Source organism: Dendropsophus ebraccatus, chromosome 2, assembly GCF_027789765.1.
Source record: "Dendropsophus ebraccatus isolate aDenEbr1 chromosome 2, aDenEbr1.pat, whole genome shotgun sequence".
In the NCBI taxonomy this organism is placed as follows: Eukaryota; Metazoa; Chordata; class Amphibia; order Anura; family Hylidae; genus Dendropsophus; species Dendropsophus ebraccatus.
Window position 1 is genome coordinate 66,294,164 of NC_091455.1, and position 59,425 is coordinate 66,353,588.

Sequence of the window (59,425 nt, forward strand, 5' to 3'; positions counted from 1 at the left end):
AACAGAGGTGATGGGATACTGGGGGTCTGGGGGTCCTGGTAACAGAGGTGATGGGATACTGGGGGTCCTGATAACAGAGGTGATGGGATACTGGGGGTCCTGATAACAGAGGTGATGGGATACTGGGGGTCCTGATAACAGAGGTGATGGGATACTGGGGGTCCTGATAACAGAGGTGATGGGTGACAGGACCCCCATACTCTGGGTACATGCACTGTGTGAGGTGCTTCCCATTCCCTGCAGCAGTCAGGCAGATGAGGGCAGTGCCAGGCTCCTTATTACAGCCGGTACTCGTCCACACACGGGGCGACTCCCTTGCTTGTAGTGAGGGCAGCACACGGGGCTGAGGACAGACATCACCATCATCATCCTCATCACTCCCATCATCATCATCACAAAGAAATCAGCAGCCGCCGCAGCCGGGGCCTCCCCTTCCTGCCCCTCCCCTCCGTGCACGGGCTACACACGGCTCCGCTCCCGGCAGGGTGTCACACTGGTGTCCTGACTGGCGGCTCCCGGGCACACACTGGCACACAATGGCCGAGCAGCAGAGCTCCGGGCAGGGGGACGCCGATCACCTGGACCCGATGGATGACGCCGAGCTGGCCCTGGTGGGCATCAACATGCTGCTCAATAACGGCTTCAGGGAGTCCGATCAGCTGTTCAGGAAATACAGGTGAGCGGTGCTGGGGGCCCGGGCTGTGCCGGTGCCTGCCCTCCTGCCTGACCACAACACCTGCCGGGGACCCTGTGTGCGCCAGCCGGTGTCACCTGTCAGCAAGGCGGCTGGGACTGGCGAAACCCTTTCATGATGTCCATGGAAGTCCGGATCCCTGGCGATCCCTGTGGTGGGCAGGATCCCCGGGCACTACAACAGTCAGGATCCCCGGGCACTACAACAGTCAGGATCCCCGGGCACTACAACAGTCAGGATCCCCGGGCACTACAACAGTCAGGATCCCCGGACACTACAACAGTCAGGATCCCCGGGCACTACAACAGTCAGGATCCCCGGACACTACAACAGTCAGGATCCCCGGGCACTACAACAGTCAGGATCCCCGGGCACTACAACAGTCAGGATCCCCGGGCACTACAACAGTCAGGATCCCCGGGCAGGCACTGTGGTCCCCATCATCCCCCCCCCCCCCCCCCCCCCCGTCATTGTATCATCACTGTGGTCATCAGAATACCTGCATGGTCGCTATGGTCCAGGTTCATTGTGTCAACACTGTGGTCCTCAGAATCCCTGTGTGATCCCTCTGGTCCTCAGAATCCCTGTGTGATCCCTCTGGTCCTCAGAATCCCTGTGTGATCCCTCTGGTCCTCAGAATCCCTGTGTGATCCCTCTGGTCCTCAGAATCCCTGTGTGATCCCTCTGGTCCTCAGAATCCCTGTGTGATCCCTCTGGTCCTCAGAATCCCTGTGTGATCCCTCTGGTCCTCAGAATCCCTGTGTGATCCCTCTGGTCCTCAGAATCCCTGTGTGATCCCTCTGGTCCTCAGAATCCCTGTGTGATCCCTCTGGTCCTCAGAATCCCTGTGTGATCCCTCTGGTCCTCAGAATCCCTGTGTGATCCCTCTGGTCCTCAGAATCCCTGTGTGATCCCTCTGGTCCTCAGAATCCCTGTGTGATCCCTCTGGTCCTCAGAATCCCTGTGTGATCCCTCTGGTCCTAAAGATCCTTGTGTGATCCCTCTAGTCCTTGTGTGATCCCTCTGGTCCTCAGGATCCTTGTGTGGTCCCTCTGGTCCTCAGGATCCTTGTGTGGTCCCTCTAGTCCTCAGGATCCTTGTGAGATCCCTGTGGTCCTCAGGATCTCTGACAGACCACTGAGTTTGGAAGGTCCCCTGCACAGTCATAATGGTGTCCAGGATCCCTGTGTGGTCCTTGTAGTGTGCCAGATCCTTGTAATGACTGTGGCATCCGGGATCTCTGTTGCACTTGGGATCCTTGTGCAGTTATTATGGCACTCAGTATCCTTGCACAATCACTGTGGCACCCAGGTCCCTTGGCCCATTACCGTTATAGTAGGATACCTGACCCATTACCGTTATAGTAGGATCCCTGCCCCATTACCGTTATAGTAGGATCCCTGCCCCATTACCGTTATAGTAGGATCCCTGCCCCATTACCGTTATAGTAGGATCCATGTATGGTCAGTATGGGACGCTGGATCTGTGCAGTTATTGTAGCACTATTCTCAAGGATCTTTGACTGATTACTATAACTATAATTGTCTGATCACTGTGATCTTCAGGATTCATGGTTGTTCACCGTATCAGCTGTTTATGACAGGATGTGGTGATCGTTGGGTATTGATGTTGTCTGGATCACTGCTATTCTGGATTATATTGGTTAGTACTGTGCAGCTCTGACACTGCCCACCATCACTATGGCAAGCAGACAACTTTTGGGGACCAGTTAAGTTATGTTCACACTTGGTGGATATGTTTGATATGTTTGTGACTCTCTCATTGACTTGAATGGGTTTTACAGAAACCTGCCCATCCACATGTATGCAAATAATTTTCAGTCAAAGAAGTTCCTTTACAGCATGTGCACATAACCGCTATAGATGAATCCAGGGGACGGGGTGGACCTCGCTGTGTAATCTCTGTGCCAGCGCCGGCTATCATCTGGGTTATCATTGTGCCATCAGGATGCCTCTGCACCAGATGTCAGAATAATGTATGGTTGTGTGTATATGGGGGGATGTAATATCCTGTAATCACAGGCTCTGCCCCCCGCCATCGCCTCTCTGCTGCTGTCACTGCATCAGCATCTCCTATGGCAATATTCCAGGCCTTGCAGAACTTACAGCACTGAGCATTATTAGTGTGAATAGCATTCTAGCTCCATAGGGTTGTGTGTGCACAATGAGCCAGAGAATAGATGGACTCACCTGTCTGCTGGGCCACCTGGGATCTAGATAGGATCGCCCCTTGTATGGGACATGATTCATTACGTGAATGTTAGTGTCCATCCTCAATGATATGTCTTGCATACCATTATGGTTGGAGCCGTATCCAGAATGGATGATGGGATGAACACTTGTAGGACTGGAGTCCTCTATAGCCATAGTGATCTCATTGGTTGTGTCTGTTAGATCATCTCTCTGTCATCTGGGTATAGGGAGATGCAGGGATAACATTGATCTCTTTACCATTATTTAAAAAAAAAAAAAAAAAAAATTAAGTCATAAAAACACATCAAAAGTTTTGATTAGTTGCAGTCTTGGTGTTCAGACCCCCATCATTTGCTAAACAAGATGGGAAAAGCAGCAGGTCTCCCCGATTTTCTATTCTCCTTGCCTCTCCATCTTGCAGGACACAAACACTGAGACGAAGGGAGACGAGGAGAGAAGCTCTCAGCTGCACGCTTCTCCCAGTGTCTTCTAACAATCGGTGAGGGTCGGAGCACCCAAATCCCGACTGATCAAAACCTAGACAAAGTTTTGGCGCACATTGTTGTATTTCAGCCCACACCCCTCTACCCCACTGTTGAAGTAAAAACCTAAAAAGGTGAGGTGTTGTGGATTATTCTTTGTGCCACATTTAAATATATCTAAAAATTGACGTGACAGTATAAACCTATAATATGTTACATACATGTAAATAAATCTGCCATGTGTTCCTATGGACGGTGCAGAAGGTGACAGCATGGCCCAGGCCTTACTCACTGCTGATATGGGGCAGGAAGGGGAGTATACAGTATATACTAGTAGATGTGACAGTATAAACCTATAATATGTTACATACATGTAAATAAATCTGCCATGTGTTCCCATGGACGGTGCAGAAGGTGACAGCATGGCCCAGGCCTTACTCACTGCTGATATGGAGCAGGGAGGGGAGTATACAGTATATACTAGTAGATGTGACAGTATAAACCTATAATACATTACATACATGTAAATAAATCTGCCATGTGTTCCCATGGACGGTGCAGAAGGTGACAGCATGGCCCAGGCCTTACTCACTGCTGATATGGAGCAGGGAGGGGAGTATACAGTATATAGTAGTAGATGTGACAGTGTACACCTATAATATGTTACATACATGTAAATAAATCTGCCATGTGTTCCCATGGACGGTGCAGAAGGTGACAGCATGGCCCAGGCCTTACTCACTGCTGATATGGGGCAGGAAGGGGAGTATACAGTATATACTAGTAGATGGGAAAATCAATAGATTGTAAAATGAGAAGTGACTGAGCAAAGATGAAAGAGACAATTGAAGGGCCGGCACACAAAAGCTGGAAGACAATATGAACTACAATCACCCCCGGATACTGGTCGGCTCCTGAGACCACTCCCCATCACATTCTTTGCAGCAATTTACATATTTTTTACTGCATGGTTTTGCAGGTTACGAACTTAAAAACAGCATTGCCCATAGCAACCAATCAGAGCTCAGCTTTCATTTTTAAGGAGCAGAATATGAACTAAAATCTGAGCTGTGATTGGTTGCTCTGGGCAACAGCGGGTTTTCATGACTCTCCACCATGATGTATCTGCTTCTATGATGTAGGATATTACATACGTTTTGTTAGGCTCTGTTCAGACTTCCATAAGGATTTTCTGTATTTATGACACGGATGAGGCGATCAGCAGCCTGTTATAGGGCACAGAGCTGTGTCTGGATCTACTTGATGACTGATCCATCACTGGACACCCTGACACTAGTGTGATGGGAGCCGTCTGTATATCGAGTCTCTTCCTTCCGATGTCGGACACATATCCATTTATAAACTTCATGACAGAAATCAATGGCACCAAGTATCTCTGCAGTGTGTTACATTAGGTGATGGCAGGCTGTTTAGTACAGGGCAGCATTGTCCCTGTCCTCAGGACGCCTCTCCTCTAGGAAAGTTCTGCCACCTAACAAGAGACCATGGTGGCTTACATAAGGAGGTTTCCTAACCTGCGTGTCTCTCCAGCTGTTGCAAAACTACAACTCCCAGAATGCCCTGACATTGGTGATTATAGTGTCACAACAGCTGAAGAGCCACAGGTTAGGGACATTGTTATAGAGCAGGGGTAGGGAACCTTGGCCCTCCTGCTGTTACAAAACTACAACTCCCATCATGCCTAGACAACCAAAGTCAAACAGTCAAAGATGACATCCATCTCTGTATAATTGTACATACACGTATAGCTCATTCTAGTCATCCATGGGGGTCTGAACACCCTGACGCTGACCAATCAAACACCATTTTTTTTTTTTTTATTGTAACAATGCAGCACAGGGAGAAGCAGGACATTGATGCTCTGTGATATACTAAGAAGCACTGACAACTAGTCTAATCCATTGCATATTATTATACTTATTAGCTTTTTACCATTTGTTCCTGCCATAATGTTTCTAATCTGCAGACAGCTTAAATATCATCCTGTCGGGGAGTATAGTATAATCAATAGCATTATTATTATATAGACAGGGACAGGTTTATTGTAAATGGTGGGAGGAGAGGATTTCTTGTAATACAGTGTTATTCCTTGACACTTCACCTCACTCCTGTCTATTTGGTTGAATGACATACATGATGCTACTATACTGTGGTCTCCTGTAGATATATGTGGGTTCAGGAGGATGGCGCGCTGTTTGACAGGTTCCAGGTATCACTGTGCACGTGACCGCTGGCTGCGGATCAGGTCGGGTTACTTGTATGGGACTTCTGCTTCCTGAATGCAGCAGCATTGTGCTGAGTGCTGGATGTGTCTGATGATTGTTGTCAGTCTGTGTCATGGGCTGCAGTGTCACTTGTCATGTTTAGGACCTTGCGTCACATATCAGCCTAGTCTGGATGAATCTCATGCTAACTTTCATCTGGATCAGTCTGGATGTCATCCGCCTGGCCACACTCCGATAAGACTGCTATGAGAAATATGCTGCTTTTTATAGAGATTTTACTGAACCAAAGATTCCCCTCTAAGACCTGCTAAAGTTTCAGTGAAGCCATTTAAACTCTGGCACATCTTTGTAAATCTCTGGCACATCTTACTATCAAGCCAACAATATACATCAAAAATGGCTTCGCATAAAGGTCAAACCCCCTTTTCTACAAAGCCACCCCCCTTTCTGCTGAGTCACACCCCTTTCTGCTAAGCCACGCCCCTTCTTATAAGCCATGCCACCATGTCGAGCACAGTGTTTAGCTCAATTCTATTTGAATTTAAAATCCTGTCTTAAACATGCCCCATAGACTGTGCCAAAACTCTGACACACACACATTTATTTATATGTCTGAGCATTCTCTGTGTACAGAAGTTCAACGCTGAATAACCGGTTTCTCAGTCTGCTCTTGACACTCTTTATCAAGTTAGTTACATGTATTGCGGCTCATAGATGACATCTGATTTTCACCTGTATGATATTCTTTCAGGTGACCACTAAAGTAATAAACAGAGCTCTTAGCACTTAACTTGAATCGGTCCGCCTCCTGGGCACTTAGCTTGAATCGGTCCGCCTCCTGGGCACTTAGCTTGAATCGGTCCGCCTCCTGGGCACTTAGCTTGAATCTGAAAGCCTCCTGGGCACTTAGCTTGAATCAGTCCGCCTCCTGGGCACTTAGCTTGAATCAGCCCGCCTCCTGGGCACTTACAATAGCACTATCTATGCATCATGTATCAGAACTTTTGATCTGTTTTACCTCCTCTCTTGTCCTTCTTATGGAACTTTTACTTTTGTTGTCTGGGTCGCAGAGGTGCTACAGGCAGTTACTGAATTTCCAGGTTTCTGGTCATGCATTGTTAAGCTTTCCTAGAAGGCAGAGCACTAATGTACTAAACACAGCCATATTACTGCTCATGAAACAAGCCTGCCAGCTCTGTGAATTGTCCTACTGTAATTCTACATGACATCTTTCACCTTTGTCCCAGTGCAAACAGTATAGTTAAGGTCAATAGTGGTATTTATTGATTCTTTAAGAGTTGTAAGCTGTTAAAGCATAGGGCACCATCAGAAAGAAGCTGAATACTGAAAGGGGACCTTTCAGCAGATTTAAATCCTCAAAGCTGCTGACTATACTGTGATGGGAAGAGTAACAGAATCTATTTGTATCGAGAGAAAAAAATCTTTCAAATCAACAGGTGTCAGAAAATTACAGATTTCTAACTTTTACTTAAACATCTCTAATCTTTCAGTCCTTATCAGCTGCTGTATGTGGTGCAGGAAGGGGTGTATTTTTTCCAGTCTGACACTGTGCTCTCTGCTGTCACCTCTGTCCATGTCAGGAACTCTCCAGACCAGTAGCAAATACCCATTGATAACCTTTCCTGTTTTGGACAGTTCCTGTCACAGACAGAGGTGGCAGCAGAGAGCACCATGTCAGACTAGAAAGAAGAAAAACAACTTCCTGCAGGATATACAGCAGCTCTTAAGTACTGGAAATAAGTAAATTACAGATCTCTATCATTTTCTGACACCAACTTTTAATATAAAGTGGACTTTATAGAAGAGAATCCCCTGCCCTGGACACCCCTCTGAAGCCGAAATGGCTGTCACACTGTAAGACATGGTGCATCCATGCATTACATTGATGGCTCTTACACCCCATGTTTTTAGAGAGAGGTTGTTTTCTTAACACATTTTTTTAAATGTCTCTGTCATCTTTACATAAACCTATAGTACAAGCAAATCTAAGAAACTTTGTTATATATCTTATAGGAGAAAAATGCCTCTCTCTCCACTTATCCGCTTCCTTCTCCTCCCTTGTGAAGACATAACTTCTAGAAAAAAATCCTAAAAGTCTGTGAGGAGAGATCAGCTCATTGAAGTATTATGCTACAGCTACCCATAGAAGTCTATGGGAAGGGGAGGGGACAGTTGTTGGAGAGGGAGGATGGAGAGGGACAGAAGTAGACACAGAAACAATCTATCACAATCCATCACAAGACGCCACTTTGAAACCTGACGGACCCCATTATAAGTCAACAGGGTCTGTTGGGAACAGTTAGGGTACTATTACACGGAACGATAATCGGCCGAATCGGCCCGATTCGGCCGATTATCATTCCGTGTACTAAAGACAACGATTAGCCGATGATCGTTGTCATCGGCTGATCGTTGATATAAGTTCAGACCTATAATCGTCGGGCGCCGACCGTGCACCGCTACGTGTAATAGCGGTGCACGGCTGACGATTAGCAAAGAAGAATACATACCTAATCCATGGTCCAGGGTTCCTCTTCCTCAGAGCTTCTTACCGGGTCCCGTGCGCTCCGGCTTCTCAGCGGCCTGTGTCAGCTGACAGGCCCCTCGGCCAATCACTGGCCGGAACCGCCGCAGCCAGGGATTGGCCGAGCGGCCTGTCAGCAGAGACAAGCCGCTGTGAAGCTGAAGTGCTCGGACCCGGGGAGAAGTTAAGAAGAGGAACCCTGGACCATGGATTAGGTATGTATACAGTTTAAACAAAGGCTGCAAGGACATCGGTAACGATGACCCTGCAGCCCTTGTTTAACGATTATCGGGCCGTGTAATATGCCAAGTAAACGTGCAACGATCTAGCAGATCGCTGCTCGTTTACAGGTATTATCGGGCCCCAATCGGCCCGTGTAATACCACCCTTATTGTCTGTTGTTGTAATGGAAGCCATGACGGCCTTATATGACACCCCAGTGCTTGATTCACAGCTTACACTACTTGCTGCTGCTTTATAATGTCCAGTTCAGCCAAGTAACCACGCACTGCAATACTTATGTGCACCCTCCACACTCCTGGACTCCAACAGTCCGGTAAAGTAGACAATTATACACAATGAATGTGAAGGAAAGTGATTTTTCTCACCACAAAGCTGCAATCATCTCAGGCGCATGAGGAAGGAGGAGTCTGATCCTCCGAAACGTCCGCGAGGAGGACGTGCTTGGACGTCCGAATGTGAGAGTCACATCAGCTGTGAGCAAGTTACGTTTTGTATGCTGCATCTATCTAACATAAGAAAATAAAAAGTCAAGTCGACTCTGTGAGTATATTGCTCCATAGTGTTGGAGCCAAGTGGGTTTCGTTACCCGAAGATTGCAGCTTTGTGGTGATAAAATCACTTTCCTTCACATTCATTGTGTATAAAGCTTTATAATGTCCTCCATGCTGCTGATGCTTTTTAGGATGCACTCTAGAGTTATTGGGGAGCAGGACCCCTCTTATGTATGGGTGCTGTCATAGAAGCTAGGCTCTACTTAGCATTTTAGGGACTACTGAAAGTTAGAGAAGAAGCCAGAAATAGTGCTATTCCTCATGTACATGTGATGGCTTATCTTAAAGGTTACCAGAAACAATACCCGTCGTACAAGCAGAACTTGTCCATTATCTTGTGGTCCAGGGTCCTAAAGCCCCCCCTGCCATATATCCTAGTATAGAAGCCTGAGGGATGGTGCAGGATACAGAGACTCTCCTGTGTATCGCCCCTGCACCTGGCTTACCCAGTATATTAGTTTATCTGGAGATTATATACTGCAGTTTACAGACTGCATATGTATTTACTTGTATAATGTGGAGTGTGATCATATAAATAGCCCTGTTGCTGGCATTAACATTAGTTTGCAGTGACTCGGGGACCCGTGTATAATCTTCTAGCCGCCCGCTGGTAATATGGTAATGTGGCTGGCAGCGTGTGTCTCATGACTGTAGGCTGACATTTCACTAATAAGCCATAAATGCCTGAATAACGTACTGAGGAGCCGGGGGCGAAGCAGAATGGGGGCCATTTAGATAAACGATTGCAGCCTGTGTTCTGCCTCCTGTGTAGTATATGGCGGTATATTTATCATGTGTCATGTAGCCGGGGGAAGGGGGCTTATAAGGCAGACTCTCTTGTCTTACACTTCTGAGTGTTAGAATTTTTCTTGTTTGTTTCGCACTTTATATAGTCATTGTTACAACTATTAACACCTGTTACACCCATTCACACTCCACAGACTGCGCAGAGCCAAGGATCCTGGTTATTCCCTAGATTTCCCTCTTATCTATTTCCATTTATTATTCTGCTGCATAGATGTTTCCTCAAAAAGAAGACCTCCCCCCGAAAATAAGACACAGGCAGCTGACCAGATCTCTGACCCTGGGAGCTGAGCATCAGCCAATCAGGGCCAGGCTTGTTATGGCCGCCCCCACCTGCTCAGCACAAGCTGCAGGAGGGGTAAGATGGTGTACACTAAGGGACATTGAAAATGAAGGGTATGTGGGCCAACTGCAGAGGGGGGAGGGAGGTATAAAGTATAGAGGACTACGTGCAGAGGGGGGATGCATACAATATAGCCAAACAACTACAGAGAGGGGTGATAGGTATATAGTATGGGAGGACTTACTGCGGGGGGGGGGGACTACTGCAGAAGGGGCCATATACAGTTTGAGGGAACAACTGCAAAGGGGGGAGGGGACAGTAAGGGGTGCCTTACTGCAGAAGGGGGCTGTATACAGTAAGGGGTTTCTTACTGCAGAAGGGGGCTGTATACAGTATGGGGTGCCTTACTGCAGAAGGGGGCTGTATACAGTAAGGGGTTTCTTACTGCAGAAGGGGGCTGTATACAGTAAGGGGTGCCTTACTGCAGAAGGGGGCTGTATACAGTATGGGGTGCCTTACTGCAGAAGGGGGCTGTATACAGTATGGGGTGCCTTACTGCAGAAGGGGGCTGTGTATAGTATGGGGTGCCTTACTGTAGAAGGGGGGAGGGGACAGTAAGGGGTGCCTTACTGCAGAAGGGGGCTGTAAACAGTATGGGGTGCCTTACTGCAGAAGGGGGCTGTATACAGTATGGGGTGCCTTACTGTAGAAGGGGGCTGTATACAGTATGGGGTGCCTTACTGCAGAAGGGGGCTGTATACAGTAAGGGGTGCCTTACTGCAGAAGGGGGCTGTATACAGTAAGGGGTGCCTTACTGCAGAAGGGGGCTGTATACAGTATGGGGTGCCTTACTGCAGAAGGGGGCTGTGTATAGTATGCGGTGCCTTACTGCAGAAGGGGGCTGTATACAGTATGGGGGGCCTTACTGCAGAAGGGGGCTGTATACAGTATGGATGCCTTACTGCAGAAGGGGGCTGTATACAGTATGGGGTGCCTTACTGCAGAAGGGGGCTGTATACAGTATGGGGTGCCTTACTGCAGAAGGGGGCTGTGTATAGTATGGGGTGCCTTACTACAGAAGGGGGCTGTATACAGTATGGGGTGCCTTACTGCAGAAGGGGGCTGTGTATAGTATGGGGTGCCTTACTGCAGAAGGGGGCTGTGTATAGTATGGGGTGCCTTACTGCAGAAGGGGGCTGCACACAGTATGGGGGGCCTTACTGCAGAAGGGGGCTGTGTATAGTATGGGGTGCGTTACTGCAGAAGGGGGCTGTATACAGTATGGGGGGCCTTACTGCAGAAGGGGGCTGTATACAGTATGGGGTGCCTTACTGCAGAAGGGGGCTGTGTATAGTATGGGGTGCCTTACTGCAGAAGGGGGCTGTATACAGTATGGGGTGCCTTACTGCAGAAGGGGGCTGTATACAGTATGGGGTGCCTTACTGCAGAAGGGGGCTGTGTATAGTATGGGGTGCCTTACTGTAGAAGGGGGCTGTATACAGTATGGGGTGCCTTACTGCAGAAGGGGGCTGTATACAGTATGGGGTGCCTTACTGCAGAAGGAGGCTCTATACAGTATGGGATGCCTTACTGCAGAAGGGGGCTGTATACAGTATGGATGCCTTACTGCAGAAGGGGGCTGTATACAGTATGGGGTGCCTTACTGCAGAAGGGGGCTGTGTATAGTATGGGGTGCCTTACTGCAGATGGGGGATGTATACACTAAGGGGTGCCTTACTGCAGAAGGAGGCTGTATACAGTAAGGGGTGCCTTACTGCAGAAGGGGGCTGTATACAGTATGGGGTGCCTTACTGCAGAAGGGGGCTGTATACAGTAAGGGGTTTCTTACTGCAGAAGGGGGCTGTATACAGTATGGGGTGCCTTACTGCAGAAGGGGGCTGTATACAGTAAGGGGTTTCTTACTGCAGAAGGGGGCTGTATACAGTAAGGGGTGCCTTACTGCAGAAGGGGGCTGTATACAGTATGGGGTGCCTTACTGCAGAAGGGGGCTGTATACAGTATGGGGTGCCTTACTGCAGAAGGGGGCTGTGTATAGTATGGGGTGCCTTACTGTAGAAGGGGGGAGGGGACAGTAAGGGGTGCCTTACTGCAGAAGGGGGCTGTAAACAGTATGGGGTGCCTTACTGCAGAAGGGGGCTGTATACAGTATGGGGTGCCTTACTGTAGAAGGGGGCTGTATACAGTATGGGGTGCCTTACTGCAGAAGGGGGCTGTATACAGTATGGATGCCTTACTGCAGAAGGGATCTGTGTATAGTATGGGGTGCCTTACTGCAGAAGGGGGCTGTATACAGTATGGGGTGCCTTACTGCAGAAGGGGGCTGTATACAGTAAGGGGTGCCTTACTGCAGAAGGGGGCTGTATACAGTAAGGGGTGCCTTACTGCAGAAGGGGGCTGTATACAGTAAGGGGTGCCTTACTGCAGAAGGGGGCTGTATACAGTATGGGGTGCCTTACTGCAGAAGGGGGCTGTGTATAGTATGGGGTGCCTTACTGCAGAAGGGGGCTGTATACAGTATGGGGGGCCTTACTGCAGAAGGGGGCTGTATACAGTATGGATGCCTTACTGCAGAAGGGGGCTGTATACAGTATGGGGTGCCTTACTGCAGAAGGGGGCTGTATACAGTATGGGGTGCCTTACTGCAGAAGGGGGCTGTGTATAGTATGGGGTGCCTTACTACAGAAGGGGGCTGTATACAGTATGGGGTGCCTTACTGCAGAAGGGGGCTGTGTATAGTATGGGGTGCCTTACTGCAGAAGGGGGCTGCACACAGTATGGGGTGCCTTACTGCAGAAGGGGGCTGTGTATAGTATGGGGTGCGTTACTGCAGAAGGGGGCTGTATACAGTATGGGGGGCCTTACTGCAGAAGGGGGCTGTATACAGTATGGGGTGCCTTACTGCAGAAGGGGGCTGTGTATAGTATGGGGTGCCTTACTGCAGAAGGGGGCTGTATACAGTATGGGGTGCCTTACTGCAGAAGGGGGCTGTATACAGTATGGGGTGCCTTACTGCAGAAGGGGGCTGTGTATAGTATGGGGTGCCTTACTGTAGAAGGGGGCTGTATACAGTATGGGGTGCCTTACTGCAGAAGGGGGCTGTATACAGTATGGGGTGCCTTACTGCAGAAGGAGGCTCTATACAGTATGGGATGCCTTACTGCAGAAGGGGGCTGTATACAGTATGGATGCCTTACTGCATAAGGGGGCTGTATACAGTATGGGGTGCCTTACTGCAGAAGGGGGCTGTGTATAGTATGGGGTGCCTTACTGCAGATGGGGGATGTATACACTAAGGGGTGCCTTACTGCAGAAGGAGGCTGTATACAGTAAGGGGTGCCTTACTGCAGAAGGGGGCTGTATACAGTATGGGGTGCCTTACTGCAGAAGGGGGCTGTATACAGTAAGGGGTTTCTTACTGCAGAAGGGGGCTGTATACAGTATGGGGTGCCTTACTGCAGAAGGGGGCTGTATACAGTAAGGGGTTTCTTACTGCAGAAGGGGGCTGTATACAGTAAGGGGTGCCTTACTGCAGAAGGGGGCTGTATACAGTATGGGGTGCCTTACTGCAGAAGGGGGCTGTATACAGTATGGGGTGCCTTACTGCAGAAGGGGGCTGTGTATAGTATGGGGTGCCTTACTGCAGAAGGGGGCTGTATACAGTAAGGGGTGCCTTACTGCAGAAGGGGGCTGTATACAGTAAGGGGTGCCTTACTGCAGAAGGGGGCTGTATACAGTATGGGGTGCCTTACTGCAGAAGGGGGCTGTGTATAGTATGGGGTGCCTTACTGCAAAAGGGGGCTGTATACAGTATGGGGGGCCTTACTGCAGAAGGGGGCTGTATACAGTATGGATGCCTTACTGCAGAAGGGGGCTGTATACAGTATGGGGTGCCTTACTGCAGAAGGGGGCTGTATACAGTATGGGGTGCCTTACTGCAGAAGGGGGCTGTGTATAGTATGGGGTGCCTTACTACAGAAGGGGGCTGTATACAGTATGGGGTGCCTTACTGCAGAAGGGGGCTGTGTATAGTATGGGGTGCCTTACTGCAGAAGGGGGCTGTGTATAGTATGGGGTGCCTTACTGCAGAAGGGGGCTGCACACAGTATGGGGTGCCTTACTGCAGAAGGGGGCTGTGTATAGTATGGGGTGCGTTACTGCAGAAGGGGGCTGTATACAGTATGGGGGGCCTTACTGCAGAAGGGGGCTGTATACAGTATGGGGTGCCTTACTGCAGAAGGGGGCTGTGTATAGTATGGGGTGCCTTACTGTAGAAGGGGGGAGGGGACAGTAAGGGGTGCCTTACTGCAGAAGGGGGCTGTAAACAGTATGGGGTGCCTTACTGCAGAAGGGGGCTGTATACAGTATGGGGTGCCTTACTGTAGAAGGGGGCTGTATACAGTATGGGGTGCCTTACTGCAGAAGGGGGCTGTATACAGTATGGATGCCTTACTGCAGAAGGGATCTGTGTATAGTATGGGGTGCCTTACTGCAGAAGGGGGCTGTATACAGTATGGGGTGCCTTACTGCAGAAGGGGGCTGTATACAGTAAGGGGTGCCTTACTGCAGAAGGGGGCTGTATACAGTAAGGGGTGCCTTACTGCAGAAGGGGGCTGTATACAGTATGGGGTGCCTTACTGCAGAAGGGGGCTGTATACAGTATGGGGTGCCTTACTGCAGAAGGGGGCTGTGTATAGTATGGGGTGCCTTACTGCAGAAGGGGGCTGTATACAGTATGGGGGGCCTTACTGCAGAAGGGGGCTGTATACAGTATGGATGCCTTACTGCAGAAGGGGGCTGTATACAGTATGGGGTGCCTTACTGCAGAAGGGGGCTGTATACAGTATGGGGTGCCTTACTGCAGAAGGGGGCTGTGTATAGTATGGGGTGCCTTACTCCAGAAGGGGGCTGTATACAGTATGGGGTGCCTTACTGCAGAAGGGGGCTGTGTATAGTATGGGGTGCCTTACTGCAGAAGGGGGCTGTGTATAGTATGGGGTGCCTTACTGCAGAAGGGGGCTGCACACAGTATGGGGTGCCTTACTGCAGAAGGGGGCTGTGTATAGTATGGGGTGCGTTACTGCAGAAGGGGGCTGTATACAGTATGGGGTGCCTTACTGCAGAAGGGGGCTGTATACAGTATGGGGTGCCTTACTGCAGAAGGGGGCTGTGTATAGTATGGGGTGCCTTACTGCAGAAGGGGGCTGTATACAGTATGGGTGCCTTACTGCAGAAGGGGGCTGTGTATAGTATGGGGTGCCTTACTGTAGAAGGGGGCTGTATACAGTATGGGGTGCCTTACTGCAGAAGGGGGCTGTATACAGTATGGGGTGCCTTACTGCAGAAGGAGGCTCTATACAGTATGGGATGCCTTACTGCAGAAGGGGGCTGTATACAGTATGGATGCCTTACTGCAGAAGGGGGCTGTATACAGTATGGGGTGCCTTACTGCAGAAGGGGGCTGTGTATAGTATGGGGTGCCTTACTGCAGATGGGGGATGTATACACTAAGGGGTGCCTTACTGCAGAAGGAGGCTGTATACAGTAAGGGGTGCCTTACTGCAGAAGGGGGCTGTATACAGTATGGGGTGCCTTACTGCAGAAGGGGGCTGTATACAGTATGGGGTGCCTTACTGCAGAAGGGGGCTGTGTATAGTATGGGGTGCCTTACTGCAGAAGGGGTCTGTGTATAGTATGGGGTGCCTTACTGCAGAAGGGGGCTGTATACAGTATGGGGTGCCTTACTGCAGAAGGGGGCTGTATACAGTATGGGGTGCCTTACTGCAGAAGGGGGCTGTGTATAGTATGGGGTGCCTTACTGCAGAAGGGGGCTGTATACAGTATGGGGTGCCTTACTGCAGAAGGGGGCTGTGTATAGTATGGGGTGCCTTACTGCAGAAGGGGGCTGCACACAGTATGGGGTGCCTTACTGCAGAAGGGGGCTGTATACAGTATGGATGCCTTACTGCAGAAGGGGGCTGTATACAGTATGGGGTGCCTTACTGCAGAAGGGGGCTGTGTATAGTATGGGGTGCCTTACTGCAGATGGGGGATGTATACACTAAGGGGTGCCTTACTGCAGAAGGAGGCTGTATACAGTAAGGGGTGCCTTACTGCAGAAGGGGGCTGTATACAGTATGGGGTGCCTTACTGCAGAAGGGGGCTGTATACAGTATGGGGTGCCTTACTGCAGAAGGGGGCTGTGTATAGTATGGGGTGCCTTACTGCAGAAGGGGTCTGTGTATAGTATGGGGTGCCTTACTGCAGAAGGGGGCTGTATACAGTATGGGGTGCCTTACTGCAGAAGGGGGCTGTATACAGTATGGGGTGCCTTACTGCAGAAGGGGGCTGTGTATAGTATGGGGTGCCTTACTGCAGAAGGGGGCTGTATACAGTATGGGGTGCCTTACTGCAGAAGGGGGCTGTGTATAGTATGGGGTGCCTTACTGCAGAAGGGGGCTGCACACAGTATGGGGTGCCTTACTGCAGAAGGGGGCTGTGTATAGTATGGGGTGCGTTACTGCAGAAGGGGGCTGTATACAGTATGGGGTGCCTTACTGCAGAAGGGGGCTGTGTATAGTATGGGGTGCCTTACTGCAGAAGGGGGCTGTATACAGTATGGGGGGCCTTACTGCAGAAGGGGGCTGTATACAGTATGGGTGCCTTACTGCAGAAGGGGGCTGTATACAGTATGGGGTGCCTTACTGCAGAAGGGGGCTGTATACAGTATGGGGTGCCTTACTGCAGAAGGGGGCTGTATACAGTATGGGGTGCCTTACTGCAGAAGGGGGCTGTATACAGTATGGGGGGCCTTACTGCAGAAGGGGGCTGTATACAGTATGGGGTGCCTTACTGCAGAAGGGGGCTGTGTATAGTATGAGGGAATAATTACAGAGGGGGGGAGGTATACAGTATGGGAACTACCTTCAAAGGGTGGTGTATACAGTTTTGGGTTGTTTACTGCAGAAGGGGGATGTATATAGTATGGGGGAACAAATACAGAGGGGGATGTATACAGTAATGGGGGCCTTACTACAGGGGAACTTACAGTAGAGGAGCCTAACTACAGTGTAGGGCCTTACTGTCTTTCTCAGAAAATAACAGCTGTCGCATAAAAAAAATACTTTAAGACCCCATCTTATTTTCAGAGAAACCCAGTATAGCCGATAGTTTCCTACACTTGTGTGACTACGTTTATGTTGTCTGGAACAAATGTTCCCACAGCTAGAATGGATAATGTATGTGCGGGGACTGGTGTGAAGGTAATTCTGCAGCTCTAACCATGATTCAGCATCTCTTATCTATGGTGACTAGTCAGTGACCAGCCTATTCCATTGTATTGGACTTCAAAATAACTACAGTACCAGCAATTGATTGAGAACAAAAGAAGACAGAAAATAAGTGGGTTTTTTTCTTTAGCTTTCTATGTAGCAGAATATTTCTTTTGCTGGGTTCAGACCCCAGTTTTTGTTGTTTTTTTTACTGTTTTTTTCTACTCTGTCATAGAAGCTGAATAATCAATGAAGTGCAGTGCTGGATCCCCGCATGACAGTCATCCACTGCACTTTAATGGGGACTGTCAGATTTACATCCAGGTGTTTAGTATTTTACCAGGATAAAATAGGGCACAATGCTATTTTTTTGTAGGTTTTTTTGATGGCATCAGCAACAGAAGTGGCTCCAAACAAAGCCCTAAATGCAGATGTGAACAGATGTTGGCAGAATGTCTTTGTATGTTGCCTCTTACCATTATTAAAGGGATCTCAAAACATTGTAAGAATTGTCCTAAACCTCTATCGCTCCTGACCTGACACATACCTCCGCTACTTCCTAGGGCCTTTACAGGACAATGCACAGTGTTGTGCCCATATGTTGTCCTTGGAAAGCCTAGCATGCCATGTACTAAACAATTTTAGTAAATCTGCGCCCATAGGCTTTTGACATAGTACAAATGATACGCTTTCAAAAAGAGATTCTGTCCGTTATCTGATGTCCACAGAGTCGTAGGGTTGCACAATGCACTTTATATACTAGCAGAACTAATGGGGGGGTTAGGGCTCCCTAATTTGACAAAGTATCATTATGCTGCCCACCTTGCACCAATTATTGTATTACATAGGAAGGTGGCCCGTCCTTTGTGGCTTGCCATTGGACAACATGCTTGCCTGAAGGTACTGCTGCATCTGATACCCTGGATGCCTATGCATAAGCGCTCTCCTATTCTGTGCCCACTCCTCTCTTTGACTTTAGCTCTATGGGATCATCTGTGGAAGCCTTTTGGCATCATGTCTGATCATACGCCAGCTGCCCCTCTTTTTGCCACCCCAGAATTCTCACTAGGCATTCAACCCGGTCGGTTCAAATGATGGACGGACAAAGGCGGATAAGGCACTTTTTTTATACTGTAGGCATGGGATTTGTCTGAAAGATTATTTCCAGTCCATGCATAATTTACCAGATGCTGAAATTTAAAATCAAATTTTACATTATCTAACTGCATCGAAGGCAAGGGCTACGGACGTCGCATTACCACTGTTTTTGAACGTCCTTGCGTTGAATCATCTATGGGATCTCGTGTTCTATCTATCTTTTATTCACAATTGACTGCTCTGCCTGGTAAATTGAGCTCTACAGCAAAATATATGCATTACTGAATGTTAAGATTCCACAGATGCCTAAAGCCACTAAACAATTTGTGGCCTTTTTGTTGATAGCAGCTAATATTGCTGCTGCCACCTCATGGAAGAAAGCAAATTAGTTAAATTTAGGTCAAACTGGATCATGATCAACGATCGTCTTCATTTCACTCTACTTGACTGTTAAGAATGGTTTCATAAGATGTGGCATCCCTTCTTATGTGCAAGACAGGAGGGAGGTGCAAGGGATGTTGCATACTTTGTACTTATCTAGTCCTCCTCCATTTTTTTTTTTTTGTCTGCCTTTCTTTATTGTCGGTTGTAATCTGTATAGCCTGGAGGAAAGAAGGGAAAGGGGGGACATGATTGAAACCTTTAAGTATGTTAAAGGACTAAATAAGGTTCAGGAGGGAAGTGTTTTTAGTACAAAAAACTAAGCTCAAGAACAAGAGGACACAGTGAGAGGTTATCTGGGGGAAAGATCAGAAGCAACGTGAGAAAATATTACTTTACTGAAAGAGTAGTAGATACTTGGAACAAACTTCCAACAGATGTGGTTGGTAAATCTCCAATAACAGAATATAAACCTGCCTGGGATAAACCATATATCTATCCTAAGATAATAAGAAAGTAAATACTAAAAGGGCAGACTAGATAAACCCAGTGGTCTTTTTCTGCCGACAATATGGTTCTATGTTCTATTCTATAGTTCCTGGAGTAGTTGGAAGAAGTGAATATTCCTGATAGGGCTCAGAGTTTCGTATTTCATTTGCATTCCTTTATTTTATTAGATAAGGCTGTCTACTCACACAATGTGGTTATTTCCATATTTAATAGTATTGTCATGTCGGCCATACTGTTTGACCCCGTTATATTTGGCCTATGTTGGCCTATTATTTGTATACTGTTTAAGATTGAAAATCAATAAAAACTTTTTGTAAACCAAATGATACAACACAAGAGGTAGACGAGGGCGAGTCCATGTTGTACCATGTCAGTGGTTATGTAATTGCACAAAACGGGCGGTCACTTTACAAATTGCAGGAAAAGGCCGAGACCTGTTAGGGACCAATTGGGGACCCAGCTGTTCCCCTTTAGGCCAGTGGGAGCCTGTAGAAGGATGATAAGTGACATCTTTATGGCCTCTCTGTGAGCTCCTTCCTGCGGACACGCTCTCAGTACATATTGCAGTGCTTGCTGTCTCGGTGCTTACAAGAGCAGGTGCAGTAGTTGTAGCTTTTAGGGGAATAGACGTTTAGCTCCTTTATTGATTCCTGTAACGTTTGTCCTGTAAATAATTTACAAGTTTCTCTGTATGAACTTGTCAGCGTCTTTGTAACCAAATAAAGTCTCAGGATTGATGATGGTAAATAATATGGAGGACGCCATAAGGTGGGCTTCACCTGCATAGGGTGAATGGTCCTCCATAGTGAGAACTACTTCTTCCACCTGTAGTGGGTTTTTCCATCCATTACTACCCAGACTAGAGGATTGTGTTGATGTTAACATGGCATAGCCAGTGCCGCTGTAATGTACACTACCCGTCTAAAGGAGAAGTCGCAAGAAATTAAAAAAAAAAAAAAGCACAATGGAAGTGGCTGAGGGAAGATTAAAGACATGGTATACTTACCATGCATACTATACTTACCAGCTCTTCCAGTTGCAACATCACGGCCTGGTGGAACAATTGCCTGCTCAGACATTCAGTGACAGGGCGATGCCAACTTAATGCCCATATTGGAGAGAAAACCCACATATACATTGGAGAACCTGCAAACTTAATGCCCATATTGGAGAGAAAACCCACATATACATTGGAGAACCTGCAAACTCAATGCACATATTGGAGAGTTTATCGCACATAGTCACACATAACCTCACATAACAACCATATTCCCGCATTCATTCTTAGAGGCCCTTGTTGTTACCGTTCCCTTCTATCATACTATGAACGGCACCCCCTCCTCTCTATGCATTGTTTGTATAGGTAGCCCCTCGCTATCACCTCTAGCACTATCTACATGAAGCATCTACTTATGACATGAAGCTCTAGTGTGGTCACCGCCAGTGTTAGCATAAGGTCAGATAGTATTTTCAGATGGAAGAAGCTCATATTGTAAGCTCATTACAGGTAATTACCTATGTTCTGGCCTGGTATAAGTAATAAGAAGTGCTGAGCTCAGTACAGTACCATATTTGCTGCATTACATATCTGCCTCTCTCTTCATACTGTCCTATCGTGATGTGCGGACTTGCTCTAGGCATGGCATATGCTGTTGCTAAAGTTCAGTGGCTGAGGTTGGGGATGTGGTTGTGCACTTCTTGTAGTTTGGTACAAGGATAAGCTTACAGGTTTACAGCTAAACACACATAAGAGTTACATGGGACTATCAGTTTTGTTGTTTTAGAGCAGGAAAAGCTAAGCAGAATCATGATATATATTTTTGTGGGAAAAGTTCAGTATAACCTGTTATTTAGGCCTCATGCAGAATCTGTGTCTGTGTCAGGAAATACTGATCAGGAAATGCTCCAGGAAACATTCAGTATTTCCTGACCGTAAAACTGTAAATAATTAAAAATAAATAAAAAGCCATACTCACCTCACCTGTACGACTGCAGCACTGCAATCTTCCAGCTTCTCCTTACCCCTCCTGCTTGGTAGTGACGTCACTCGTGCGCAGAGGCCAGAGACATTATGCTTCCTTTGGCCACAAGATTGATTAACAGGACAATGATCCAATAGCTCCTCGCCCTGTCATTTACAGTCACCCCATTTAACTGTATGCACTTCTGTGTACAGTTAAAGGGCCAGACACAACACCCAATGGTACTTGCCTGAGTACTGATGGTGGCCCAGGGGGCCTAGCAACACATCTGAAATTCCAACCAGTTTCTGGATGCACATTTGGGTTTATCCGGAATTCAAAATGCTCCCGTAGGCTTCTATGGGGTCATCCAAGCCAAGATTGCAGACAAATAGAGGACATTTTCCGGAAAGGACATCTTTCAAGAAAAAAAAAATGGAGGGTGTCGGTGCCTAATAGAAGCCTATGGGTCTGGAAATTTAACAGATGCAGCCTTATGCTGCGTTTACACGGAGCGATAAATCGCCTGATCGTACGATTAACGATTTAGAAGTAACAATTTTTTTATAACGGTCAGCGTTCAGACGGTACGATATATCGTACGGAAAAATCGTTTTGCAATCGTTTTGCGATTTCTTAAGCCTATCTCGCACATAGGTTAAATCGGTGAACGACTGTTTACATGGAACGATCTGCGAATTTTTTGCGAACGACCAACGACTATTTGAGAACATGTTTAAAGATCAAAATGAACGATTTCTCGCTCGTCGCTTGATCGTTCGCTGCGTTTACACGTACGATTAACGTTCGAATTCGATAGTTATCGTGCAAATCCGCAAGATAATCGTTCCGTGTAAACGCAGCGTTACTGATTTGAAATGTCAGATTTTTCCATGCTTTCAATGGACTCCTGAAAATAGTAAAAGCAGAGGTTTCCACCAATAAATTCAGTTATGCTGAATATTTTCCTACATAGATATATATCGATCTGCTCAGTTTTCCTGCTGTATGACATGGTGCTTATAGATTAGATAGCATTTTAATGGTGACAAGTTCCCTGTAAGTGTGATGTGGATTATCTGCACATTCAATATACCTATATACCTATTGTGTTTGCCTTTTTTCTGCTCTAAAATCGCTTCATTTCATCAGTGGACAGTGTCACCTAGAAGGGGCTCCCAAACAAGAGATGGTCCATCTGCTGTGACACCCCGTCTTGGTGACACTGTTCACAGATGAAATTACACTGTCCAATAAAAATAAGATTTTAGAGCCGGAAGAATACACAGACAAGTTTTACACAGGTATATATAATATGTGCAGCATCCAAGGTTGTGGATGGTGCCGATAACTGTACAAAGTAAGGGCCAGTTCACACGGAGTAAAACTGGCGCGTGCCTCCTCTTGGAAGAATTGAAAAGTCAATTCTTCCGCCCGGAGAGGAGGCGTGCAAGCCTTCCATAGACTGCTAGTATGACACGGAGGCTGGCAGGATTCCGCGGCGGAGAATTCCGCCAGTTTTACTCTGCCGCGGAATCCCACCAGCCTCCGTGTCATACTGGCAGTCTATGGGAGGCTCGCGCACCTCCTCTCCGCACGAAAGAATGGACTTGTCAATTCTGGCGGAATTCTACGCTGCGGAATCCACCAGCCTCAGAGTCATACTGGCAGTCTCTGGGAGGCTCGCGCACCTCCTCTCCGCGTGGAAAAAGAGGAGGCACGTGCCAGTTTTACTCCGTGTGAACTGGCCCTTACTCTGACACTGAGGCTGGCGGAATTTTCCGCCAGTTTTACTCCATGTAAACACAGCCTAAGGAGATGACTTTTAAAAAAACTGCAGCAGAGTTTCCACCGGGTACACAAAAATGCAGTCAGTCTAATTATTTTTTGCATGCAACTAAAAACTTGTATGTTGCAATGCGGGTTTTTTTGTCAATGGGAAATGAATCCTGCTGTGTGGAATTTATACTTTTTTATTCCTTTTAACAGTATAAAAGGTATACATTAAATGTACACAGAAATGCCGTGTGAAGCTAGCCTTATCTACTGACTGAATAGTTTCAAATTGTAAAATCTCACCAGTGTCATATATATCATATGTCCTGGCAGATCTGTTTAAAGAATTACGTTGGCAACGCTGTTGACTTCAGAATTTGGCAGTGAAGAGACTCCTAATGCTTTAGTGTCTCCTTGATGACATCACTTTACCAAGGTCGTACAGCATGGAGATGTGCAGTAAGGTTACTGAAGACGTGGTAGCTCCACTAATGATGAACTGCATATTCCATAAGATGTTGTAGGAATCTGGTGACAGTTAATTGGAGTTCTCTGGTGATGACATAGCTCTTGACTTTACCACATTACCATGTATGTTCTGTTTATATTGAACCTCTCTGGTTGGTTTTGATCAATAGCCATTATTCCCTCTTCCGTGAGTCATTGACTAGAATAGCAGACAGGCTCATTGAACAGATAAAAAGTTATTAATGCATCTAAAAATGTAATGGAGGAACAAAATCATTATAACTAAAAACTAGAAATGAGCAAATTTACAGAACAAATGAAGTGAATTGCTTTGTTTGCTCAGCAATCTGCTTATCAGCCTTCTGCCTTTGAAGTCTGTGCCGCTCTGTCCCTGGTGGCTGGAAAAGCTGGATCCAGTCCTGGAAGAAGTTTCCCAGGACTGGATCCAGCTTTTCCACACATCCGGGGTGGAGTGGCACGGAGGAGCACGGACTTCAAAAGCAGCAGGCTGATAAGCAGATTGCTGAGCAAACAAAGCAATTTGCTTTATTTGTTCTGTAAATTCGCTCATCTCTAGAAATGAGTGAGGAAAGTTTGGGTTCACACGAAGCCTATAGCTGTATCCATGTTTTCCAGGCAGTCCTCCGGCTGTATCCATCTTCTCTCGGCAGCGGGATTCAAATGCTGATCGTTCTGGTTTTTGCAAACTCGAACTTTCAGCAGGTTCGCTCATCTCTACTTATTCATTTCATAGGCTAAGGACTATAGCTCTGTGCAATCTACTCCACTATATCATTTTTTTTTTATTATAATTTTTGTTATTAAATAGATCTTGCTTTGGCCAGGGGGACATTATCTTTCTGATGCCTGAAATGTCCTCCCTTATGCCATTGTGCCATACGGCTCTTTGATCTATGCTTCTTTCTCCAGCTCCTGCAGTTGGGCCCTGCACTTGTTCAGGTAGAGATTATGGCATCCAGATTAATTCACATTCACCCCTCAGACTTCCAAATAATAATGCAGAATTGTTTTCCATTGCTTCAGCCAATATTTGGTATTCCTTCTGCTAACCTGTGGCCTCTGTGTGGCTATTTTCTAGTGGATAGCTAATACTCATATCATTGTGATGAAATCCAGCACCCAGCCATATAGACTGCGCTGTAGGACACTGCACGGTATTTACCATGGGCGATGCTTGCCCAGTTTGTAGAATATTTACACAGTGTATAAAGCACATGTCATCCCAATACTGAATTCCCATGGCATAGTAGCCTCAAATTGTCATTTTAATGTATTTTAACATAAATAATTTATGCTTAACGTATGTAAAGAACAGTGGGATGCCAACAGAGGCTAGCCAAAGTGTGATGCAGAATTTTTATAAGTTGTAGCCTAGTTTAAAGAGATGGGTTTTCAGGTTACTTTTGCAGGTCTTGATGGTGGATTAGAGTAGACATGTCAGAGTAGAGAGCCCTAGAATATGGGGGAGGCTCAGGAAAAACCTTGGTTGTGTGAGGTACGAACAAGGGGGGAGTACAGAAGGAGGTTGTCGGAGGATCAGAGGTTGTGTGAGAGCGGGATATCAGGTCAGAGATATATGGAGGGGACAGGTTATGGATGGCCTTGTATGTCATGGTCAACAATATAAAATGAATTTGCTGGGCAATGGGAGCCAGTAAAGGAACTGGCAAAGGGGAGAGACAGAGGTGAAGTAAGGGGAAAGGTGGATTAGTTGGGCAGCAGACTGGAGGGGAACAAGGGTGTTAGATGGAAGACCAGAGAGGAGGATGTTAGTAGTTAGTATTCCAAGCGAGAGATAAGGAGAGCATGTACCAGCAGTTTAGCAGTCAGGGGTGAGAAAAGATTGGATTCAGGGAATGGTTTTGAGGCGAAGGTGGCAATGCATCTTATTTAGAGATGAGCGAACCGGGTTAGAGTTCAAGTCGATCCGAACCCGAACGTTCGGCATTTGATTAGCTGGGGCTGCTGAACTTGGATAAAGCTCTAAGGTTGTCTGGAAAACACGGATACAGCCAATGATTATATCCATGTTTTCTACATAGCCTTAGGGCTTTATCCAACTTTAGCAGCCACCGCTAATCAAATGCCAAACGTTCGGGTTCGGATCGACTCGAGCATGCTCAAGGTTCGCTCATCTCTAATCTTATTGTTTGCACTGGGGAAAAAAATAAAATAAATTTATATATTAGGTGGGCACAGCTGGAATTCCATGAAGTGAAACTTTAGCCAATAGCTGTCAAGCAAAATGTAATATCAGAGAAGGTGGGCATAAAGCTAGCAGCAGACAGGTAGCAGACCCCCAGTGTACCCAGTTTTTGCCAACTCTTATTTAAAGGGAAGGGCAGCCCCACTTTACTAAGTAGGGAAACTTGCCTGGAGTCTGACTTAAAGGTGTTTTCTAGGACTTTAATATTACTCAAATAGAAAACTGGTCATACGCCTGTGCTGTGGGATCCTGGTGAAGAGCAAAGGATTGAGCATCAGGCTTTGAATTTGACAAGAAATTACATTTTTTATGGGGAAAATGTCTATGTTTCTATTTCTTTGTGTCTGACCAATGTGGGATCACATGTAATGTGTTATGTGCGGGGTACAGGACTTACAGACAGAATACAAAATCCCATTTATGAATGTTTAATTTGTGTCTGATGGACCAAAATTAGATTACCTCTTCTGCCAGCCATTATGTAAGCTTATCCTGTGATGGGGTTTATGGGCTTTCGTAGTCCTTGTTTCTTAGTTTAGTACTTTTAGCAGCATCCTTATACCATAAGCAGTATAATAATAAAGCAGCCATAAATGCTTTGCTACAGAATACTCACCTGTAACATATAGCATGGGGCTATATCACCTGTGCTGGTAACACAGGGGTAGTGTCACATACACATAGGTCTTTTTCCCCTTTTTGCTGTCATAGGACTTACTAGACTTACTGTACTATACTTAGTTGCCTTATAGCCCAGCAAATTGAATGGCAACCCATTGTGAAATACTGATGGGCTGCTGATTGTTAACTACCGTCACTTTTTTCATTGGTGCCTGACCCTGCTTTGTCTCTGTAGGAATCAAGGCTTGTCAGACACCATTACCCTTCTAATAGATATGTTGTATATGCATGTCACCTGCAGGGTGCACTTTCCTCAGATTGCTGTACATGTATGACATTGTGAGTGCGGGCCATGTAACCACCGCAGAAGCCGAAATTATAACAACTTGTATCATATGTTCACACCTATCCCATGTGAAATGTACGCAGAATAATTAAAGACATCCATGTGAATGGGGCCTGCTGCCGAAATTGTGCTCTTCTGCAGGTACAGTCTCATTGAGATGTATGGAACAGTTACAGAAATGTCTGCAACAAATTGGGTGTTCTGCAGGTTGTGCCAGTGTTATCTGGTCTAGTCTTCTGTTTGCCTGCAGGGCTCTCCATATAGGTCAGATATGTGATCTACCATGTGATGAACAAGCATCTGCCTTCTCGGACTGATCTGATATAGCGAATGGCTTGTAACTTTATTAACATCCAGTAGTTATTTATATTGGTCAGCATTTTTGGCGTTTGGCACAAGGTTACGATGTGACTGCTCCGGCTGGGTAAAGTACAGCTGTAATGGAAGCTTTAATGTGCAAGGAAGTGATTAAAGGACATAATAGATTTTTCTGAATGTGCATAAAATACATTTTCCCTGTTATTTCAAGAAATCGGCGGAGGATTTGTAAATATAGATCATTTGGAGTAATTTGTGGGTTGCTGGCGCTGAGCTATGCAGTGACTCATCCATTATTTCATCGCTCCCACAGCCGGGCTCTCATAATGGCTTCGCTAGGTAAATCAATGGACTGGAGATTTCTAAAGCATCTTACAAAATGTACAAGCGTTTCATGTGACGACAGCGAGTGAAACACTCATGGCCTTCAGCATCTGTCTTTACAGAAAGCTCCACAGCTATGAAAGGCAATTTGCGGAGTAATACAATGAAATTTAGGAGCACACAAGGGATTATGGGAAAGCGTAGGATCAAAAATTGTTTGATTTTTTTTTTTTTAAGTCTACAGCTTTCCACTTTGCTTTATTCCAAAAATAGCCGTTGAATAGTTCTATCTATACGGGGGCAAATGCAGGGTTTTTAAAGATTGCTTACAAATGCAAAATTTATGATCCAGGTTAAAGGGGTTATCCATGCTTTTAAAAACATGTCCGTTTTCTTCCAGAAACAGCACCTCTTTTGTCTTCAGCTTGGGTGTGGTTTACTCATCTATACACAAGTATTTATGCTGGAGATAGAATGATGAGTATCCAGCGTCATCAAATAAAGTGGGAACTAGCAGTGCCCCCCTGGTAATACACAAGCTGTAAATGAGGAGGTAGTCTGTGCATGTGAGAGAGGTTTTTGTGAATCCTATAGAGCAATCTCTGAGATTAATGGGGTTATCCTAAGATTCAAACATGACCTATCCACAGGACTGATGAGCATCCTTGCTCCCCCCGTTTACATGCTAAGCCCGCCTTACCATTTACATGCTGGGCCCGCCACACCGTTTACATGCTGGAGCCCCTGTTCTCTTTAGTATAAGAAAAACTAGGTGACAGTCATTGCTATTCCAGTTGGACAATGCTATCTCGGGCAAGAGGACAGCGACATTAACTAAAGGAGAAAAACGTAAAGTAATTTTCTGATCTACCTTTTCAGCACCTTCGTCATTAAATCCCCTGTTATAGTAATATGTAATGAAATGTCTTTTCTTCACAATTGCCTGCAGTTCTTCCCCTGTGTAACCGTGCAACCACTTTTTTGTTTTGTAGGAATCACAGCCCATTGATGAGCTTTGGAGCTAGTTTTGTCAGCTTTCTGGTAAGTGTTTCGGTACTTTCAGATTATCTATCTTTTACAGTGTTAGCAGTAGTTCCGCTCTTGTTTGTTGACCTTCCTTATAAATCCCATTTGTTGACATATATCTTAGTGTATGTCGGAACAAGATTGTACTTTATTTGCTGCCATTTTCCTATTTAGGGTAAGGGCTCTATTAGGGCTGGGCGGTATACCGTGAAAATACCGATACCGTCTCTGGCGTCGGTTAACCGACCTCAACTTTGCCAGGACGGTATCTGCGGTATTTCACAGTTTTGGGTGCTTTATGTGCAGAGACGCAGGGATGCCAGAGCCAGGCAGGACGTGGCTGCAGCGGAAGAGAGGAGTCTTATCCCAGGCCCCAGACAGGAGGGGGATCACTGAGCTCCGACACTACAGTCCAGGGATCTGGCTGATCTCTCTCAGGACCCCCCAAGAGGCAGACACTGAGCCCCGCAGCCTCGGGGTGTCCTGCTCTCCCCTACCCGGGCAGCGCGCGCAGCACAGACCGGACAGCTTCTGCTGGGGTGACCGCTCTGCCCCTCCCCCTCCAGTCACTGCCGTCCATTCAAACAGGGCGCGCAGAGCAGTGACCTGGAGCCAGAGCGGTTCCCAGGCCCCAGTCACTGTCACGCTGCCACAGATATCCCCCTCCGTGTAACAGCAGCAGCGTTCAGGAGGTAAGCTACTACTGTGTGCTTCTGCCTCACACAGCCCTCCCCCGTAACTAGCCGGCACCGCTCTCCAGGAGATAACACACTGCAGCCGCAGCATTGTAGCCAGAGAAAGAGACAGTGTCTGACTAGCGGCAGCTACTGCACGGAGGAGCCGCTTACTCGTCTCTGCTGCTCCAGATCTTATCACTGACAGGCAGAGGCTAAAGGAGAAAGTGGTTTCCCCATGTGCACACAGGCTGTCTGTACCTGGAATAGCAGAGCTGTCACACAGGAGGAAGGGGACAGGTCCCTATATATACACAGGGGGAAGGGGGACAGGTCCCTATACACACAGGAGGAAGGGGGACAGGTCCCTATACACACAGGAGGAAGGGGGACAGGTCCCTATACACACAGGGGGAAGGGGGACAGGTCCCTATACACACAGGAGGAAGGGGGACAGGTCCCTATACACACAGGAGGAAGGGGGACAGGTCCCTATACACACAGGAGGAAGGGGGACAGGTCCCTATACACACAGGGGGAAGGGGGACAGGTCGCTCTATATACACAGGAGGAAGGGGGACAGGTCACTCTATATACACAGGAGGAAGGGGGACAGGTCCCTATACACACAGGGGGAAGGGGGACAGGTCGCTCTATATACACAGGAGGAAGGGGGACAGGTCACTCTATATACACAGGAGGAAGGGGGACAGGTCCCTATACACACAGGGGGAAGGGGGACAGGTCCCTATACACACAGGAGGAAGGGGGACAGGTCCCTATACACACAGGGGGAAGGGGGACAGGTCCCTATACACACAGGGGGAAGGGGGACAGGTCCCTATACACACAGGAGGAAGGGGGACAGGTCGCTCTATATACACAGGAGGAAGGGGGACAGGTCACTCTATATACACAGGAGGAAGGGGGACAGGTCACTCTATATACACAGGAGGAAGGGGGACAGGTCACTCTATATACACAGGAGGAAGGGGGACAGGTCACTCTATATACACAGGAGGAAGGGGGACAGGTCACTCTATATACACAGGAGGAAGGGGGACAGGTCACTCTATATACACAGGAGGAAGGGGGACAGGTCACTCTATATACACAGGAGGAAGGGGGACAGGTCGCTATACACACAGGAGGAAGGGGGACAGGTCCCTATACACACACGAGGAAGAAGGACAGGCCCATATATATATATTATGTACACACAGGAGGAAGGGGGACCTGTCCCATCCTGTGTGTACATAGTGTATATATAGCAACCTGTCCCCCTTTCTCCTGTGTGTATATATAGCGACCTGTCCCCCTCTGTGTGTGTATATATAGCAGCCTGTCCCTCTTCCTCGTGTGTGTGTGTGTGTGTGTGTGTGTATATATATATATATACCTGTCCCCTCCTGTGTGTATATATACAGAGACCTGCCCCCCTCCTGTGTGTGTGTATATATAGAGATCTGTCCCCCTCCTGTGTGTATGTAGCTGTATAACTCTGCTGAGACCCCCTAATAAGGACAAATAATAATAATAATGATAATAGACTAAATTCACTGCCTTGAGTTGCTGCTCAGTGAGTTCCATTTTTTTTTTAACCTTAAGTGGGTGTGGCTTGCAAAGGGGCGTGTCATATTTATCGTCCAATTATCGTTACCGCAACTACATGTGCGATAAACCGCGATATTGATTTAGGCCAATATCGCCCAGCCCTAGGCTCTATTACACCAACAGATTATCTGACAGATTTCTTTTAAGCCAAAGCCAGGAATGGATTTGAAAAGAGGAGAAATCTCAGTCTTTTCTTTGTTACCTCTTCTCTGTGTACAGTCCATTCCTGGCTTTGGCTCAAAAAAATCTGTCAGATAATCTATTGGTGACTGAGCACGGAGGATTTCTGCAAAGCACAACACCCTGCAATCTTCTCTCAGTAAGATCATAGATAAGCACTGACCTTTCTGACCCCAGAATCCTGCGGTTTAGGTGCCCAGAGAGTCTACAAACAGCTGACCTTCATGTCACCTCTTCCTGCTCCCTCATCTCCCTCAGCCCCTCCCCCCTTCATAGGCTTACAATGGAGAGAGCAGAGTCCGTCTTCACTGGCTTCTCTGTAATGAAGACGTGTTTGCCTGATAATGCACAGATAAGAAGTCAGGAGGGGAGGCTGGGAGATTGCTTCTTGAGTACAGAAGGAGGTTTTTTTGGCTGATAAAACCTATTACAGAGTTTATTAAAAATTGCTTATACTACTGATTTCTGCAATAAAAAAAAATATGACAGTTACGCTTTAAGCACGAATAGTTGTCTATGTTGCGCTTTAAGATGATGGTAACCTTCTGACTGTTTTGCCAGTTTGGACATGTTGTAACTACTGTATATGTCCTATATCTTTCTTTTTTTTTTAAATGTTTTTCTTTGGAAAATTGAATAAAAAGTTTATAAAATGAAAGAATAAAGCTTTGTATTTTGGTATAGAACAGTGGATCTCTCAGACTGAGGAGACCCTCTGTTAACATTCCCACATGGCTTCCAATTGAGAATTTGGCACGATTCCATTAATCCCCTGTCTATACTGAAACACAGAAGGCTGACGCTTCGTGTTTTGTACATCTCACTTTTCAGCTGTGCTGTGCAGAATGGTAAAAGAAAGAAAAAGAAGTGTCAGATCTGTTCTTCTGCAGGAGACTAGATAGACAGATCTGTTCTACTCTAGGCGACTGGATGGCAGGATGACATCACACCAACAGTAGCGAAAGGAGAGTGTTTACAGTCACAGTTCACATAAAGTTATGTCTTAGTGTGCAGCAGAAAGAGACTGTTTGTACAGCTCCCCCACAACTTCTTGGTTCCTGGAATCTTTTTTTATTCCGAATAGTTTAATTTGCTCCAGTAGCCATAAGGCAGATACATCATGTACGTGTTGCCCTGCCAGACCACTTAGATTAACGGAAATCTGTCACTAGGTGGTTTATGTTGCCTTAAGTGAGGGCAGCATAAACTACTGACAGTAATGCTAAACAGATCAGTGTATCACTTACATCATTCTGTTCAGCCGTTCTCCTAATATGCAGGAGAATAGGATTCTTACCACACCCCTCCCCCACCCTCAAGCTGCTGATTGACAGTCGACTGCCTGTACACAGCATGGATAGATAACTGCCAATCAGCAGTTGGTGGGCGGAGTTTCCTGCTTCTCGTGAAAAATGATGACTACTCATGCACATAATGGACAGGACTACTTATTGTGCATGTTACTCTGGAGGATATCTCTGGATCAGCTGCACAGAACAATGTAAATGATACATCCATCTGTTTAGTTTCTCTGTCACTAGTTTATGCTACCCTGAGATAGGACAGCAGAAATCTACTGACACCTAGTCTCTTTAAATGGAAATTATCAGCAGGTTAGACAAATTTGATGATATTTCCCTTTTGTGCACTGGACACTGAGGATGAAAGTAAGTCTCTTACCTTCATCCTCATTGCCACAGGTTAAATCCACAGGGTAACTAGGCGCAAGACTACCCCTCCAAGAGCATCGATCCACCCGCGGACAGCCCGCCCCTTCTAATAAATATCAATGTAGCAGTAGTCCCACCTCCAGTGCTCTAAAGTAATCAATTAGCCTGTGGATATAATTACATGGAAAAGGCGATGAGGATGAAGGTAATAGACATACCTTTATCCTCAGTGCCCCGTGCTCAAAAGGGAGATATCAGAAGGTTAGATTCGGCTAACCTGCTGATAGTTTCCCTTTTAAAGTTGATAAAGCTAAATAAAACCAAAATGATTGCTCGTTGTTGAAATTCAACTTCTCAACATTATTTAGGTCGACCAATGGCTGCCTTTCATTGTGTAGAAAGATGCTGATAGTTTTCAGCCTTTGGCGATTAAAAAAAAGAAATGTGGCCCACAAATGGTCTTTCAGGAAAGAATGTACCCAGAATGATCTCAAAACGATCCTGCATCCTTTGCCTGGGGTCCCTGACAATCTATGCTCACTTTGGTCAACTGTAATGGCCAACATGGACTCAAATTCGGAAAATAATTGAGATTTCAGGCTGTTACAGTAAGGGTCCTATTAGGGTCCTTTTACACAGATTATCTGCCAAAGATTTGAAGCCAAAGCCAGAAACAGAGATCAGGTCATAAAGAAAAGCCTGAGATTTCTCCTCTTTTTAAATCCATTACTGGCTTTGGCTTCAAATCTTTGGCAGATAGTCTTTCCGTGTAAATGGACCCTAAGACGGCCCAATTGTAGACTGTAAACGGGCACTGATCTGCTAAATTGGCACTCGCTTACTGAGCAATTACAGGGGCTGACTATAGGACAGCAAGAGCTGCACGGACCTAAATGATTTTAGGTCTGGACCTAAAGAAACGATCAGCCGTTGATCGTTTCGTCGACTAATCATTCTCTCTATTACACGGAGAGATAATCGTCCGATTCGGCCAGATTCATCGCTCTCTGTAAGAGTGCCCTTAGTCTAGTAAAAAATGAATACACCAACCAATGACCACTCCAGCTGGTCACTGGTCATACGGGGCACATGCTGACATGATCACTGCCACCACTTCAGATAGTAAACAGTCTGGGGGGTAATCCCTGGAACAGTGGGGAATTTAAAAGGCAGCTCTAGACGTTCTTATTTATGGTATCTCATTTGCTGCTGGACCCTTTTAATGTCCGTTTTGCTTTGTATCATGAAAGGATTTATTCTTCTTCTTTATTGTCTATGTAAAGCTGGTAATTGATCATCACTGAAACCCTGAAAAATGCTTTCTCATACCACTGACGGCTGGGCGTCATACATATTCATATCTCGGCATATGAAAATGTGCCTTCACGCTAACTTGGAGGAATTATGCAAAGCAGCAGTTTGTTTAATGCTAAACATTTTGGGATTTACATCAGCCCTGATGGTGTTTGGATTGCTGAGTCTCTGGCTGGCGGTAATATACTAGTAAATGGAACTTGGTGCAGCCGGCATTCTTACTTATAAATCACATCAGATGATGGCTTTATATTTGGTTCATTGATGAACAGTCCAATTTATCCCTGTAGCAGGTTATATGTATTCTACAAGGTTACAGATGTTCCATTGGCAGCCGTTTACGGAGACCCCTGTATTGTCAGTGACAGATGACTGATGCATTGCTACTGTATATTTCCATTCAGTTCCCATGGACACAGCGATGATGAGCGGATAATTCCTCCAGGGAAATAAATCATTTATTGTCTCACATCCTACCAATAAAAGTCTTTAGACCAGATTTCACTCATAGACGATGATGTAAGGCAGTGCTTCTCAACTATAGTCCTTAAATACACCAAAGCGGTCATGATTTCAGGCTATTCCATACAGAGAAGACCTATGGACTTCTGACGCACTGACTATAATTATACCAAAGAAATCCTTAAATCATGACCTGTTGGGGGTACCTTGGAGGAGTTGAGGAACACTGGTGTATAGTGAGATTCTCTGTCTCTGAATCACTTACTGTGACCATAGACACAGTGGTGAATTTATCGGCCCCCTACACCAGTGTGAACGAGTCCCCCATTCTTCCAGAAGTTCCTGGTTTGTGGGAAAACTTGCAACTTTTTGCCCTTTTACACCAGCCGAGCCAGGTTTTAAAAGTGGTTGGGGCAGGTGTTAGTTGAAATTCAGTAGTATAATATAAGTTGCACTGTAAACAATGCTTCAAATGCTTTTTTTTTGTTTTGTTTCTGCCAGATTTTTTTTTTTTTTTTTTTTAATTTGCAGCATGTACTAGGCTCAGTGTTTCTTTTTCTGCCATTTTCCTATATCTTTCTCTAAAGCACAACACTTAAAAATATCACATGTATTAATTAAAAAACACATGCAAATCAAGAAATTGTGGCTGTACAGGAAGCCTTAGAGGATTTTTCCACACATTGATAGCCTATCAGCCTCAGGATAGGCCATTAACATCTGACTGGTAGGTTAGAGACACCCGCCACCGCTGCCACCCAGCTTTTCTGCAGGGATGCCACAGTCGGCTCTAGGCTGTGCACAGGGCAGGAAGCTGGGGGGTCCGGTCATTGTAAAGCAGTAGTGCCAGGTTCCTGCAGCTCAGCTCTTGTTGCAGTGATTATTGAGACAATTCTTATTCAAGGTGGAAATAAATCCAACCCATTCTTCATATTCGGCAATCCAAAGATACACAATGTCATAAACATATCAAAAGGAGGTACAAATGCTTCCCCTTCCATCACCCAAAAAGAGTTTAGAGTAAAAGGGGAACGGCGTGCCCCCATTGCTGTATCTGACTTTTATTTTGAAACAAAAGGCCCAGCAGTGGCTGTATCTGTGGGTTTCTAAGGTGGTCAGAAATCATATTTGGACCCTACAGGGCACTTACCATGGACGTCAAGTGGAAATAAAGATGTTATCTATTTAAAGTGATGTATTTGTTTCTCTAACAGACAGTTTTACATAGCCACCTCTACACCCACTACGGCAATGTACTTAAACACTTAGATGCTGTGCTAGGAGTAAAAGGATTACAAAGGTTATACTTCCCAGTAATTCCAGTGGCATCATGATAGCGGATCCACTATATCATTATGGGTTCCCATCTAATAATTGCAAAATGTGCATCTTTGTGCATGTTCATCTTCATGTTCACTACGCTCCAAACACAAAACTGAGTGTAGTGTATATGGGGACACAGATTGGATTGTGGACTTCAGTGGTGATGGGGGCGGTGTGGGTACCTTCTCTTTGCAGTACAGCACTTTTATATACTGTATACTGTTGATGAATATGCAATATATAGTGAAGTATATGGTAAGATCTATATGATATATGTGTATGAGTAATGCAGTGTTATGATAGGGATGAGGAGCGCGGTGTCACTTCTGGATGAATGGCGCACTAAACTGCTGTGACTGCACAGCTCAGCACTGACCTTGGTGTGCTCCGCTTAGTTCTGTGTCTAAAGATAGATACAGGACTTTGCATCTACCAAAAGGCTACGCACAGTGCCCAGAGCATGTGTGTGAAGGGTCTGGCTGCAGCTTCTATTTTTTCCACATCTTGTCTTTGGTCTCTGTAATGTGTTTACAGGGAATGTGGAAAGATGCAGCATAGTCTGGAGGAAAGGGGGGACATGATTGAGACCTTTAAATATGTTACAGGACTAAATGAGATTCAAGAGGGAAGTGTTTAAATAAAAAGCAGAACACAAGAACAAGGGGACATAATCTTAGTTGGGGGAAATCAGAAACAGCACAAGAAAATATTTCTTTACAGAAAGTAGTAGATGCTTGGAACAAACGCCCAGCAGATGTGGTTGGTAAATCCACAGTAACTTAATGTTAACCTGCCTGGGATAAACATCTATCTACCCTAAGAAATACTAAAAGGGCAGACTAGATGGACCAAATGTTTGTCTTTTCTGCCAACTATCTTTTATGTTTCCATGCATGTTGTTCCTATTGGATGTGCACAGTCTTATTCATTGTTGTACATTTATCAGTACATTCTCCTTGCAGCAATAAACATGCAGAGACCTACATATCCTCCAGACTAGTAGTGTTCAACCTGATGTATTATGGTGGCCTCAAATACAGTCCTTAAAGGGAACCAGTATACTTACTAAATTGCTGTTGACCCCGGCTGCCATCTTGGGTCGACAACGTCATCTTCAGGAGGCCGGCCAGACCGCTCCAGCCGTCCCTCATGCCAGCCCCCCTCCAGTGCGTCATCAGCTGTTTAGCCGCGATTGGCTGAGCATAGTTATGCTGAGCCAGTCGCGGCTGAGCAGCTGATGACGCGGCAGAGGGGGGCCGGCATGAGGGACGGCTGGAGCGGTTCGGCTGACCTCCCGAAGATAACGTTGTCGACCCAAGATTGTAGCCGGGCTTGACAGCAATTGAGTAAGTATACTGTACCACGGGGAACACGGGGAAGGGGGCCATTCACTTAAATAACACACATTACAAAGTTGTATAACTTTGTAATGTGTGTTATTTAGTGAATAAATGTTAAACGTCGCACTACCCCTTTAAGGGTCCGTTCACACTAAGCAGAATCGGAGGAAATTCAACCCTTGTCGCAGACTCCTCTCGGAATCCCGTCTGCCTCACTGTCTCAATGTGATGTCTTGCTCGTCTCCACTCAAAGAATTGACATGTCATTGCTTTCTGTTCAGAATTTTCTCCTGTTTTGCTCAGTGTGAACGGGCTCTTAATGCTGCAGAGTAATTCCTAATATCACTAAGATCAAGAAGCCCATCCCTGTTTCATGCTGCATTCCATTTTGAATGAGTGATGTACAGTATGATCTTGGGAAATAACATAGATGATTTTCTTACAGAATGCCATGATGACTTTTGAAGAGGAAAAGATGCAGGTAGCATGCGATGACTTGAAAATGACCGAAAAGCTGTGTGAGAGTGATGAAGGAGTAATAGAGACCATCAAAAATAAGATCAAGAAAAATGTAAGTATGGCTTACAGGGGGCACTCCACTATTCCATTTATTTAGTTGCTGGAGATAGCGAATTGCACTCGACCAGCTCCATAGACAATGCATACAATGACAACACACACGCATAAATCGCCGCTTTGTTCAGAACAGTTGGTGGAGATGAAGACAGCCAATAGCAGGAGGGTAACAAGTAATGGTGGAGATCCACAGTATCATTGGAATGGTGTCTGACCATTACAGCATCATGAGCTTAGAATATGAAGAGTTTGTGACTATTGTGTTCTCCATTCTGTGGTATGTCGTTGTTAATGTACAGGCATAAAACAGAATGATGTCACAGTATCAGGAAAATGCGCATAGTTATGTCACATTCCCAGAAGTATACATACAGTAATGTCACCGTATCCGCGTAATGCACAGAATGGGATCACGCAATGCTGTCACAGTCTCAGAATAATGCACACAGTCATGTACGGTACCTGGATTATACACACATTATGGTCACAGCATAGACATAATGCTCATAGTGATGTCAGAGTAGTAGCATAATGCACATAGTGATGTCAGAGTAGTAGCATAATGCTCAGTGATGTCAGAGTAGTAGCATAATGCACATAGTGATGTCAGAGTAGTAGCATAATGCACATTGTAATGTATCCAGGCGTGTCACAGAACGCACATAATGAACACAGTGATGTTGCAGTACCAGAAGTATACACACTTTATTAGGATAACGCACAGTACAATAGGTATCCATAGTGATGTCACAGTATTGGGATTATGTAAACATAATCGTTCACAGCATAGAGGTTATGCATACACATGTGTCACTGTAGTAGAATAATATACATAGTGATGCCAAAGTACAGGGATTGTGCACATGGTCTTGTCACAGTACATGTATAATGCACACAGTGGTGGGATTATGCACATAGTGATGTCACAGTACAGGGATGATGTGCATGGTCTTGTCACAGTACATATGTAATGCACACAGTGGTGGGATTGTGCACATAGTGATGTCACAGTACATACTGTATATAATGCACACAGTGGTGGGATTATGCACATAGTGATGTCACAGTACATATATAATGCACACAGTGGTGGGATTATGCACATAGTGATGTCACAGTACATATATAATGCACACAGTGGTGGGATTATGCACATAGTGATGTCACAGTACATATATAATGCACACAGTGGTGGGATTATACACATAGTGATGTCACAGTACATATATAATGCACACAGTGGTGGGATTATACACATAGTGATGTCACAGTACATATATAATGCACACAGTGAGTGGCATTATGCACATAGTGATGTTACAGTGCAGAGATAATGTACCCGGCCATATCATGGTACATAGATAATGTGTATATGCTGTTACAGTACAGGAATAATGCATGTAGTGATGTCACAGCACAGAATATTGTAAAGAGGGACCTGTGTGGTGACATGTTCTCTTATTAAGATGACATTTCTCGCTTCTGAACTCTCTCTTAGTCAGTGCTTTGATGTCGTTTGTGAAGCATCAGTGCAGTCCTGACATCATTAACTGGAAAGTGAAAAATTCAATATAAATGACAACCATTAGAAAATCTTTAGAGCGTACCTTTCATTATGATTCCTCACCCCATCGGTGTGCAGTCGCTCCTGCTGCCGAAGTTCGGGTAACTATGGATACGATTCAGTTCCGTTCAGAAGCCTTATTCTGTTTCAGTGAGGCTCGTGTACAGAACTGACCTAGTGTGGTTGTATTCATAGTTACATAAACGTCTGTGGTGATAAGAGGAGGCTGCTGTAAAGTGATCTGTACAGCATTACAGCGACATGTCACACAAGTAGATAGAGGAGATAATAGCAGCTCCCTTTGGAATGAATTCTTTAACGGTCAAAGAGTACCAGGTGTAATGTTTCACATTTATCTCAAGGGGACAGACTATATTGTCGTCTATGTCCATGAGTCTTGCTGTAAAGCATATCACTAAATACTGTGGCAAAACAGCTCCGGCAATATGGCAGCCCCCATAACATTGTACAAATGGTGGGGACAAAAAGTCAAGAAATACAAATACATTAGAATAAAAGAACAACCTCTAGTATCTGACCTTATTCAGTAAAAAAGACTCTAGGCAACACATTCCCTTTAAGCATGTTAAGAGGGATTTCATATTGTTCTTTTTAAACTCCTGGGGTGCCATACATATTTTTTCAGCTTTTTGCTTCTGCTTTATTGGGTATATATAAAAAAAATCATAGAGGAGCCTACAATAACACCCCCCCCCAAATTTAAGAACAATCACTTTCCTTTCCTTTGTGGAAGACGATGAAGCTGTCTTGCTTATATTGTGATATTGTTACACTGCAGAGGCTCACTGTAAGTTCACACGGCCAATAGGGAAGGGCACATGGAATGGAGACCCCTCCCCAAGCCCATGCTTCTGGTGCTATTTAGTGTGTCTATTACACTGATGCCAATTGTTACATTTCACAAAAGCATTTACTTTTCATCTGACAATGTTAATGATTTGCCCGCCTGTTCTGTGCCATTGTGTCCACTATTAATTTGTTACATTTTATTACATTGTTAGGACGTTGTGACCTTTATCAGATTTTTTTCTGTTGTTAAGTAGCTGTTCTGATCACCATACTGACTGTTTTCATCTGAACCCATGACTTTCCCTTTAACAGGCCGACGGTAGGAAGTCTGCCCAGTCTATGGTTGACCGCCTGCAGAGACAGATCATTATTGCAGACTGCCAGGTCTATTTAGCTGTGCTTTCTTTTGTTAAGCAGGAGCTGTCAGGTGAGTCTCCAGATTAACAGAGATGTACTGGGTGAATTATGCTGAGCACTGGCAGACGTATTAACCTGCTTTGTGAGTCAGACTGTCCTGTGTGTGTAGCTAATGGTCTTACTGTCATTACCTATTGTGTATGGAAAAGAAAGGAAGTGTAGGCAGGAGCCCTTGTATTAAAAGCTTGTGCACATTGTCATCTGCACGCCACTCACAAGAATAATATACTATGCAGCCTTTATACTTCTTATGTATTATTTACTATATAGTGACAACTTTTATAGCTATATCTCCACCTGTAATACAATTTATACCATACATTTTACAGTCTATCTCTGCTTTACATCCTGGAAATCAGTACAGGGCATTAGATAAATCCTGTGGTTCTTCCTACCGTAATAGTGCAAAGTTACAGCGTTATCTACTATATACCGATTCCCATGGTGCACACTTCCATTCAGAGATCATTGCTGTTTGTTACTAATGTGTTGTAATGGAAATGAAAATTGATTCATTTGTATCCACCTTACATCTCCATCAGGACATCCATGCAGAAAATATAGGATCTGATTGTCAATCATTCCTGATGTGCTTAAAGGGAAACTAACAGCAGGTTAGAAGACTCTAACGTCTATAATGTTACCATAGACACTGAGAAAGAAGGGAGTTTTTATGTGAAATATTCAGTTCAATTAATATGTATTTTAGGTAGTTTAGTGCACTGGGACTACTGACCTCGGTGCACCGATCCACTCTACCTGCCTTCTGTTTCCTGCCCTCTGCTATGGCACCCATTACTGCAGAGCACCTGGACGAATATGCATAAGTAGGGGTGGGCAGGGTGGATCGGTGCACTGAGGGCATTAGTCCCACCACCATTGCGCCAAACCACCTAAGTTACACATTTATTAAACTGAAGATTTTATGGTAATGATGCTGAGGATGCGGTAAGAAAATGTCCTTCATTCTCGGCATTCCAGTACTTTGGGAACATAAAAGCAGAGTCTTCTAACCTGCTGTTAGTTTCCCTTTAATTGTTAAATTACCCTTGTTCATATTCCTGTTCATCTGAGGGGTGTACTTCTATTATATCCCATCAGACTTGGTAATTTATTTATTGAGTCCAATGATTCCATACCACTTAAGGTCCCCACTTTATACTGATGTCAGTCGTGAGTATTAAAGAAATCCAGCAAAAATTTTTATTAAAGTATTGTACTGCCCCCAAAAGTTAAACAAATCATCGATATACACTTATTACGGGAAATGCTTATAAAATGCTTTTTTCCCTACACTTACTACTATATCAAGGCTTCACTTCCTGGATAACATGGTGATGTCACGACCCGACTCCCAGAGCTGTGCTGGCTGTGGCTGCTGGAGAGGATGATGGAAGAGGGATGCTCAGTGTCCCTCCAGTGCCCTGTGTCCCTCAGTGTCCCCCTGCCATCATCCTCTCCAGCAGCCACAGCCTGCACAGCTCTGGGAGTCGGGTCGTGACATCACCATGTTATCCAGGAAGTGAAGCCTTGATATAGTAGTAAGTGTAGGGAAAAAACACTTTATGCCCATTTCCCGTAATAAGTGAATATTAGGGATTTGTATAACTTTTGGGGGGGCAGTACAATACTTTAATAAAGATTTTGCTGGACTTCTCCTTTAAGTGTACGGTACGGAGGATTACTCTCTCTTCTTTCCTGCCATGATGCACTTCCACAATAGTACTGTAAAGATCAAACTGATAGATCCCTGTTTTTAAATCTTATTGTCATCTTATTGATTGAAAACACCTTTAAAGCGAATGTACCACCAGGTACATTACTTTGGGTATTATACCTTAATGGATCAGGGCTGGCCACCCAGTTCCCGCGCACAGTGTCTTTTCAGGAGCACCTTGCCATCTCCGGGCACTGGAGGCAGGCCCGGCAGCCTGACAGTGTGACAATCTCCCCTCTGTGAAGCGGCTCCATTAGAATCAATGGAGCCACGTCACAGAGGGGAGGGGGTTTCATCTTACTGAGTGGCGGTGGCCTCCAGTGCTCCAGGGCGGGCCAGTGTTCCAGAAAAAGACCACGCCACCGTCATCCCTGCGCCAGCACTGATCAGTTAAGGTATAATACCCATAGGGAAGTACCTGATGGTACATTCGCTTTAAATGATCTGCGGACCTTAAAGGTTCACATACTTTTGCCACTCACAGATATGTGATATTGGATAATTTTTCTCAACAAATAAATGACAAAGTCTAATATTTTGCTCAATTGTTTAGATTGGCTTACATCTATTTTTAGGACTTGAGGTCAAATTTGTGCAGAAAATACATATTTTATATAATTCATGCAGAATAAAGAAAAAAACATGAAAGGCTTACAAATGTTTAAGTCCCCCTTTAAGGCTGAATATAACTTTAGGAATAAATTCAGGAGTGATATGAAATAAAAGCCTGGAATAAAAAATACAAAGATTCGCCAAGATTCTTCAGCTGTAATTGGCAAATTCTGCCTTCTATTCGGTCTTGAAGCGGCTCTTTTGTCCTGCTGTCTTTCCGGCTAGTAGCAGAGGTTAGCAGTTCACATCCATCTGCAGAAATACAATGGGACTGCTTCCATGGTAGGGAAGCGCCTGAGGAGTGATGAATTAGATATGAGAGGTGCACTCTACAGCATTATGACACTGCATTACACTCTTTATCTGCCATTTACATACATTTAATATAGATATGTACATGCCGCAGAGCTGAGGCCATGCTTTCCTTCACCTGTATGCCCTGTATCTAGATACCCTGGGCAAGGCCAAATGCCTTGGCACTCTGCCCCTGGTTACACCCCTGTATACATTGTCCTACATCAGCAATCCCCAGTTATACACACAATACACTGTGCAGATCATTTAAAAACATTGACCAAGATTTATCAAAGTGTGTTATAAAGAAACTAGTGTAAATGGCCCACAGCAACCAATCACAGCTCAGCGCTCAGCTCTGGTAAATTTAAAGCTGAGCTGTGATTGGTTGCTATGGGCAGTTTACACCAGTTTCTATTTGACACGCTTTGATAACTTTTGGTCATTGATTTTCATTATATGGTTGGCTGATCAGGCTGAGAGATGTAGTTCTACAACCCCATGAGCTCTACACATATCTGTGCCTGTGAGGGCTTACTATCTACTTCTAAACTTTGCTCACACAGTCTTTTTTGAGTCATAAAGTCCTATAAACAGCCATTTTTTGTTTATTAAGATGTATTGACCTCTATAGGAAATTGGCAGGTATGGCTGGGTTCACACTACGTTTTTGCAATCCATTTTTTCAAAAAGCGGATGAAAAAAACTGTTGGAAAAATGTATTAATTTGTGTGCATCCGTTTTGATCCGTTTTTCCATTGACTTCCATTATTTAAAAAAACGGATCCGTTTTTTTAACGTACACAAAAATGAGGTTGACTACAATTTTGTGTACATTAAAAAAAATTAATCTGTTTTGATCTGTTGTGGGTTTTTTTTTTTTTTTTTAGGATAGTTTCACACACACTGTATCGCAGCGGATTTTATGTTGCAGATCCGCTGCACAGCATCAAATCTATACTATCAAATCTACTGCAGATCCTGTACGTGTGAATGCACCCTGAGGCTATGTTCAGACCTTGTAAGAGACCGTTGCCAGTCTCAGAAAACAGCTGGTCTCAGAAAAGATCATCCCGACTGGTACTGCAGTAGGGGCCGGATGATCTTTAGCACCGCTGAATTCAGATGCTGGCGCATCCGTGCGTGCCCCCATCCGAATTCCTCGCTGCACACAATGGAGCGTGCAGCCGGAGCCGCACACTCCATTGTGTGCACTGAAAGGGTTTTGTCATGACATATCAGTTTCTTGCAGCGCCGCTAGGGATCCCAGCCAGAGTGTATGCTATGTGTATACACTCCGGCCGGGATTCCCTCACCCTTTAGCACAGCGTAAGTTCTGCACTAATCACGGCCGTTGCAACCACAGCGGAACAGAACTTACGTTGTGTGAACATAGCCTTATAAGGGAAGTCAATGGAAAAAAGGATCAAAATGGATAATGGATAAAAATGCACGTTTTTCCATCCATCCTTACTTTTTTCTATTTTTTTTTTTCATAAGAGGGAAAAAAAAAACTGATTGCAAAAACATAGTGTGAACCCAGCCTAATTTACAGTGCACATAGCCCCTGATTTAGATCTTCTACTAGTAACTTGTTTGATGAGAACCTCACAGGTCCTTGGGGCCTCACATACTGACCCAGGGACCTGCAGGTCAGGAGACTTCTCATACTTTTCTCCTCTCTTGAACGTTCTGCGATCCGGCAGAAGTTAGCGTTTATACAGTGCGGCAGTGACTTTATTTTCCAGTCATGGCCAGAGTGGTCAGTCACAATGCTGCTGCCTCTCTCCCGCCCAGACAGTGGTGATTGACCTGTCAGTAAATCTTCCATATTGCATATTGAAACACAGTGTTTGCAGCAATAGCTCAGTTGTGAACGCTTCTCTCGACTAAAACACAATAAAATTTATCACGAGACTTAGCTGTGAAGTTGTTATCATATGTAGATGTGACCATGTAAAATGATGGAGATCCACACTGTAAACCCCTATGGTTTTACTTGTATGATCTTCCCTGTTTTCTGTTGTTCTCCACCAGCGTACATCAAAGGCGGCTGGATCCTGCGAAAAGCTTGGAAAATTTACAACAAATGCTATGTGGACATTAACACCCTTCAGGAAATGTATCAGAAGAAGCTATCTCAGGAATCCTCTCCCTCTGACGCCGCCAATGATAATCACATTGCCGTTGAGGGTGTCACGGAGGATGCTCTGAACAGACTGAAAGGTGCTGTGAGCTTTGGCTACGGACTTTTTCACCTTTGCATATCCATGGTGCCCCCAAACCTGCTCAAAATCATCAACTTGCTGGGGTTTCCAGGAGACCGTCTGCAGGGGCTATCTTCACTGATGTATGCAAGTGAAAGTAAGGACATGAAGGCCCCTTTAGCTACGTGAGTAGCTATATTGCAACACTTTCATAGTTGATATAGTATAAACAGTAAGTAACCTTTATGAGAAAGAGACAAAAGGGTAACAATGCAGATATAAAGCTAACGTGGGACTCCGATGTCTTGTTTAGTAGATTATATAAAGAGTCAACGTGTACCAGAAATAAGATCACAGGGATAGCATTGATGTATGACTGATCTTATTTATAGATGGGTACTGTATATTTATCCTAAACTCATATTCCTAGGATCCTTCTTTGAGTCTGGTAAGTTGCCGCAATATTGTGTTACATTTTATAGCAAAAAGTACCAACTTTTTACCTGTGGTTCCATGCACAGATGGCTGCCTTACTACCATGCCAATAGGAAACAATAGATTGTGCCAGAACCAGACCATGACAGTTTATACCCCTGATGAAACTGTTCAGCAGAAACACGTAGGGTAAACAAAAATATGTTTATTAGTTTACAGGAAAGGTACTAGTTAGTGAAAATACTTGAGGCAGGTGAAACAATACTAGAACCAGGGTGTTAGACTGCTACCAAGCTAACAGTACAGAGTCTGTCCTATAAAACTCCTATGAGGGTCATAACAGACCAAGCAGTTGTTTGTTTTAACACACTCAATAAAAAAATCTGTTAATTGTCCTATACCATGCTGAATTTGGTTTTACAGACAGTATTAAAGGGGTAGTGCGTTTAACATTTATTCACTAAATAACACACATTACAAAGTTATACAACTTTGCAATGTGTGTTTATTTAAGTGAATGGCCCCCTTCCCTGTGTTCCCCCCACCCCCTGAAGTGTGGTGCATTATATTTACCGAATTACTGTCGACCCCGGACCCCATCTAGGGACAATTACATAATCTTTACGTCATTGTCCCAAGATGGCAGTCGGGGTCGACAGTAATTCGGTGAGTATTATTACAATTCATGTGCACTGGTTGTGCATTTGCACATAGTCTATTTTGCTGATAGTGAAATTCACTGTTTTTAAGTTACACATGGATGGGTTTCCAAAACATCATCCGCATGTACTGTGTAGAATGTACAGTGATAATCCATCGTGTCTAAACATGGTGGCTATGCTTGCAGTCAGTAATATGGAGACGCGTTGCATTGGAGCTGGATACAAAACACAGTAGGCACAGTAGTCTTTATGAAGACTATTTGCAGAGTATTGACTATTCCAAGAAGTAAAAAGGTTGCTGCAAAAGTATGTATAACCTTTAAGAATGCACAGAAAGCATTTACGCTGAAAGGGTTTCCACAGAATACATATTGCTGAAAACCCGATAACAAACATGACCTTTCCTGCCATCGGTTATTCCATTGAATCAAAGTGCATTATGTCATACTAAGAGTTGGGTTTATTTTCCAGAAACCTCATTGTATCCGTGAGCATGCTCTGCATGCAGTACCAAGTGCGATCCTAGGGCTTCTGTTTCAAAATTAAATTAAAAAAAAATTCTCTAATCCCACACAATTACTTAAAAAAAAATCCACAATCATGAAATGTGATGGGTGACAAAATGACCATTTATCATGTGTTAAAAATTCTCTTTTTTACCATGTATTGTAGAAATGCTAGTGTCAGCCATGGCTGATAATCCCCTGATCGTCCACTTCTGTTGTATGTGTTTAGCTGAGATGGGGTCACTATGGGTAGTTTGGTGTCAGTATTACGTGCTTTCTCTATTATAAGCTGCAGGGCAATGCACGGATCATTGCTTCTAACCCATGTCAGCTTTTCCAGTTTGGTCAGAGTTTTTTTCACTTCTGTTCTCACATCCTCATTCTTAGTATCTTCTGTATGTATCTCAGTATGCTTATCCTGTATCACTATAACATGCAGAAGTCTTCCATTTCTATACAGGCTAGCCTTGTTGTGGTACCATACGGTAGTCCGCCCTTTTTTTGCACTGGATGGAAGTGATAATCAAGCAGGACTAAAGGAGGCAAAGGAGATTCTTCACAAGAAGGAATCTGCATATCCAAACTCCTCTCTATTCATGTTCTTTAAAGGAAGAGTCCAGCGACTAGAGGTATTCTTCCTCCTTTCACCCTTTCTTATAAGTCACCATGACACAGTCATTCCGGGAATCTCCGGCGCCTGACACATTTCTTTTGACTTTTTTTTTCCTATGAAAAGTATTTATCCTTATTCCTATACATATCATATCATATGTGCGTGATAAAGCAGTCACAGGGTATTGATGAGTGAGAACAGTGAGAACACAGTCACTTAGCATATGTCTCTAGCTTTCTCCATACGTTCCATGAGTCAGGTACCTTATAAATCCGCCACTAATAGGGCTGGCCACTTAGAATAATTGGATACTTCACTTTGTTATTGTGACTCTGTGATCGTAGGTGGTTCAGAGAACGGATAAAGTACATTTTGTGCTCGAGACAAGTCATTTATGTTTCCTCTTAAATTCCATTAATCATACTGTATCATTCAGAGCAGCTAGAAAATCAGTGTATATGACTCATGTAATGTAACAACAGGCATGGCAATCCACAGGCTTATCTTGTGTGGGATACGGTGTTCTTCTCCTGTTCACCAATGTGCCCTGGGATCACACTGCTACTGTATGCCAAGATTGGTGCGCAGGTTCAGACTCACGTTTCTTAAAGGGCTAGCAGCACTAATTTCAGCGGTTATTAGCCAGTACCCATGTACCCAACCACTCAAGGTATATTAATTGTACTGGCCTAGATTTTATAGTTATGCTGCCCGCCTTACATCTACCTTTCAACAGCAGATGCCCATAGGCTGCCTATAGTGGTGAGGGGGTTCCTTTCACATCTTTTTATATACAAGTTGTATATGGCTTTGTGATCCCTTTTACTCTTGTATATGTAATTTTTGCTGACACTGTGAGAGCACTACAACCATGCTTGATACAAGCATCAATAAAGCATTGATTCTGGTGTGAATAAACAACCACTCTTTGGACATGCAGCCTCCATGCTATACTTTAATAGAATGTACCTATTTATTTACTTGGAATAACATCCAGAAGTAAATTTAATACTATGATGGGGGAAGCCAAAAATATAAATGGCTTTGTCTCATAGATTACAATAACAGGTAACTCTTCAACTTCTCATGCCTATTCCATCTTTTGTTCTCATCTGATTTGAATAAAAAAAAAAACAACAACACTCTTTATTCTATAAAAGTAAGGAGCTCATACTACACATTAAGGCCCCGTTCCCACTGAGCAAAGCTAGCGGAATTCCGCGACGGAATTGTCCGCCGCGGAATGCCGTTAGCCTCCCGCTCATAATGGGACTCTATGGGAGGCGCGCGCTCCTGCCCTGTCCGCGCTGAAGAATGAACATGTTCATTCTTCAGCGCGTATAGAGCAGCAGCGCGCGCCTCCCATAGAGTCCCATTATGAGCGGGAGGCTAACGGCATTCCGCGGCGGACAATTCCGTCGCGGAATTCCGCTAGCTTTGCTCAGTGGGAACGGGGCCTAATTTAGTACTTTGTCTTGATAAAAATAATGGAGCTGAATTAATGGGGGAGTCATGGGGTAGGAGCTCTCACTCAAAGGATCATTCACCTCACGGCTATCTATTGTCTATAACCTTGTAGAATGTTTCTGCGTAAAACGTATATCTGACCACTCGGTGAAACATTGCTAATACTGCATAGACTATTATTTATTACATGACATTCACAATTTTAATGGTGACATGTGTATAGCTGATTGTGGTGTCATATTAGATTTGTCATCTCTACTTAATGTTCTGCTTCTGTTCCAGTGTCAAATAAACAGTGCCTTGACCTCCTTCCACACCGCTCTGGAGCTTGCAACAGAGCAGAGAGAGATCCAGCACGTTTGCCTATATGAGATTGGTAAGTGTTAGACATCTTCAACAAAACTATAGACCGCTATAGCAAAATCCACAACACCAGCATAAGGCGACTCATAGGGGGAGATTAATCAAACATGGTGTAAAGTGAAACTGGCTCAGTTGCCCCTAGCAACCAATCAGATTCCACCTTTCATTCCTACAGACTCTTTGGAAAATGAAAGGTGGAATCTGATTGGTTGCTAGGGGCAACTGGGCCAGTTTCACTTTACACCATGTTTGATAAATCACCCCCATAGACTCCACAGAGAAACAGAATAACTAGAAGGAGAACAAAACTATTGGATGTAAGGTCCTAAGAGGAGGGGGACTTTTTAAAGTAAAAGAAGTGCTAGTAACAGATTCAATGGTGTTTTTTGACTCCTCCACATATCCTTGCCTCTTCGACACCTCTACAGGTGGTTTATGGTTTTCTCACTCTTTCAATTGCCTGAACTGCTGTTGACAGAATTCAGATATGCTTTACAGCGGTCACATGTGCCATATTAACCTGTAGTCTGGGGTTTACTCATTGACTTGTATGGGATCTTAATCTGGGCATGCTCTGTGTCCTGTGCAGAGGACATTGTGCGAGGATTGGAGGGAGCTGAGCTAGGACATCACCTATTGTCAGGGGTGTAGCCGAAGGGCCGCAGGTAGTGTTGAGTGAACTTCATGAAAGTGACAGAGTTGGCAACTTCTCTGAAGCCAGCCACTTGGTAGTTAACTCCCAGCATCTGAAAACTCCGACCTCTGTATACTGCTAAGCATTGGAGCATGTCAGGCATAAGTAGCCAACCTTAAACTGTACCTGTTGTCATAAAAAATTGGCATGTCATAGATACATGTCAAAAGTTCTGATCAGTCCCGGTCTGAGTGTTCAGGCCCATACTGATCGTGAGAGCGAGCGGGGAGAGGACCGCGCTTCAGAGGTCTGCTTTCTGCTCTTTGTCAGTGAAAAGAGTCTTCATAGACTTACATTAGCATCTAAAGTACATTATGATGCACTATATAGCGCTGTCCACTCTGTTTGGGGCTGCGTATCAGTGTAGAGCTACTACCTGCATGTAGCTTGCAATGGTAACAATATAAAACAAGGTATCTGATCGCGCTCTGAGTGCGATCAGATACCTTGTTTTATAGACTTACATTAGCAGCCCGACTCATCACGTGACACGGAGCCAGGAGAGGATCACACTTAGTGCGGTCTTCTCTCGGCTCATTCTCATGATCACTACTGGTCTTAAACACTCAGATCCAGGCTGATCACAATTTTTGACATCTCTCTGAACATGTCAAACGTTTTGTTTTAATAAAATAGCCATAAAGGATGCGGCACTCACCAATATTCTGTGCAGAATTTTCTTTTATTCCAATGATGTGTAATTACATCCTAGATGCTTCAGCAGTTTTCTATGATGACAGGTACACTTTAAAGAGGTAAAGGGGGTCTTCAAGCTCCTGTCGATATACCACAGCCTATTGTGATGCCGGATCCTGTGTTACCTGACTCCAGCTTTAGTAGTACCTTTCGTTGTAATTCTGTCTATGATGATAACAAGGAGACTGCTGTAATGAATGTAACTAATCTCAGCAGGCCAGGAAGTGTCCGTCTATTCTGAGGCTCAGTGGTCAGTGTTTGGATAACAGCCGGTCTGACGTATATGCTAGCCCCCACCCCACAATATTCAGTTTCTGACCCCAATCACTGCTGGCAGCCTCTGTAGTTTAGTGATAAGATCCTTCCATTTTCCTTGAGGTAAGAAAGGGATCACATGATTGTGTGACAGCAAGCGCTGAAGATCATCAGACATCTTCAGTTACAGTTGTTTGTCTGTCACATGAAATTGCACCTGGTATGGTCTCGTATATAGGCGGCCTGCAAGAGATTCTATACTCGAGGATGATGCACCCTCTTGAGGTCCTGACCGATTTTGTTTTTTTTTATAAATTGTTTATTTTCAAGAGCTTTTTCATTTTTAACAGTATAAGAAAAAAAAAAATAGGCAGAATATGTCAAACATTCAGTAGAAACAGTCATAACAATGGGCCACATGGCCGAGCAGAGAAGTATGTAAAAGAACATTTAGGGCCAGCCCTCCAACACGGACAGGGAACAGCCGACCCACTTACATCAATCAAACAATCTAATCAAGTAAGCTATTAAACTGAACTGCAATATAGGGCTAACTATAGCCAAATAACTGGGGGGAGACAAGACAAGGACAAGACAGAGACATCACAAGAGACAAAGCGGGGAGGCAGGGAAAAGGGAAAACAACCTAATCATAAAGGCAGAGTACTCTCACAGATTCACGTTCGGTGCAACAGATCATAATAAACATCCCATAGTGTCCATATTTGCTCGCATTTCTCTATACGGTGTTCTTGTGCTGCAGTCATAAATTCTAGTCGTCTCACTTCCTGAATGCGATTGACTAATTCAAGTGCTGATGGGATTAAAGTTTGCTTCCAGTATTTAGCAAGGAGACACTTGGCTGCGGTTAACACGTGGAGGAGTAGTCTGGCTGAAGGCTTCGACAGGGTTTTAGGTGGAAGATTCAGAATATATGTCATCGGGTCCAAAGGCACTACTGTTCCCAACACTACCGCCAACAGGCCCTGTATTCCCCTCCAGTATGGTCGAAGCTTAGGACAGTCCCAAAAAATGTGTTGGAGGGTCCCCACCCCTGTCGAGCATCTCCAACAAACCGATGGAGCGTCCGGGTAGAGGCGATGGAGAAGGTCAGGGGTGTGGTACCAAAAGAATAATATTTTGTACTGGTTTTCTTTAAAAGAAACACACGCAGATGATTTGACCGCCTGTGACCAAATCCGTTGCCATATCGGTTGTGGGAGCTTCCTCCCCAAATAAGCCTCCCATTTTGCCATATAGGCATGTGAGACATCTTGGCCTTCAGGAGGCGAATTGAGTATAGAGTAAATAGTAGAGATTAGACCCCTGGTGGAAGGACGAAATTTACAAAGCCTCTCAAAAGGTGTGGGTTTGGGGAAGGGGGCATAATCCGTCATTACTGCTGCTGCGTAAGAGAGTGCTTCATGATATACTGCTGCAGACCGTGGAAGACTTTTTCTCTCCCTCAACAGTGAAAAGGGGATGACCCGTCTAGAAAACGGGTCCACTATGTCAGCAAAGTGAAAAAGGCCTGCTTCCTGCCATGGAGCAATGGACTCGTAGGAACAACCGTCAGATAACAAGCTAGTATAGATAATAGGAGCAAGTGGGGAGGGAGTGGAGTGTAAAGGGAAGCGTGAACACGCTTTGGACCAGACCTCAATTGTGTGTTTCATAGGACCTAAAAGGGAACCGATTTTGTTTTAATGATGTTTAATGTTATAATGTTATCATTTTTTGTTTCTTAGGTTGGTGCAGCATGATAGAAATGAACTTTAAGGATGCCTTCCGATCCTTTGAAAGGTTAAAAAATGAATCAAGGTGGTCGCAGTGTTACTATGCCTATCTTACTGCAGGTGAGACACGTCAGGTTTAATCTGTTTAGCTCTGGTGCTGAGATGTATTTATGGTGTATTTACTCACACAGATTATCTGACAGATTATTGAAGCCAAAGCCAGGAACAGATTATAAACAGGGAACAGGTCATAAAGAAAAAAAATACTGATTTCTCCGCCTTTCAAATCCATTCTTGGCTTTGGCTTCAAAAATCTGTGTGTGTAAACGCAATATTAAATCACTAGAATAAAACGCTTAACCCCTCTACTGTGGAAACAAGGGGTGTTAAGAAGTCTACCCAGTTCCATAAATAATTTTATTGAGTCTAGGACCCAAAGGACATAGACTTGGCACTGTAATAACATTGAACAGGATTCTATGTCCATGATAGTTGATTAACATTTCTAGTATGAAAATGTAAAATTTGTAAAAAAAAAAAAAAAAAATCCTTTTCGGTTAAAGGGGCTTAATGACTCTTCAGTATCATCATACTTACCATGTATTATGATCACTGGTCAGTACCACATTTTCTCTTTATTGTTAGTCAAGTGCTCCTGTGACATGCAAAAAGATTAGAGTGGTTGGGGCCTTGGTATTTACCCCCCCCCCCCCGGGACACTTAAAACAACTTTGTTATTCCAATTTCAGTCTGTCAAGGTGCCACTGGAGACGTCGATGGTGCCCAAGAAGTATTTAGAGACGTCCAGAAACTTTTCAAGAGGAAAAACAACCAGATTGAGCAGTTTTCAGTGAAAAAGGTTAGTGTATTATTGGTTAAGGATAGCGATGTGATGGGAAGAAAGCAGTGACTATATAGGAATGTAATGTTTATCATCACAAGGTCACACCCTTCACAGGATGGCTAGGGACACATGGTTGCTTTTACCACATGGTGATGTTCAGCATGAGAGTCACAGTTGTGTAAATGAATAAAATTGACATGAGAATATAATTGCTGCCAAAAAATTAACCGCTTGATGTGATTGTGCACCATAGAAGTCAGTGGATCTAATCCTGCTGAGCCATAGTGGTGGCCTTCTCACGACGTGTATCACACCTTATGCTGAGTGACTTCTGATGTGTGCCAGACATTGTGTGACATTGCGTTACTGTGTAGCCTGGGTGTAACTCTTTGTGGTCTGTGACAGTCACAATGTTCTGGTATAAAGACTGGATGGACGTGACAAACTACAGACTGAGAACGTGATGGTAGAATGGGGTGATGTCCAGCATCATAAAGGCGTGATACAGGGGTCTACGTTAGTGTTACGGGGGGTAAATATGCCCTCGATTTTCTTGTATGTTCATTTTTGTATGTCAATAACAGGGGGATCGGTTCAGAAAACAAAAACCAACCAAACATCTGTGTGTTCTGGCGGCCATCGAGGTCCTGTACTTGTGGAAAGCTCTACCCAATTGTTCCCTGTCCAACCTCCAGCACATGAGTCAAGGTAATTGTACACACCAATTTAACGTCATAATCCATGTTTTTGTTGTATAATTTTCGTACATTTTTAAGTGTTGCTTGGTTGGGGGTTGGCACAAAAGCAGACATCCCTTTCACACTGTCAGCTGAGGGGTAGTGTGTGCAAGTGGCCACAGGTCTATGCTGTCATCACTATTATTTGTGGTATGATAAGCAATAGGAGCTATTACCTGCTATGCGCTTGTGATCACCTGATGTGGAATAATATACAATAATGACAGATGATTATAAGACACTGGTTACAGCTAAGCAGATTATTGCTCCTGATGACTTTATTGCACCATCTTTAGACCGGCTGTTATATTGCTTGTACAAGTAGTTAACAAGGTAATCTGTGGTTTTATCACTTCTTCATATTAGGAAATGTAATTTTTCTATTTCAGAGTAATGTTACTGATAACACTGAATATATTGTGACTGATTATAATTTTTGTTTCCTAATTTATAAAATTTAACCTGGTTAAGTGCATGAGTCTCCCATTGATTTCAATGGGGTTGGTTACTCGAGTCAAGCACTCCATGTTTGAGAAATTCTCGACTCGTGTAACAAGCACTCAAGCATTTTAGTGCTCACACAACACTAGTTGTAATGTTATTAATGTTTGCCTTGCACTTTATTACATACCAATCAAACAAAAGATCATGTGTTCTTATTGTTCCTGCTGTCTGTTTTCTCTTTCCTATTGACTGAAGCTTGCCATGAAGTTGTAGATCCATCTGTAGTTGGACTGAGGAATTTACTACTTGGTGCTATCCATAAATGTCTGGGCAATGCTGAAGATGCTGTTCAGGTGAGACATCAGGCGCCCTGCTTTCAGACATAGAACACTATTGCTTTTGCTTTCTGGTCACTTAAACATATTGCAGTATTTACTATACATTGTGTAATATTAGTAATGGCAGTGCTTATATACAGTCTGCTGCTGATGCTTAACAAAGGTCTGGTGGACTTTTTCATATCCTAATTTCATGAATCTGCTAGTAACCCCCTGGTGATGTAGTGATGTTGACGCCAGTGACAAATTAACTGTACCATGGGCCTGTGCTGTCCGCAGAACTTGCATTCATGTCATATCAATAGTTCACCCTAGGCGCTGCAAACCTCTTACCTATATACATGCCAATGTGGTATTATAAGTACCCCCTAATACTTCCCCATAAAATAGTTGCCTTCACACAGTAGTTACCCCATTATTTCCCCCACCTAGTAGAAAATTCCATATTAGTGTCACATAAAGTAGTCAGCCCCTCAATAGTGCCCCATATAGTAGTCAGCCCCCCAAATAGTGCCTTATATAGTAGTCAGCCCCACTCAATAGTGCCCCATCTAGTAGTCAGCCCCTCAATAGTGCCCTATATAGTAGTCAGCCCCCCAAATAGTGCCTTATATAGTAGTCAGCCCCACTCAATAGTGCCCCATCTAGTAGTCAGCCACCTCAATAATGCCCCATACAGTTGTTAATTACCGCACCACATAGTAATTACTCCCCCATTATTGCCCACATGGTAGTTTGCTTCTCCACCATAATGTGAATAGGCTGGACTTACCTTTCCTGGCTCCCACACTGCGGTTCCTCACTTCTATTACAACTCATTTCTAGGCAATGGAGGCTGTAGAGGCCATAGAAGCAAAACTAGATCGAAAAAAGACCTGACAAAGTGTTTTGCTCTATAATAAGTAAAAATAGATAATTATACTCTTCAGCCACACCAAAGCATCATTATATCAACAAAGGTGGCCAACCACTAAGGCGTTAATGTTCATTGTTATATATGTACAGATGAATAACATCCTGCCTGTCACGCATCATCTGAATATTCTTTTTTTTTTTTTTTTAGTTCTTCCAGCGTGCAGTGAAGGACGAGCAGGGACGGCAGCAGAACCTCTACATCCAGCCGTATGCTTGCTATGAACTAGGCTGCCTCTTGCTGGACAATCCAGAGGTACTCGCTCATATCCACTTTAAGGCTGGGTTCACACTATGTATATTTCAGTCAGTATTGTGGTCCTCATATATTGCAACCAAAACCAGGAGTGGATTAAAAACACAGAAAGGCTCTGTCCACACAATGGTGAAATTGAGTGGATGGCCGCCATATAACAGTAAATAACTGCCATTATTTCAATATAACAGCCTTTGTTTTAAAATAACAGCAAATATTTGCCATTAAATGGCGGCCATCCACTCAATTTCAACATTGTGTGGACAGATCCTTTCTGTGTATTTAATCCACTCCTGGTTTTGGTTGCAATATGAGGACCACAATACTGACTGAAATATATGTTGTGTGAACCCAGCCTCAATGAGTACAATAAAAAAGGTAGAAAAATTGGTAATTTTTTAACACTCTACACTGTATACTGGCCATGTTGGGTTGCTGTAGTGTATCTCTCATTTATTTCAATGCTGTGTAACCCAATATGGCCACTACACAATGGGAACCATGGCTCTGACTGACAGGTGATCGGTGGGTATGGCCAAATGTAGACCCCATAGATCAGACATTGAAGGCTAATAATAAAAAGGTCCAGGCCCTGTAATGCCCTTTAAATGTGAGTCCTGATCTTTGTATTGCAGAAAGTTAATGGTTAAATTTTTTTTTACAGACCATTGGAAAGGGGAAAGCATTACTGTTTCAAGCAAAGGTACAGTTAGATTATTCTTGGCTTTGTAATATCAATTGGGTATCATGGTAATATCTTCCGTTCGTTGCCTTGACTTTTTTTTCCCCCTCACTTTTGTATCTAGGAGGAATACACTGGCTATGACTTTGAGAACAGACTACATGTTCGCATCCACGCAGCCTTGGCCTCTCTCAGGGAAGTGGTCCCTCAGTGACAGAGAGAAGGACGGGACTCTTACATGCCACACAGCTTTCTGCACTTTACCACACAGCAGGGGAAGGAAATGGCAGATGTGGATGGTGAGATGGATCTAAGAGTTTCCTCAGAGTGCCGCCCGTGCCAGAGAATTAGGACTATTCACAATCGCATCAGAGCCGGACAGAAGAAGAATTCACAACCTTTTAAATCTGGAAGACAATGATCTAAAGTCATTGCTGCAGTGGCAGACTGTCCTAGGGACTGTAGTGACCTGTATAGCATGTCCGTTTAACCCTTGTGTCAATCAGAGTTGACACAGCAGTTCAACTTGCATCACCCATGGCGTTTTTATTCAGTTTTGACTGTTTTAGTTATATGTTATGTTCCCTATGCTGTATTATACTAGTAAATGTTCCTGGTTCACACATTAGGCTACTATATTATCTAAGAAATACAGGGTGGTTCTGGGTACCCACGGCAGCCATCCTGCTTAACACTGAGCTGTGTAAGCTGAACTGCTGCGGTCAGGCCTGTCGGTGAAAAGTACACATAACACCCAGTGATGTACCTGACCTAGTCCTGTGCAGCGTCTGCTCTGCCATACTGACTATGGGGAACATAGGCATCTTAGGCTGTGGGTTTTGTTTTTGTTTTTTGTTTTTTTTAAGGGATGTAGATCAGGTGGTAAGACGGGAGGAATAAGGCTTCTTACATACTTCAATAGGATTTTTAGAACATTCTATTAAATGTAACATGTGGAGCTGGGGCTCAAACCTTTATCATTAGGTAAAAAGACATCCCCACCTTTTATAGATCTATGGACTTTAGTCAACATTTTACAATAAAATAAGATGGCTGCAACAATAGCAGCTTCAGTTGGGCAGTGGGGGGGGGATGTGTGTGGTAGCACCCCCTATTGTTTGTCCTTTGCATTGAATAGATGAAATACATTAGTCAAAGGAACTGGCCCTGACGGGTAGTAAAGGCAATACAATAACGTTGTAGCACTTTTGCTTCTGTACGTACTTGAAAATGTACTTTTTGTTCAAATTCAGGGATATTTCCATTGTTGTCCATTTGCTGGGCACTTGATGTGTGTGAAATATTCATTCTATCTGTGCTACAGATGTGAGATTTTTTTTTTTTTTTTTAAGTTATATTTTTTAAGGTGAAGGGAACCTTAATGGAGAAAGTTGTTGGGAAGTTTTAAGTTATACTTTTAGGTGAATCTCTTTATAAATGTGTTTTTTCTTAAATGTAGTATTCTGGATGTCATGATAGTGAGGATATAACATAAAAGGGTCCTCCACTGGATGTGTCCACTGAGGGAATATGCATACGTGCATAGGCACTAGGACTCTACTCTTGACATACACATGGAAGACTCTTTAATATACAATGGCTATATCGCCAAAGTGGCAGTAGTGGAGAACCCCCTTATTATCATTGTGAACTATATTAGACAGGATCTGAGTGATGAATATCTAAATGTTTATGCACAATACATTTATCTTTCGCAGTATATAAGAGCGACTCTGTATCCACCAACCCACCCCACCAAACCGCTGGTACCATCTGTTTGATGAGAGTAAATACTTACCAGTTGTGTCTTTTTTTAATGTGCCTTGTTTGTGCCTTGGTTAGAGCACAAACAAATGATCTTTTAAATTTGCAGCACTGTCATACTGGCATGGCCTAGAGCAGGGCCGTCTTAACAGCATTATGGGCCCCTGGGCAGAGGTGCGAATTGGGCCCCCCCCCAACCGCCGCCATCAAATCTCCCCCATCTTTGCATATAGTGCACCCCATAGTAGCCAATTCCCCCATATAGTGCCCCCCATAGTAGCCAGTGCCCCCCATAGTAGCCAGTGCCCCCCATAGTAGCCAGTGCCCCCCATAGTAGCCAGTGCCCCCCATAGTAGCCAGTGCCCCCCATAGTAGCCAGTACCCCTATAGTAGCCAGTGCCCCCCATAGTAGCCAGTACCCCTATAGTAGCCAGTGCCCCCCATAGTAGGCAGTGCCTGCCCCCCATAGTAGCCAGTGACCCCCATAGTAGCCAGTGACCCCCAAAACAACAAACCAGTTACTCACCCGTCCGCCGGCCCCAGCAGCTGATGTCTCCCGGCAGCGCGCACTCCCGTCATCCTCCGGGCACAGGCAGCGGGGTACAGAGAGACTGCCTGTGCCGGAAGCGTCCGGCTGCACGACACATCCAGGACACAGGCAGCGTCTCTGTACCCCGCTGCCTGTGCCGGAGGATGTCGGAAGTGCGCGCTGCCGGGAGAGGAGCTGCTGGGGTCGGCGGACGGGTGAGTTCCTGGACTGCCGGCCCCTTCTATCGCCACTTAGCTGAGCCGATCAGAAGCCCAGGAAAGTGCTGCTCATTGCACTTGGGCTTCTGATTGG

The 59,425-nt window shown here is 44.7% G+C and overlaps 1 protein-coding gene across 1 annotated transcript; it reads left to right on the plus strand.

Moving 5' to 3' along the window:
* The first annotated feature begins 342 nt into the window (after positions 1–342).
* TTC39C (tetratricopeptide repeat domain 39C) lies at positions 343–59,093 on the plus strand. Its single transcript, XM_069957690.1, has 14 exons — positions 343–676; positions 28,373–28,421; positions 37,429–37,554; positions 40,246–40,360; positions 45,011–45,365; positions 47,244–47,412; positions 49,146–49,239; positions 52,620–52,727; positions 53,357–53,466; positions 54,036–54,159; positions 54,888–54,985; positions 56,034–56,138; positions 56,803–56,841; positions 56,945–59,093. The coding sequence occupies exons 1-14, from the start codon at positions 537–539 to the stop codon at positions 57,032–57,034; spliced, it is 1,722 nt and encodes a 573-aa protein (XP_069813791.1). The 5' UTR covers positions 343–536; the 3' UTR covers positions 57,035–59,093.
* The last annotated feature ends 332 nt before the right edge of the window (positions 59,094–59,425 follow it).

What these genes read in the sequence shown, in the direction of transcription:
- TTC39C (XM_069957690.1), top strand. Translation starts at nt 537, where the DNA reads ATGGCCGAGCAGCAGAGCTCCGGGCAGGGGGACGCCGATCACCTGGAC. An exon ending in AAAATAAGATCAAGAAAAAT is followed by an intron (nt 37,555 to 40,245) that starts GTAAGTATGGCT and finishes TCCCTTTAACAG; the next exon opens with GCCGACGGTAGGAAGTCTGC. An exon ending in TCTTGCTGGACAATCCAGAG is followed by an intron (nt 56,139 to 56,802) that starts GTACTCGCTCAT and finishes TTTTTTTTACAG; the next exon opens with ACCATTGGAAAGGGGAAAGC.